The sequence below is a fragment of the Helicoverpa zea genome, chromosome 27 (assembly GCF_022581195.2).
Source record: "Helicoverpa zea isolate HzStark_Cry1AcR chromosome 27, ilHelZeax1.1, whole genome shotgun sequence".
NCBI classification, from domain to species: Eukaryota; Metazoa; Arthropoda; class Insecta; order Lepidoptera; family Noctuidae; genus Helicoverpa; species Helicoverpa zea.
The window spans coordinates 3,213,262-3,266,407 of NC_061478.1; the positions used below are offsets into that span (position 1 = coordinate 3,213,262).

At 36.7% G+C, this 53,146-nt stretch overlaps 1 non-coding gene across 1 annotated transcript; it reads right to left on the minus strand.

Moving 5' to 3' along the window:
- Nucleotides 1-21,975: 21,975 nt before the first annotated feature.
- Trnan-guu lies at nt 21,976-22,048 on the minus strand. Its single transcript has one exon. It is a non-coding gene; the product is annotated as a tRNA-Asn (tRNA).
- Nucleotides 22,049-53,146: the final 31,098 nt, after the last annotated feature.

Genomic DNA, 53,146 nt, shown 5'->3' on the forward strand with positions numbered 1-53,146 from the left:
GGTAACTGGGATTGTGGTGATTGGTTTCTATAAAACTTACTAATAAATATTGTAAATGCGAAATTAACTGAGTCTTTCTGTTGGTCTGTTGCGTTTTCACGCCAAAAGTAATCAACCGATTTAAATGAAATTTATTAGACCGATGCTTTAAAGCCTGAAAAAGGACTTAGGCTATTTTTTAAAGGGCCGAAGAAAGAAAGAAAGAGAGAAATATTTGTTGCGAGAAGTAGTTTGGTCGGGACGCATGTGGGACCTCGGGAACAGTAAACCTATAAATGCAGGGATTTAAGAAGTCTATCATTTATCAAAAATACAAATAGGGGTCAAAATACCCAAAATACAAGTTGTCATGAAAAGCTTGCCTCTCTTTAGTAAAATCACCAAACGTCGCCTCTTTATGAGCTTAAGAAGTGGTAACTTACTATTATTTGAATTCACTTTGTGTGGTGCAAGTTAAAAGATGATGAAGACTGACCAAAACATTAATTCTGACTAGCTTCTGCTCATGTCCCGGGGTAACTACTTCCCGTATATGGGTAAAAGGTAGCCTATAATGTTATTCTGATATAATAAGCTAAGTGTATAACTGTGAAATTTCATCAAAATTTAGCCAGTAGTTTTGACGTGAAAGAGAAACAAACATATACCTAAACGTTCGCATAAATTTATTGTGCATACTTATCAGTAGTTTATAGAAGTGACTCTGCCTGTCTGTCTTGCGTTCACGTCAAAGCTACAGAACCAATTTAAATCAAATTTGGTATAGTAGCTAAAATTAGGTACACCGATACCTACTCTAAAGACTGAGAAAGGACATAGGCTATTTGTAATCCGGGTGCTTTACACACTTTAGGGTACCTAATATAGATGATATTGCTTAGATATTTGACGGGAGCTACCATTTGACCTAAGAACGCTGTTGCTTACAATTTAGGCCAGGCCCCAAAACCCATAGAGTTGCCCACACGTGGGAGTTACTCATCACAATGCACAACTATTGTGCAGTTTATGATTTTGTAAACAACTGCTAGCTTAAATGGATAATCTAGTTTTTGAAAAATCCATAGAAGAATCACTCGCACATAAATTTTTTATTATAACGCATTTGGTATGTGAGGTTTTCTTTAACGCAAAAACTAATAATTAGATTTTTATTTATTTTAAACCATTCATTAACATTTATTTAGCCACGCATGGTTACATTCATTGAAAAAGAACACAGAGTATACAAAAAAAAAGAACTAGTGTGTGTGACAAGACGTAAGTATATCTCAGTATAAGCTGTGCTGAGCACAGTCCTGATTTTCAGATATTTTACAGAAAAAAGTGATCATCATCCTCAGAGCCTTTTTTTCAACTATATTGGGGTCGGCTTCCAGTCTAACCGGATTCAGCTGAGCACCAGTGCTTTACAAGAAGCGACTGCCTATCTGACCTCCTCAACCCAGTTACCCGGGCAACCCGATACCCCTTGGTTAGACCGTAACGACTGCCAAGGATGTTCAATGACAGCCGGGACCTACAGTTTAACGTGCCATCCGAAACACAGTCAATGGTGTCTAAGATTTACTTAGAAAGTACATACAAACTTAGAAAAGTTGCATGACCTGGGATCGGTCAGGAAATAGTGATATCTGTGCCTAATCAAACTGACTAAACTAAACTGATTAAAGTTGAATGTATCTTCCACGACAGTAAAAAAAACAAAGATCGACCCAAAGTAAATATACCTATGCTGTAGTCTAGAATACCTATTTTGTCCCTTATTTTACTATAAAAATAAAATAAATTTATGTCAGGCATTGTGCACATAATGGATTGAGTAAAAGTAACGAATTTACAATCAAAATTTAAATCAAATTACAATCAAAATTTAAATAAGTAGGTGTGAACTTACAATCAAATAAAAAAACCTATGCACCAGAGTAAACAAAAAATAATATAATTCAGTACTAGTCCTATCCATACTTTCCCAACTAAAATATGCGCATACACACGACAATAGTTACCATAGCTTCCGATACGTTCCGACCCACTCAGGCGCACCAATTGTATTGATCACTAATCAGTTGGAATTTTAAAGATTTTTTAACATATTTGGGGTTTATTTCGTAACTATATACTGCCCACAGGTTGAAAGTGGCTCATTTTGTATGTACTTGAAATATTTGTAAATGAGACATATTAATTTATACCTGGGTATCTGAGACCCCGGGTAAGTGGAATACCTCTATAAGTCAAATAAAATTGCAGGCCCCTTGAAGTCTCACTTTGCGGTCGGTTTCACCGTATTACTATCTTTTAAGCCAGCGGTTTCGCCCTCGTCCTGTGAAACTTACTTCGTGTACTGGGATAAAAAGTTGCCTGCATATAGCTTTTCTCGATAAACAGGCTATCTTACAGTGAAAGAATTTTTCAAATCGGCTCAGTAGTTCTGGAGATTAGCCTGTTCGAACAAACAAACTTTTCAAACTTGATAAAGTACCTATAGATTATGTTATTTCATAAAATATGTAGATAATGTTATCTTTATTATAATGGAACGTAAAAAATCATAGTAGCTAAACAGATGTTTTCAGAAAAACTGACGTTTATATTTTCGTTGGACATAAGAATAATCAAATTCGATAAGAAGAAACATCTAATTGGCAAAAATGTACCCCATAATTAAAGCACAGATTGATATAATAACATTTATTATTATTTATATTATTTGGTTGTTAAATATTAAATGTTTGTTTGCGCATCACAATTAGGCCGGCTTCCTGGGGTTGCAATAAAAAATCAACACATTTTGATTACTATACGAAAAATATCTTGTGAGAAAATAAAAGGATTATAAGCTTGCTTTAAGTGAAGGGTTCTGTATGCAATTAGAAGTAAAAAAGTTCTTGAAACCAACACGATTTGAGAGATAATATTATATTTAAGTATGTCTGCAGTAATAACAGTATCCATATAGGTGGCTGATTATGTACGAGGGCTTCTCGCCATCAAATGTAAAAGATTGACAAGTTTAGAATTGAATTTTACCTCTGGAATAATTAGAATCAAGAACAGTAAATAAATATTATGTAAGTATCATTTTTTTTGTATTGATCTTAGAAAAAAAACTTTATTATCTTAAAGAAAGCGTAATATTTTTAAAATGACCTATGTAAACCGATTGATAAGAAATTACATGGATCTTAATATAAAAGCCTATTTCATTTGAAGGACCTAATTTCTTCGAAGGGAGGGTGATACCCGAAAACAACGGGTTTTAAATAAATTAAAATGCCTGTAGATAACAAGCAAGTTTTTAATATTTTATCAGTTAAATCATTTAATCAACCTCAAATCACAATGGTACACAAACAAAAATTTACGGAACCCAAAACAAAAAAGCTACAAACATAAATACGAAGCGAAAAGCAATTAAGTTGGCAGTCGCCACCGTACGGAACCATCAGTACGAATCAGCCTGTTTGCTAATTAACTGGTTAAATAGGCAGGGAGTCGGAATCAGGAGCTCTGTCATTGTTATCTGTTTAGACTTTTGAAAAACTGTGATGGGGTCGGCTTTTAGTCTTCATCGCACGCTGCTATACCTACTTTATTTGAGTAAGTACTTAAGTAAAGGTAAAAGGTAAATCAATAATTAAATAAATAAACTACTTATTGCTTAAAATAATGATTCAATTTATTAAGTAATTATATTATTTTATTCCATTTTAATCCATATTATATAATTATTTAGGTATATTATTTTTAAACTGTGTCAAAACAACATTGGAGGATAAGAAGGTACCAGTGTTTTACTTGGAGCGAGACGTGATCTGCTCAATCCACCTGAGTAACCCAATCTCCCTTGGTAAGACTGATAGTCAGAACTTTCCGGCTTCCTGTGGCAACTGCTCTTCACACTCCGCTAAAAAGTAGCCTTTAGCCTTCCTCGATAAATGGGCTATCTAACACTGAAATATGCGATCAAACATATAAACATACTCTTCAGCTTTATTATAAATATCAGTACAAGTTTGTAAATGTTTTCTTATTTTTAATGTCACGAGCTCTTGCACTACATTCGTGATCATCGCTTATATTTCAGCGACTGGCCCGCCCAAAATTTAGATTGGATCCATCACCAATCAACACCCTTATCTCTTCACTATAAGGTCCAAATTCGTTCATCAAAAGATTAAGAACAAAATATCAAAACAAACGAAGGATACCTTTAGCAATCTTTTATCTTTGCAACGTCAAAATGAATTTTCTTAATCAGTTTTTGGTAACGAGTGTAAATATATCAAAATGCTTTTCAACGGGTTGATTAAGTTTATACTTTTTAAGTTCAGGAATTGAGTGAAATATTATTATGATCTAAGTCTCAAGTATCCAAATAATGTAGGTTCCTGTTTTCATCAATATAATGGACCGTTTTATCAGTATGTTCAGGATTCCCCTAATTTTTTGTGGTCAAAAACGCGAGAGAAAATACTTATTTAAAGGAATGATTAAGATGTTTATTATATGGGTTTCTTCCTATTTTTTTTTCGGAGAAATCATCAAATTCATCGTTTCGGAGAAATTATCATATAGATTATCAAATTCGTCCAACTGCTTGTCTTCAAACAAAAAAAATGAAAACTTAGGTATTAACATACATAGATACATTTTCTATGTCTAAATGATAATTCCTTCACCTGCAGAACTTAAGTACTCCGCCATTACCGACTACAAAAAACAAAATGGCCGACCATCCTCAAACAATTAACTCAAAATAAAATAGTCCAACAGCCAATAATATTTTATTAAACGTAAAACAGCATTTATATATATAATAACAAATAAACACGCGTCCGTCTGTCCAATCAACCATGTATTGTGACAGCAAATACCGAGAGCAAATAAAAAATATGATTGAAAAACAGACATTTTGCGAAAATATTAAAACTGGAATGAAACTGCAACCTATGAATTGAGTTTCAATTTGTTTGTCGCCGTTCATGTGAATAATTTAGGCGTTTTTGGGAAATGTCTGACACTCTTTTTGGCGTGGTGAACTAGGTACCGCTGTGTTTTAATTGAATTTTAATTTTGATATTTAGAAACTGCACTTTAGAGAATAAACACCGTTTTCTAAATTCTATCTGTCAATTGATTTGTACAGATAGAATTTTGACATAAGCCAATTTCTATCTTTACTAAGCATAATATCTGACCTCCTCAACCCAGGTACTAGGCCAACCAATACCCCTAGGTATGACTGGTTTCAGACTTACTGGCTTCTGATTACCCGTAACGACTGCCAAAGATGTTCATTGACAACCGGGACCTACAGTTTGACGTGCCCTCCGAAACACGGTCATTGGTGTCCAAGATATGCTTAGAAGAAAGTACATACAAACTAAGAAAAATTGCATCAGTACTTGCTTGACCTGTAATCGAATTCACACTCATACTTGAGAGGATAATGAACCAATTCATAACACCACGACGATCTCAAATAATAGGTACCTATTGCCAAGAAAAATTCAACTTAGCAGGACAAAAGAACACTGCTTTTCGCAAAACTTTGTATTCAAGTACAAGATCAATTCTCCCATTACTAGTCTTAGTGAACAATAAAAGAAATTTCGATGGCTACATAATACATAATACCATGGCGTCCTCATTATATATTCAATACATGGAGAACAAAATGACTAGCGGAGGAGCCATAACAGGCAATCTCCTAAGAAAGTAGCGCGCCAAAATGCGGGTGTTCGGGGGACGAGGAACGTTACTGTCTTCGCCCTTACACACCTTCTTTGGACCCGACCATTTTTTGTAATACCAAAAATCGTTGACAGATTTCTCAAAGAACCCGAACGCTTCGTTAGTTCACTCGTAACTGATCGTTTAGGTCATGATCTCTGTACGTATTTGACCTAGAAGAAGGCCCCTGACCTACCTGCATTATAGCATCTCTGCTCATGTTTCCTTACTCCGTGATTCAAGGTCAAATTTTATAGTTTCTCCATAGATTCGGAGAAGGATATTTGCATAGAGTGGCGCCGTGGATCCTAACCTTTTTTATTATGTGCTAATCACTCGGGATCACGGGGTTTATGTATAGGGTGTTGCTTTTTTAAACAGGCTTTTATTAACTACTAATTACCGCCCACGGTTTCGCCCGCATGGTGTGTTGATAAAGAGTATCCTATGTTCATTTTAGTACCACCAAGAATATGTGTACAAAGTTTCATGATGATTGGTTAAGTAGTTTTTGCGTGAAAGCTTAGCATACTAACGGACTTTGGCATTTATAATATTAGTAGGAAGTATTATGTAATGAAACCTAAGATACTTAACTTTTACTAGCTTCCAAGGATCGTAGCGTCATGAAAATTGGCAGCTGTATAGTTCTGATGACAATACAATAATATGGTACTGTCGAACTGATCTGATGATGGAGCCGGAAGATATGAACTGGAACTTCATGATGGAACATCGTATTAGCTATGTTTGGATTCCTTAGAAAAGTTTTTTTTTATAAAAGCGTGTTTTCCTGTTGTTTTTATAAACTACACTTTATTTTAAACAAGCTTTTCATGGCTATTATTTTCGTATTGAGCCGAAAACGGCAAATAAATCAAAATTATAGCAATACGAATTTAAAAAAGTTATTCAATGCGAAATCTTCATTTCAACGTCAAAAAATGTAACCGCACTGTCAAGTACCCTACAAAAGTGTGACAACATAATATTAGGGATCCGCAATCATTGCGGTGGCAGTGAAGCCAACCGCAAACGATTGCGGTTCCGTACTCGTAATAACTCATGACATTGTTAAGAAAATGAACAGGGATAAATTGCAAATATATTTTCTGTGTGAAAATATTATTTTGGAGGTAATTTGAGTTGTCAGTAGCCAGAAAGTCTGCTTACCAAGAGGTCATTAGATTGCCCGGGTTGAGGAGGTTAGATAGGGCAGTCGCTTCTTGTAAAACACTGGTACACAGCTGCATCCGGTTTGACTGGAAGCCAACCCCAACATAGTTGGGAAAAGGCTAGGCAGATGATTTGGAAATAATAATAATTAAACATTTATTTCAGACCAAAATACAAGATACATAAGATGTTAGTAAAAGAATACTTAACCTAGTGAGTTAAAATAACTTAAATTATTATTATGTAAACGTATCCAATGGGCTAGCATAGGGCTGTCCCATTTATTGCACAATGCATTCAGGATGCTGTGCGAGCTATCGCGTATTCTACCCAGGATTGAAAGCCATCGATACTAGCCTCGACAAACCTTCTTAAAGCACTACAAAAACGTGTTAGGCCCATAAGCATCCTAAATGATATGAATGAATAATAACTATATTTTTCTAAAAACATCATCCCGTAGATTCAAATATTGCGTGACGCAATAACATAAACATTGCATACTAATTCGAAGTCCCGGGTTCGCTTCCTGAGTCGGGACGGACGTAAACATAATAAAAACGAAACAAAAGAAATTATTTCTTGCACAATGACCTATGTTTATACATAAGGTCATTTTTTTCAATGATAGAAATAAGCAGAATTCAGACTTTGGCTATTTTTATTTTTCTAGACTTTCCCTAAATACTCTGATAGGCTGTAAAGAAGCTCGTGGCTAAGTTACAACTAAATAGATCGATCCAAACGAAATAGGTCGATAGGTTAAGCAACGCTTGGCTCAGTCGGCCTGTGGATGGGTGACCATCTATGTCATAATGAGTTCCTCCGTGATTAGGAAGGCACGTTAAATTACTCTGCAAGTATATAAGACGAATCTAACGACACATGTCGGTAAATAATACTAGCGTGTAATTAAGTAGATATGTATACCTAAAGTTGAAGTGTTTGTTTCTTTGCCTGAACACGCTTTTCTTAGGAACTTCAGGACATATATAAAAAAGAACACTTTTACATAGAACTTTTCTAAGTTTGTATGTACTTTCTAAGTATATCTTGGACACCAATGGCTGATAAAAAGGTGAAGGAAAACATCTTGAGGAATCCTGGTCTATATAGTCTGAAAACACCAACCCGCATTGAGCACGCGTGGTGATTAATGCTCAATCCTTCTCCGTGTGAGAGGAGGCCGCAGCCCAGCAGTGGGACGATAAAAAGGCTGTAACAGTTACAGTAATATTTACATAGGATAGCCCATGTATGGCTTTAGGCTCCTTTTTTTAACCAGGTGCGTTGAGTAGTAGGTACCCACTGCACACAGGTGAAAGCACTGACAAAACCTGACAACGTTAGGCTGTAGAACCCGCCAACACACTTTGCCGCAATCGACTAAAAAATAATTAAAATCCGCTTTACCAAACTAAAATTAACTACAGGAAAGACAACTGATTGTCATTCACGAACCGTTCAATGGTTATTGATAATCCGAAATGGCTCGAAGTTTTGGGTGGCCTAACTTATCTATAACAAGAGAAACAAGCATTGAATACTAATTATTTTGTTGGTACAAAGGTTGTGAATCATATGAATGAATGACGTCATTGATTTGGTGATTTTGAGTCATCAATAGGCATCATAGCACGTATTATGTGGTATATGCATGATTGCATGTAGGTGCGAAAAAAACGTTAAGTCAGCAGTTTTAACCGACTTCCCAACTAGGAGGAGGTTTTCGATTCGGTTGTTAAATTTTTCTGTTTTTTTGATGGAAGAAATACGATTTATCCATTTGTTTTTTCACACATATTTATCTGCCTAATCAAGGTTAGGCAAATGATTGTACGCAGTGTAGTTTCATGAGCGAAACCACGTTTTGTAATAACTACGGTAACTCTTTCACTCTCTGTCGGTAACAATTACGGTAACTCTGTCACACCAAATTACTGAACCGATTTTAATCAAATTCGGTAAACAGATAGCCTAGAGCCTGAAAAAGGATATCAACCTAGTTTTATCCGAGGGCGGGAAGTAGTTTTTTTGTGGTTTCGAGTGATACCATGAGTAACACGTAGTTTTATATATTTAGGCCTAAGTAAACGATTTTTTATCTAAATCTAAGCACTTAATAGTGGGCAAGTCTATAGCGATCAAGTGTTCCTAGGAATTTCTGATACAATTAACTTTATCGCATATTACCTGACCCGGGTATTGAAGCCGTGACCCCGTTTCCAATCACTATTGATTATTAGTTCAAAATGGTGAAATAAAGTTTAAGAATTTGTTTGGCCATCATCTGTTATAGAAAATACTAATATTTATTTTGTTATCAATGTTTTTCTAGGCTTTACAAAAATAGTTATATGCAAAACTTAAACTGGTTCAATAACGTATAAAAACACGCTATTATAAAAGCACATAAAATAAAAAAAAGTTCCAGTACATATCTTCCGGCTCCGTCATCAGATCACTTCGACAGTACCATATTATTGTATTGTCACTTATAATACCACAAGAGCTTCAAAATTATCGGGTATTTTCCGATAGGTTCGTTGCAAACAAATGAAGGAGTCAAGTTTTTCAGGTAAAAAAATAACGAGCGCGAAGCGCGAGTGATTTTTCCTGAAAAACTTGACGACTTTATTTGTTTGCAGGGAACCTTGAGGGAAATGCCAGATAATTATGAAGCTCGTGTGGTATTCGGGAGATTATTTTTCCGTCCCAAATGTCGGCCACAACCTGTCAGTTTGACGTAGCAACGACCAGAGAAAATATTCAAAAAATTTTCAGTATAATACCATGTAGGTTGTACCACGTGACGTCGAATGGTGCAATTCTATTGGTCGATATTTGGGTCGGAAAAATAATCATCAGAACTACATACAGCTGTCAATTTTCATGATGCTACGATCCTTGGAAGATGGTTTAATAAGTTACCTTAGAATTCTTTAGATAGAGTTACATACAGGTCGACCCAATAAAAGCGTGTTGAAAAATCTTCAAAAATACTTGTAAAACAATATCCTAAACTTCCAACCACATTTTATGCAAACGAAGTTTTTCTACCACGTCATATTATTATTTGTCAAATAGAAGTCGGGCGCCTCACTTCAACAGTTTTGGAGAAAAAATACTCAAACATACACCGCTGTTTAGTTAGGATCTATAGTTTTTTAGAAAAAACTTAACATGGAATTTTGGTGTAAGAAAAGGCCGCGAAAGGCCGACTATTTTTTTACTTTAAGTCCTTTAAAAAAATCTTACTATGCTATTGTATATCTTATAAATATTTTGGCAATTTTTTTGTGTATCTGGCTTATCCTAAGAGTTAAAAACAATGCTTGGCGCAGCGAATCCCTGGATCATCGTGGTCATACCGAATTTCTCCGTGTTTCGGTAGGCACTATTAATAAATAATGGTAGGTAAGCAGTGACTTCTACAGTAACTTCTATGATAGAAAGCGCTATCTCAATAATTCTGCCTTTTTGTTGATAATTTGGAAATCATCAAATGACCCTCCCGCTGTGCGTGCATCGTGAGGGAGTGTCAGACTCTTACTGACTAAAACCCATCATGTTCCTTCTGAAGCCCACAGTGTACCAGGGCCGCGATAACTTTTTCGAAGGTTCCAGTCTCTTGTTCTCTTCAGATATACATAGGTATTTACCTCACATGTGTGAACATATAAGAGGTATGATGACCATGCAAGCACCTATTGATCCAAGCCAATATATTATAGGTATAAATTATATAAAATGTTGCAAAGGCCTTGTGAAGGCGTTTTTTAATCTTGATGCGATTTCGTGTTTGGTTTAAGTTATGAACTTAAAATTATATCTTATGTAGAAATCTAAGTGAAGGGTTTAATCACCTAAGAAGCTCTAGTGTCAGAGTGTTCTCAAATGCGCCTGACGGCCTCTGACGTGGAATTGTAACAACGACTGCTACTGAGTAGCATTCGGGGACGCCGGCGACACGTGCCCTCCCAGGCACGGGGGTGTAATACCACTGTATCACACATATGTTTAGAAATGAAACCAACCACCAACTTACAGACTCCGAGTACTTTGTGAAAATTTCCAAACTTCACAAAGCGATTTCGGCCCGAATCATGAAATTGAACCTGAGACCCCGTGCAGTCGCGTTTGTGACCACTGCCACTTACGGGGCAATAACTTTATGCTAAAATTAACTCGGGGTCGAAAAGTGCTGGAGTGGAGACCATGGACTAGCAAGCGCAGCGTAGGACGTCCACCAACAAGGTGGACAGACGACCTTATAAAGGTCGCCGGAAGACGCTGGATGCAGGTCGCCTCCAACAGGTATCTGTGGAGATCTAAGGGGGAGGCCTATGTTCAGCAGTGTGCAGTGCACTTAGTAAATGAGCTATTAAAGACATTTTTTCTCTTACAACTTGGCCTACTGTCCAAGTATACATTTTTAAAAGATATACGTAGGTACGTTGTGTGATATTAAAGTGAACTGCTCATATTTGCGTCTTGTCCGACTCGCGTTAATAATCATTTCATACGGCGCGCACTGGCCTGTGTGGTGAGGGAGACTGTTGTCGGCTGAAGATGTTTCTTCAGAATAAAATATTTTTTAAATGGTGTTAGATACAAATAGCTGAGAGGAAACATAGCATGTCAATTATGAATCAATGACAATTTGCTGACAATGCTTTTCTTTCATTATAAAAAAAAAAAAAAAAAACTATTTTTTGTTACAATATGTCAGCCGTTTTTAATGCTTTATTTGTATGTATACGGCATAATTATATTGAAGTGAAAATCATGACTTATGTTGATCATTATGACTATGCAAAAATTTAATGAAGTATTTTACAACTTTATGCACTAATTTCAATATTATGCTAATTACTGTACAGACATCTTTATATCATTCCAAGTCAAAAGACGTCAGTTTTATTTGAGAAAACTTTGACATTAAGTCTAGCTGTGTTACTTTTACAACCCACGTAATAATTAAACATAAACTGAAGCTTGTTATAACCGTCAGAATTTGAATAATCAGTCAACGTAGAAACTTACTTACCTCAGCTTTAGCTTTAGCACCTCAGCTTTAAAGTTTAAAACATAGGTAATATACCTACCGACAATAGCCTCTCTTACCTAACTTAATAACTGTGCAAAATTCTTAATGTCAGCGCATTGTATGGTGTTAATTTATAACCAGCACAGAGGTCGAGACGACCGGCTGTGCAGTTCTGTGCAATACGGTGGTTAAGCACAGTTTTTGTGCAAAATCATGATTAAGCACAAAATTCGTGCGATTGAAGGCGTGAGATCGAATAATGTTCTTTGTTATGGATATTGTGAGTAAGAATGATGAAAAATAGGTTGTTGTATAGTTTTGTGATAAGCCACGATTGTTAAGGTCAGTTTAAGGATAGATGATCATCCTACATGTTTCACAAGGTTTCGTCCGCGTAATCTTTGTAGCGTGGTTTCGCCCGCGTACTCTAAGAAATACAACATACCCGGATAAAAATCATCGGCCTAGCCTTTTTTTAATAAAAAAAAAACCTAAAAAAATTCACCTAGAGCATTTATGTCAATTTGACGCTGTGCAAAGAAAGCTACAAAGAAAGCTCCTTTTAAAAAAAATAAATAATAAAAAATAAAAAAAAAATATAAAAAATCCTACTAAAGTCTTTTGGTCTTACTACAAAAACTTAAACGTGTGTCAAACACTTGTCTAAAAAAAGTTTGGCTGCAAAATGGACCTTATTTCAACGCCATAATCTGTCATTTTTTACACAAGTGTTAAACGTTGACGTTTAAACGTGTTTGTGGTAAGACGGTTTGAGTCAACTTACCTAAAGTTCGGCCATTCAGAGAATGCGTTCCTGACACGTCGCGATTGAACTGACGACGTAACTTTGCAATGGCGTTGCAGTTACGATAAAAATATTTTTGCTGGTTGTTTACCGTTTTAACAATTGAGGAGCATTAAAACAACATTATTATATCAATAATCAATGAATGTAGTTACGTCGTCAGTTCAATCGCGACGTGTCAGGAACGCATTCTCTGAATGGCCGAACTATAATAAGTAGATGAGTAAGGTGAATGACGCACATACCTACCCCCGAGATACATTTAACAAAGTTACTGAGAATAAGAATCATAAAATATACATAAAAAATATATTTGACAACATAATCTCGTCGACGTTCCGTGTTAGCGCCGTCGCTGCAACTAAAAATGGGGAAGATCTCGACACAATAAACAAGTAACATTTGGTTTCTAATTTACGTCGCCGTGTCGTAACATTGTTACCATATTTTAACCAGAGTTAGCACTAATCATTCAATCATTCATTCGTTCGATCAATTTCGTTGGCTCGTGCGTGAGTGACACGACGAATACAAAATACAAGAAATCCCATAATGATGGTTTACTTAACAAAGTTTTAGTTTTCATTAATTAATATGGTTTATAATGCTCAAATCTTATTGGGAAAAAAAGTTTACTGTGTAATTTCTTTGAATATGTTGATATTTCCAACGCGCCACCGTAATATCATGTTTTCATAATTCTGGCGAAAGAAAAACTTATGTTAAATAAAATAAAAATATAAAATTATGCACATCGAGTGCTTAAAAGCTTCCATTTAAATACAATATCAAATATTTTAATCCTAATACAAATTATTTTAGCAAGATTTACTCATAAAATTGATAAATAATGAACTATGAAAAAACATTTTTGATGTTTGTTATGAAAAATATGCTCGTCGCAACTAGTCACAAAGTTACGATAATGTGTCGACACGTGTCGACATGTTACGGTAAATTGTTACAAAATTACTAGATTTTTAAGATGGTTTCTCTTAATATTTGGTTACAGTGTTTCCCAAAGTTTTTATCAAGTCAAGATGCCTTTTTTCATTGTTCTAACCAAAGGAGGCTCATCAGAATTAATATCGCTTGTGCCGAGTACTTGAGTTAAAGACGAAGACGTCTTGTTTTGGCCGAGAAAACGAAAAAACAGCGATTTGGAGCTCGAAAGTTGAAACTTTGGCACTAGGGACTATACCACTAAGCTCCTCCACTAAATTCCGTACTGTTTTCCTGTAAATGGCCTAGAAAATAATAAGTTTTAAGTTCAATAAAATGGGTATCCGTCAATGTGCCCTACCAACAATGCACATCATGAAAAAAATATTAGGTATTAAAAAAAAAACTTGTGTACGAGTACAATTAGGTACTTGAGATATTTTGGGACGTACTTATTTCTTTTACTCTTCTGTAAAAAGTTGAAGTCCATCGGAATTTACGTAAGGTTTTTGGTTGTTTACTTATTATACTTCGGCCGTTCAGAGAATGCGTTCCTGACACCTATCAGTTAGTCAAGACTAGTGATGGGCACAACATAACACTGAGTTCGTTACCGTTCCTTCAAAATGAACCGCCGCATTATTTTAAGATTATTTTCGTTTTAAATTGGCGGAATCATTTGTTTTATATTTTAGTTATTTAAGTGGAAACCAAAAAAAGGTAATATTCATATAATAAAATTGTTTTATTTATTCTTTGTTACAAGTTCATTGAATTGAATGTGCGAACAGAATATTAATCAGACTCCGATTTGCTTGAGGAGGTGGTGTCTTCATCATCATCTTCGCCTACATGTATAATTATATTATTATCAATAACAGAATCAATCCTGATATCTCGGTCTAACAAAAGCCGGGTAATCAAATAAAAACAGATCGAAAACACTTGAAAAACGTGGTCTATGCGCACGAAACGACAACGGACGACTGTTTTAGCGTCACAAAATGGCGGCCCATAACGCCATTTGGGGTTACCATTTTTAATCTAAGTATAAAAATGCGGTTTGGTCATAGTTTTATTTTTATTTTTCATAAAAGTTATAATTAAGTCTTATAGTCCATTATTTTCCAATTCTTAAAAAGAAAATCAAAACGTATTATTTTATATTATAACTGTATAAGAACAGATTACGATACTTGCCAGTTATTTTTAGCACAGCACTACAAAATATAAACCGCTGACATAACCTTGTAATAGCGCAGTATAGATTTAGAAAAATATTGTTTACCAAGTTATTTGACACTCAGTTTGGCACAAAATTATAACATTCATTGATTATTGATATAATAATGTTGTTTTAATGCTCCTCAATTGTTAAAACGGTAAACAACCAGCAAAAATATTTTTATCGTAACTGCAACGCCATTGCAAAGTTACGTCGTCAGTTCAATCGCGACGTGTCAGGAACGCATTCTCTGAATGGCCGAACTATAAATGGTTTCATTAAATGGTTGATAACGGCAGAAAACATAGACAGTTTGAGAATAACTGGCTCTCGTCATGTTTTTATATATGCAAGTTATTGTTAAAGTGTTCTGGAACATCGACTACACATGTTACTACCCAGTTACAACACAATTGTGTCAACATTGCACACTGGTTACAAACCAAACGCAAAGTTTCTAAAATGTGTGGTTACAAATTAAGCTGTAAAGTATCGACACAGCGACCACACAAAGTTACTGAATCTAGTTTCCGTCACATTTTTACTGAACCGTTACAACTCATAAAAGCTAATCCCTACACAGTCACGTTGTGTCGTATCAGTTACGAAACTGTTGCGACTTGTTACATCTTTATCATATCTGCGACCAAAAATGGCTGTATGCACTTCATACGTCTTGTCGTCTTAACTTTACTAAACTGACAGTTGACTTATGAGGAATTTTTAACACAATAACATGAAATAAACTTGATATGTGAGTAAAAGAATTTAATAAAATATCGCAGAATAATAATTCAAGTATATAATTTTAATATAAGTAGTTCCCTACCCTTCGGACGCGGGTGAAACCGTAGGGAACAACTAGTGTATACCTATAGGTATTCACAATAGGTCTCGGCTGTCATTTGAACATCTTTGGCAGTTGTTACAGATAGTCAGAAGCCAGAAAGACTGGCAATCAGTCTTACCAAGAGGTATTGGGTTGCCCTCATAACTGGGTTGAGGTCAGACAGGCAGTCGCTCCTTGTTAAGCGCTGGTACTCAGCTGCATCCGGTTAGACTGGATGCCAGCCTCAACCAAGACTTCAATAATATACCTTGAACCTTCTCCTAACTCACCTAACGGAAAACATACATACATACATAATACAGGTCAAACTGAGAACCTCCTTTTTTAAAATCGGTTAAACGACGAACCACATAATGATGAGGTGTTAAACCTCGCAGTTAAAACCTTGAGATGTAATATTAAAGAGCATAAGTTACGGTATTCATCCCATTGAATGGTTAACAGTAAAACCGTAAAAACCGGGTCTTTTAAATTACACTTTAACACCTGTCAAAACGTATTATTTAAATTGTCTGAGTGAAAAAAGTTGAATGTTACTTTTGCGGTGGGGTATTAAACATAATTATATATTTACGTATATATGAGTTAATATAAGTTACCCGTGACTAAGTTTTATTTAACAGAATTTTATCTTTGTTTGGGAACTGGATAAAAGTGTTATTCCATGTCTTTGACAAGAAATACAATTCTTTTATCATCATCATCATCATCAGCCTTTTTAATGTCCCACTGCTGGGCTGCGGCCTCCTCTCACACGGAGAAGGACTGAGCATTAATCACCACGCTTGCTCAATGCGGGTTGCTGATTTAAGACTTTAAAGTCCAGGTGTCTCTACTAATATCATAAATGCGAAAGTAACTCTGTCTGTCTGTCTGTCTTTTACGCTTTCAGGTCTAAACCACTGAACTGATTTTAATAAAATTTGGTACATAGATAGAGTTGATCTTGAGAAAGAACATAGGATAGTTTTTATCCGGGGACTTTTGAAGAGTTCTCTTGGAAACGCGATATAACCGAACTCTATGCGGGCGAAGCCGCGAGCGGAAGGTAGTCTTAATCATATTTTCCTTCGCCGTTAATCAGTCTCAAGTTGTGATATTTCATAAATAATTATTTCAGTGTTATATGTATAGCCTAAACGTCGTAGTGGCCTAGTGGGCAAAGAACCAACCTCTCGAGTGTGAGAGCGCGGGTTCGATTCCAGGTCAGGCAAGTACCAATGCGACTTTTCTAAGTTTGTATGTACTTTCTAAGTATATCTTAGACACCACTGACTGTGTTTCGGATGGCACGTTAAACTGTAGGTCCTGGCTGTCATTGAACATCCTTGGCAGTCGTTACGGGTAGTCAGAAGCCAGTAAGTCTGACACCAGTCTAACCAGGGGGTATAAAAGGTAGAGTTGTTTGACGAATCCCAGGTCAGGCAAGTACCAATGCAACTTTTATGTACTTTCTAAGTATATCTTAGACACCATTGGCTGAGTTTCGGATGGCACGTTAAACTGGCCCTCCGGCTGTCATTGAACATCCTTGGCAGTCATTACGTGTAGTCAGAAGCCAGTAAGCCTGACACCAGTCTAACCAAGGGGTATCAGCCCGGGTAACTGGGTTGAGGAGGTCAGATAGGCAGTCGCTTCTTGTAAAGCACTGGTACTCAGCTGAATCCGGTTAGACTGGAAGCCGACCCCAACATAGTTGGGAAAAAGGCTCGGAGGATGATGATGTATAGCCTTATCGAGAAAGCTTATGGGCTACGTTTTAACCGGGTGCACAGAGTAGTTCGCACTAAACGCGGGTGAAACCGCTAGCTAAGCTGGTTTATCACATCAGTAGCTTATACCGAAGGTTTTAGTGCGTATATGCCATAAAAAATTCTAATCCTACACAAATACTTTGTATGTATGTATGTCATTAAACCACCTACGGTTTCAAAATCAAATTGATGGGCACCATTGAACCCAATTATTGAACTATGCAAGACATCGTCTGCCTAGCCTCTTCTCAACTATGTTGGGGTCGGCTTCCAGTCTAACCAGATGCAGCTGAGTACCAGTGCTTTACAAGGAGCGACTGCCTATCTGTCCTCCTCAACCCAGTCACCCGGACAACCCGATGCCCTTTGGTAAGACTGGTTCTGAGACTTTCTGGCTTCTGACTACCCGTAACGACTGCCAAACATGTTCAATGACAGCCGGGACCTACAGTTTATCGTGCGGAAACAGTCATTGGTCAAAATATACTTAGAAAGTACATACAAAGTTAGAAAAGTTGCCTGTTTCGAATCGAACCCACACTCATACTTGATACGTTGATTCGTTACCCACTAGGCCACTACTAAACTATGCAGTAGTGACAAAAAAAATACCTTTTCAAAAAAAAGTACGGCGATAAACTTATGCCGATAGTCGAAGGAACAAGGACTGTGTGAGCGAGACTTACAAGTAAGAGAAAGACAGAAGAGTGCATCATGGAAGGTGTAAAAGATGAAACACGAAAGTGACGCGTGTTTTAGTGGTGGGCTTTTAGTTTCGCGAAATTGTGTTTATCGATGTCGATAATTTGTGGAGTGTTTCGGGGATTTTTTGATTTTGGATTGTGTCTGTGGTTAAAGTTCGGCCATTCAGAGAATGCGTTCCTGACACGTCGCGATTGAACTGACGACGTAACTACATTCATTGATTATTGATATAATAATGTTGTTTTAATGCTCCTCAATTGTTAAAACGGTAAACAACCAGCAAAAATATTTTTATCGTAACTGCAACGCCATTGCAAAGTTACGTCGTCAGTTCAATCGCGACGTGTCAGGAACGCATTCTCTGAATGGCCGAACTATAGTAAGTTTTAGTGGAAATTTAAATTTTTAGAGAAGGTATTTAAGGGTGATTTTCAAGCAGGGATTTGGTTTTAATAGTATTCTATTATTTAAACAGTGTATTTCATTTTGTGCTTACATCTTTTTTATTGGAATATATGTATACCTGGGTGTGTGAGGCTTTGATATTTGCAATTCACTTAACTCTGATTTTATTCAACGGGCGACAAAGATTTTAAATTAATATTAGAAAAGTATTTTAACTTAATAATTCATTATTGTCGCTTTGTATTTATTTTTGCATTGATTTTATATCACTGCCATAGATAATTTCTTGTTCATTACTCATTCTACAAAATATACAATATAATCCACTAAATACTTCAAATGCCAGTCACACAACTATTTATTCAAATTCACCTACTATCAAATTATTTCAACAATTTAAAACTATCGATATCGACACCCAAACTATGTCCCCATCCCATCCCCAGAGGTCACGGCCTAAAGTCGTTTTGAAACGAGTTCCCGCCGCCAGAGCCGACGACTAAATAATAATAATATATACACATATACTTGTACCTTACGATCAAGCGAATCTGGGGGCAAATTCCACTGTTTTTGACCCCAACTAAAGGTATAAAGAAAGCTTTGTTTTGTCGCTTTTTGCGACATTTTTTTGTAAATGCGGTTTCGGTGTAGTGATGTCTTTTCAGAGGTGATTATTAATAGTCTCTGTGTTCTTTTATGAACGACTTTTATTATCAAGCAAAATTATTTAAATAGGTTCAGAGATAAAGGAAGAGCGAAAATCAGACAGTCGGATAAGGTAGGACATTGGCTACTTTTTACCCGGCTGCGGGAAGTGGTTCTATGAATAAAAAACACTCATTTGCAAATTGCTGAGTTCTTTGACGAGAGCTACAAAGGTTTTCCATGGTTTTTCCATATATTGCGACTGTCACTAATTCAATAATAGCTACTACTTAATTATTAAGTATCTGGGGGCAAATTCCACTGTTTTTGACCCCAACTAAAGGTATAAAGAAAGCTTTGTTTTGTCGCTTTTTGCGACATTTTTTTGTAAATGCAGTTTGGGTGTTGAGATGTCTTTTCGTCACTTGTGAAGTGTGAGTGCTCATTTTTGTTAATATTGTATTGTACAATATCAATTTATTGACTTTTTTTTACGCGTGTTCCGAGGGAACGACTTCCTGAAACGGGATAAAAAGTAGGTTATGTTTTCAGGCTCTAGGCATGCCGTCTGTTTATCAAATTCTATTTAGATTGGTTGAGTAGTTTTAGCGTGACAGAGCGACAAACGGTTAAACTGATTTTTTTAACGGAGCCTAAGCCTGAGAAAAGACAGGCTACTTTTTACCTTCTTGCGAGAAGTGGTTCTCTCGAGACACGGGTAAGCTGGGAACAGTCAATGTACCTATGTATAAAAATATTGTTTTGCAAAAGGTAGAGTTGTTTGACGAATCCCAGGTCAGGCAAGTACCAATGCAACTTTTATGTACTTTCTAAGTATATCTTAGACACCATTGGCTGAGTTTCGGATGGCACGTTAAACTGGCCCTCCGGCTGTCATTGAACATCCTTGGCAGTCATTACATGTAGTCAGAAGCCAGTAAGCCTGACACCAGTCTAACCAAGGGGTATCAGCCCGGGTAACTGGGTTGAGGAGGTCAGATAGGCAGTCGCTTCTTGTAAAGCACTGGTACTCAGGCCTCAGCTGAATCCGGTTAGACTGGAAGCCGACCCCTACATAGTTGGGAAAAAGGCTCGGAGGATGATGAGAGTCGTTTGACGAAGCAGTGTTGCTTCTTTCGAACTTTTTGGACCATCATCAATTCACTAGCTACCTAGCTTCAGAATAGCAAAGTTATTTGGCTAGACAAAGCTTCTATATTTGTCCAATCACGTCGCCTAATAGTGTCATCAGAGATTGGCACAGCAACATAACAATAGCGGCCGGGATTAGGAATAAATTAGACGTTTCCTACTGGGATATTCATTCGGTATTTTGGTCATAGATTGGTATATTATACACCAGAGGAGTCAATTTGGTGAGTTATGTCCAGGAATATTAAATGAAAAGGCGTGATATCCAAGAACCAAGATTTGTACGCTTCAACGCAAGACATAGATGGACTAACTACATTATGTATTTTGAATCACCTCCTTAAACCTATGTTTACGAATAAAGATTTAATTTCCAGCCTCCCAACCATGAGCGTGTGGGCTCGATTCCATCAATGTAACTTTTGTTTGTGCAGGGCCGCGGCCTCTTCTCATACACAGAAGGAATGAGCGTTAATCACCACACTTGCTCAAGACGCAGGCGATTTCAGACATCCTCAGAGGCCCAGGTTTCCTCAAAATGTTTTCCTTTACCTTTAGTCAGTCTCCAAGACACTCTTAGAAAGTACATGTTACTTTAAAAAAAAAGTTACATAGTCACTTCCCTGACTTGGAACCGAATCCATACACGCGTGCTTGAGAAAATTGAACCACCAAGCCACCACGATTCATACAATGCACCGAACTTTAATATTACAAATATATGTGCTCAGGTATTATTATACTATTTTCGTCGTAGTGTCGTGTCTACACGTTTAGTCTTAGTCACATCACAGTTTAAGTTTATCTTCGACGGTTGACCTATGCAAATGAGTCCGTATTTCGCGTACTTATAACAGTATTAAAAGGAATATTACTTTTAGTGTGTGCTAAATAAAATAATTTTGTTAAGACTACTAGTTGGAAGTCTCTGGTTTCACAGTTGTGAGGAAATTATTTCTACTTGAGAATAAACAATGTAACTATACCTACTGACTTTTCCTGCGAAAATATATCAGACAGACTATTAAAAGGTGTACCTTTGTTATTTGGTTAGGTACCTACAAAATGTTTTTCATGATATTGTAATAATGGCGTCCACGGCCGATTTCGGCCACGGCGGCTGTTCTCATCTAAGGAGATCAGCCAGCTGCGCAGGACATACATATTATAGTGCACGAGCATTTGCGCAGACACAAGTGCACTCCCTATTCCTTCACTCTCATAACCCGATGGGACGGCAATCCGACACGACCGGAGAGAGATCAGGCGCAGGACCGACATTTACGTGCTCTCCGATGCATGGGTGAATCAATCACCAACTTCCAGACTACGGGCTGCTTTGTGAAAGTTTAAGAAAACCCACAAAGCGATTTCGGCCCGACCCGGGAATCGAACCCGAGACCTCTGGCACAGCAGCCGCGCTTGCGACCAACGAGGCAGTCAAAATATTATCGTCATGATATTGTAAAGGTAGTTCAAAAATAGGTAGTCGAACAAAATATCTGGTTAGGATTAAAATACAGTCGCCCCCGGGTGGGCTCGAACCACCAACCTTTCGGTTAACAGCCGAACGCGCTAGCCATTGCGCCACGGAGGCTGTGTTTTGTTTTAAAGATCGAAGGACCAGATTGAGGATCTAAGCCCCTAGGACTTAGTAAAACTACAATAATGATTATTAGGTACGATAGACTGCATATCAGAGTTAACTGTCATGCATCTTAACTCAATAGTAATAAGTACGATTTTTCTATAAAACTGTTACCACTGACCTGAAGTTGATTGTACCTACATGCTTTATCAAATAGTGGCTCCAAATAGCCAAAAATAAAGCCAAAATGTAGTTTGTTACGTCTGTTTATACAGTTGATGCTAATTACCTTTGTATCTGAAGTTAGCCGGCTGCAGGAAGTAGTTCCTTCAGGATGCCGGTAAAACTGCGGTAAATAGTTAGTTTTACAAACATATAACATTAATATTATAATATATCACACATTAATATATTGGTTATATTTTACTGGCTATCCTGTGTGAGAACTACGGAAAGTTAAGCATTCTTATGTCGCATATTTTCTAGAACTGTGCTCTTGGATAAAAATGTAAGTGCATTTTTTTAATGAAATATTTTGCTCTGATGAATTTTAGCTTTGTAGATTTAGCTCTCCATTGGTCTAGCTAGAAATCCTAAATAAAAAAATATTCCAATCTTTTTTTTACATTGACTTACATTTTAAGCTTTCTTAGTTCAATAATGGTTCTTGACTATGTTGATTTTCTGTTCATTTTAAGTACTACCAGAACATAGTTATAGTACCTTTAAGTCGTGGTAGCCCAGTGGGTAAAGAACCAACCTCTAGAGTATGAGGGTGTGGGTTCGATTTCAGGTCAGGCAAGTACCAATGCAACTTTTCTAATTTTGTATATACTTTCTAAGTATATCTTGGACGCCAATGGCTGATGAGCAAGCGTGGTGATTAACGCTCAATCCTTCTCCGTGTAAGAGGAAGTCGCAGCCCAGCGACGATAAAAAGGCTGCAACAGTAACAGAACATAGTTTAGAAAAAGGCTTGGCGTATGAATTAAACAATTGAATCCCTAAGCACGGACTAGTACTCATCGTACATAGTAGGTCCTACAAAAGTCTAGTCTTAGAAAGTCATAATAGTACAGCTACCCCACTATATCTCAATGTCAAGATAACTTACATTTACAACTTATAGTCACAACAATTCGTTTTTATCAGTAAAATATACTTAATTAAAATGCATGCATGCAAATTATCCGCGCGTCTGGGAACGCATTTAAATACTCCGTTTGTAGTCTTACCTAAATAGGTGAGATATTCTTAGTAAAATTCATCATGGAGAACAAAATTACTAGCGGAGATATCATAACGCACCGGGGCTACGGGATTGTTCGAAAGAGTTACCGCGGCCCTGGTACATAAAAGGTCTACGACGGAACACGACGGTTTTTAGTCAGTAAGAGTCTGACACTCCCTCACCGCTGCTAACCCACAGCGGGAGGGGTCATTTGATGATTTTTGACGTCGTTAAAAAAAAGATATCATAACGCAAAATCTCCTAAGAAAGTAGCGCGCCAACATGCGGGTGTTCGGGGGACGAGGAACGTTACTAGCTTCTTACACGCCTTACAAAGAACCCGGCCATAATTTCCAAAATAAAATCACCAATCAATCAAGACCAATCTTTAACAGATTGGTTTTGATTTGACAAGGAACCCGAACATCTCGTTAGTTCTAGTAACTGATCACGCCTAGCGTATGTACGTTGCTTGACCTACTTACAAGAAGGCGCCTGACCTACCTTCCTTATGTCATCTCCGCTATCTTTCCTTCCTCTGTTGTAAAATTACATTTAGTATTTCAAGTTAGTGTATTATAAGATCTTCGGAAATTCGCTTGATGAGCTATTTCTTCGAAGTTTATAAACAATTTCGAAATGTTCCGAGTAATTTCAAATTGATTTTGTATTGAAACAGTGTGGAGTCTATAATTTCAAGATGGTGTCTCAAAATACTCTTGACTTGACAAAAGGTGAAGAGTAAATTCCTCGAGGGAACCAAGACAATAAAGTCTTCAATTTCAGGCTTCCATTTTTTTCAGCTGGCCAGTAATATTTAAGCGATTTAAAAAGTACTAACCTTCTTTGGTATTGATTTACTATAGTTTTTCAACTCTTATAACCTAAAGTACATGTTGAAGTAGTTTTATATACATACAGCCTTACTTATAAACGTGAATTAAATATAAGTAATACTTAAGGGCTGTTTAAGAAAATTCTTACTTATAAACGTAGCTTAATCATGTCTTAACTAACATTTAATCACTACTTAAGATTTTAAGTAGTGATTAGTTAAAATGTTGCTTAGTAGGTGATTAGAGATTTTATAAGTAAGGGGGTTAATCTGTATACTTAATTTTGCGCCTTCCAACTATTATAGATTTGTATAATCTGTGCTCACTCTCTCTACTCCGTGGAACGTACAGCGACAATTTCGCGCATTAAGATTTAACTAGAATAGTTTCAGTTGTCTTATGGCCAGTTTCTTCATCAAAAGTAAAAGTTAAAGTAATGTCTAAAGTAAAAGTAATGGTCAATTCGTTTTTTTCAAGGCTAAAGTGACAGCAAAACTAATAGAAAAATTGAATTTGACCGTTACTTTTACTTTAGACATTACTTTGACTTTTACTTTGGCTTTAACTTTTGATGAAGAAACTGGCTGTTAGTAACCAAAATCTTTTATTGCATCAGTACAAACCAAAATACATTCGTGGTATATTCCAAAATATCTGCCAACAAAATAAAAAGTACTTATTTATTACCAAAAAAACCCATACCCATCTCATAGCACTTATTTCTTTATAAAACGAAGAAACAGTATTATTTTGCATGCAGCCTGGCATTCAAATACTCAAAAGACCCCTTAGGTGCCCAAAATCTCGCGAAACTTGAAAAATAACCCTCGATTTGCATATAATAGTCTATAAAGTGATAAAAAGTTGTAATAATATAATTTACAAGCATTCCCGCCAAGTTGGCGGCCATTTTGAAAGATGGCGTAATGAAATGGTGGAAATAACAATGATTTTACCTTCGCGTTTATTGAGTAAGGTGCTTTTTTGAGTGTTTGTTTGTTAGTATTTTAGTTCATTAAAGAAAATCTTAACATCAAAATTGCGATGTTCAAAAGAGTATTTATTTTTAACACGCTTATGTTAGCTTGACTTTTAACAATATATGTAAGAAAATCTTGGAATCTTAATTTGATTCACTTCCCGATCTTCCATTTGGATGAAATTTTGCACACACTCTGAGTTCTGATGACAATACATAACTAGCGTGTTCTTTAGTTTTTTGAAACTATATTTTTATTTTAAACGTCCCATCTGATGATCCATAATTATTATTATTGCAATAATCTTTACTTTTGCCATACTGGGAATTGAAACTAGGACTTATAATTATGTATTTTAACTACCGTTCCGGTTGCGAAAAGTAGCTCCCTCGAGATGCAAGTAGAACCGAGGAAAACAGCTAGTTTTATTATAACCTTAACACGATAATTAAAAACCATTATAAAAAAATCTAAGCACAACCGCAGCTCAAACCAATACACGCAAAGAAAAAATACCTCTTTATATAATGCGTCATAAAAAACTCGCTGAAACAGATAAGTATGGAAAAGAGAGTTAAAAAATAATATATTTATACATATATTCTTTTAAAAAAATATAAAAAAATGGAACACGCTACAAGCCTTACACGGATAGCCACCGCAAAATACTTAGGGCTGGCCAAAATAAAAATATAAAATATATCCTACTAATATTACAAACGCGAAAGTTTGTATGTATGGATGTATGGATGTTTGTTACTCTTTCAAAAAACTACTGAATGGATTTTAATGAAACTTTACAATAATATAGCTTATACATCAGAATAACACATAGGCTACAATTTGTAAACATATTGTTCGAAATACTAAACCTGCGCAGACGAAGTCGCGGGCACCAGCTAGTAAATAATATAATAAAAAGCTAATGAAACTAGGTATTGAGGAAGGTAATGAAACTAAGTATACTATAAATGTAAAATATCTGTCTATTTCGCTTTCACGCAAAAACTACTCAACTGATTTGGATGAAACTTCGAAGTAACATAGCTTTACTACATCAGAATAAGTACTTAAAGTTAAGTACATTAAAATACAGCAGAGGCTACCTTTTATCTGGGTGCAAAAAGTAGGTCCCTATTAAAAGTCTAAGTTTAGACCTAATTTCATACTACTGGTATTTGAGGTTTTCTTTAATTAAAAACCGAAGTCAGCAGGCTGACTTAATGCTAGCTGAATTAATTCAGGCTATAAACATATGTAAATTGGATCCTAAGATACTAATAAAACTTTATTCAGGCTTTGTTTTGTCCCAATAAAATTATTTTTCTTTCTTTGGTATTTAAATATAGTGGTCAAGTCTCCTGTATAAAAAATATTCATTCATTTATTTTATATTCAAAAATATATGCATTTATTACTCTCCATGCACGTTGGCATAGGATTCTTATGCACTACCATGATCGAATTAAAGCGCGCGTGAGAATCACACTTATTTACATTTATGCTGAAAAAAGGTTAAAGTATTTTTTGTTTTGTTGTATTTTTAAGACTGTTGAATAAATAAATAAACACTGTCGGACTTATAGACTTAATTTTATAAGCTATTAGACTAATCCTGGGAAAAAATTCTAAATCCTTGTGGTTAATTTCTGGATAAAAAGCAATCATCGTGGAAGAGGAAGACCAAAGAAACGATGGATGGATTGTGTGAAAGAAGATATGGTAAGAAAAACCTTACTTGTGAGATGACGGCAGATAGAAGAGTGTGGAAGGAGAAAACATGCTGCGCCGACCTAAAATAAAATGGGGATAAGAGCAGGAGGATGATGATGATGAAAAAGCAATCACCGTGTTCATACTGCCTTTATCCCAATTTTTTTTTCGTGTCGGTGCAGCATATTTCCTTCTTCCATACTCTTCCGTCGTAAGTTCACAAATATATTCTTAGCAATCAGTACTACAACAACAAAAGTAGTGTAAGTACCTAAATATCATATAAAATATTGAGTCCAAATAAAAATACTGTCGCGCGCCAACCCTGACGATCGGATATCGCACAGCATGTCTCCTGCCCAGTTTTCAACACAATACAACGAAGTTATTATGTCCGTGTGTACGTCTTGGGATCGGCAGAGAGACAGGTATCGACCCTGTGTATAAATAAACTGTTCAACTTTGCATTAATATGAGTAATACATTCTTTTACTGTGGGTACCAAGTCTGGCCACCAGTCTTACCAAGGGGTATTGGTTTGCAAGGGCAACTGGGTTGAGGAAGTCAGATAGGCAGTCGCTCCTTGTAAAATATGTACTGATACTCAGCTGCGTCCGGTTAGATTGGAAGCCGACCCCAATACACCGTGACTTTTTAGTCGTCTTACAACGGCAGCCCACTTCATGTATCCAATGACTAGTAAACGTTCATATATAAAAAAAAAAACAATATTTATGAGATTTGAATAATTTGAAAATAAAAATTAATTCATTATTATGATGCATGACGTAGATTATAAGAACACCCTGTTGTGAGCGCTGAGTGAGCGCCCGAATCTTGTATCAATGGAGCGCGGCGCGTTGGGAAGGTACCTACTTTCTACCGTTTGATACGTAAACACTTTTTTTTTCAGTATTTTTCTTTGCACCTATTATCTTAATTAAGTAAGGCTATAAAATTAGTAATCGTGTCTAGTGGTATTTTATGTCGGATAGATTGAGTGGACCACCTTTGTAAAACGTCTAAAAAGTCACGGTGTATAGTTGGGAAAAGGCTCAGGAGATGATGAAGTAAATTAAACGAGGGAGCTACTTCTTGAATCACGATAATAAGTAGCTTATGTACCTATCAGTTCAATGTATAAGCTATATCACTAGAAAGTGAACGAAAATCGAAAATCTCGAGGAAACCTGGACTGTAAAGTCTGAAATCACCAACCCGCATTGAGCAAGCGTGGTGATTAACGCTCAATCCTTCTCCGTGTGAGAATTAAAGAAACTTAAAAACGATGAATGAAACTTCAGTATCATGATACAAAATGATTTTTTAAGAGACACTGACAAATTGCTGGGAAATATTCGAAATATTTAAGGCCTGACTTGTAAAGGTTATTGTTCCAATATAATAGAGGTTACCGGGGTATTATAAAGCGGTGGCGATATGAATTTACCCCTTATTAATGTGTGGTTCCACTGTCTTGACGTCACGACGGTGAAATAGCGTCATGCGTTTTTATCAGATACTTAGTCCGATATCAAATATGTTAAATTATATGAGACTTGCAGTTTGCACTTGCAACAAACTCGTGAATACATGAGTACTACACTATGTACCTACGTCAGCCTGGGCCTGTGGCATCTTAGCTCTTAAACGAATGAACAGATCTGAGGAGATTTTGAGTATAAAAGTTTGTTTTCCAGCGATGGTTCAAAGACATGTTTTATCAAAATCGGCCTTGCCGTTTTTAAGTTTTCACTACGAAGAAGTGAAGAAACAAGTCAATGAAAGCGTAATTTTATTTCTTACTTACTTCTGCCAGCGGTTTCACCCGCTTCCCGAGGCGACGAATTTCGCCAGCCGGTTAAAAGAACGTGTAAGGTCATGGCACATTATTAACAGCACGGCTGCAGCATCGCGTCGCCTCGAATTTAGACTACGGCTAGCTGCCAGCGCGCTAACTACGCGTTGTACGCAAGCGTAAGCTTGCTGTCACCGCAAACTCAATATTATTTTAAGACAGTTATGATTGAACACTACGTAATGACGTTGTTTCGCTGCCGACTCGGAGTCGGTGCGAAATGAGCATGCTGTTGGCGCGCTGTACGCATGAGGTCCGCTCGCTTGCAGCACGCGGGCTGCGAGCCGAGTTGTGTGGTAGCGGCAAGCGCGCTGACTGCTCGCCGTTGGCTTTTTCATATTGACATTACGAAATATATTATAATATACACGATTTAATACTCCAAATTGAATGACAACTTAAATGCTGGTGCTGTTGCGGTGCCGCTATACTGTGCCATGACCCTTAGTCTGACACAATATAAAAGTAAATCTATCATTAAAGAGTGACAAACATAACAATATACCCCCAAACATACTTACATCCTGACTAACTTTCGCATTTATAATTATTACTAAAAGTCCATTCTTGTTCATTTATGAAAAATATTCCCGTGACGACATTCTAACAATGAAAACACACAACCCCCGTGATTTATAGGCACAAGCCAGTGTTGTCGTGTTATGAAAATATTTAATTATTACACAGCCGCAGTGTTGCCAGACTAAAGGTGACGATTACCCACACGGTAACTTGAATAAAAGGAGGGTACGACAAAATATCTTTTGGCCTTTTTTGTTTGAAAATTATTAGGTTTTTGTGGCCCTTTTTGGGGTGAAATTGTCAACTAATTGTGGGGTTATTTTTTATAGAGATAGGCAGTGTAATATAGGAATCCTTACATGTTATATTATATGTACTTACTGATAACATTATAGGTAAAGCAGAAGAGTTGTTTTGTTTGTTTGAACATACTACACTTAGAAACTACTTGGACAGATAGTAAGTCTTTCAATGTTAGATAGCCTAATGTATCAAGGAAGGCTATAGGCTTCTTTTTAATCGGCTGGTGTAATTACCCCGGGATGCAGCTTAAACTGGCGACAGGTATATTATAATTACATCAAAATCGATTATTACTGTGGACAGAAAAAGCAAAAGTATCATGTTGCCCGGGTAACTGGGTTGTGGACGTCAGATAGGGCAGTCGCTCCTTGTAAAACACTGGTACGCAGCTGCATCCAGTTAGACTGGAATCCGAACCCAACATTGTAAGGAAAAGGCTCGAGAGATGATGACTGTGGACACCAAATTAAATAACTAACCTATATAATCAACCCAATAATTAAAACATCATCCATAAAGATGATCAATTAATATAAAAAACATATTTTCTCGCTTTTCTGAATCTATAAAACTTTAAATTGTTTTCGGAGTCCCAATTTTTTACCACAAACAATCAATTGAATGCATTGTGTTGGACGCTATTCAACTGAAAAATTACCGCAGAACTGCGAAATAATTAATTGAGTGGAAATTTAAGTAGGGACAGAAAAGAAATGGAGACGATTTAAATGGTGTAAAAACAAAAAAAAATATTACTTAACGACCTATTTTTCCGCGGTTTCACTGGTCGAAACTTCTTCTAAGGATAAAATATAGCCTATGTTACTTGGAAATAGTGTAGCTTTAAAGCAGTGAAAAAAAAATGCATATTGGTTCAGTAGTTTCGGAGCCTTGAGGGTACAAAAAAACTGCTGTCATTGAACATCCTTGGCAGTCGTTACGGGTAGTCAGAAGCCAGTAAGTCTGACACCAGTCTAACCAAGGGGTTAGGCTGGTATTGGGTTGCCCGGGTAACTGGTTGAGGAGGTCGAATAGGGCAGTCGCTCCTTGTGGCACAATAGTACTCAGCTGTCTCCTGTTAGACTGGAAGCCGACTACAACATAGTTGGGAAAAAGGCTCCGAGGATGGAGGGTACAAAACAAACAAAATGTTTTCTCTTTCTATTAGTATGATGTACCTGGGGATTGTGTAGCTTCGAAACAGAGAAAGAATCTTCTAAATCAGTAAATTCTTTCTCCGAATCTTTAGGGTGCAAAAAAAAAATCCTCTATTTTATTTTATTTTCTCTCTATATGGTATTAGTATAACAGTTAAGATAGATAAATAAAACAAGCACTAAAAATATAAATAATAAACATTTATTTCGATAGCCATTCCATTTCAAAGATTTTCATCATTCTTCAGTTATCATCCATCATCCAAAGAACGGAGGTGGAGGCGGCGGTGGTCCGAATCCCGGACCGAAACCGGGACCGAATCCCGGACCAAAGCCGGGTCCGAATCCCGGGCCGTAATACGGTCCAAAACCTGGTGGTCTAGGATAGAACCAAGGTCCATAATGTCCGAAGAAGTGGCTTTCAATGTTCTGAAATGACATAAAAGTGTATGGTTATAAACTCGTAGGTACAATGTATGAATTTACAGAGACATGTTACTGAAAATGATTTTTTTAGGGGTTCCTTACATCAAAATGAAAATTAAGGTTCCACAACCTTTATTTCGGTATTCACTTCTAGTCTACGATCCTATGAATTTTTTAAGCCTCTTAATCTATACTAATACTAGCTGGTGCCCGCGACTTTGTCTGCGCAGGTTTAGTATTTCGAACAATGTTTACAAATTGTAGCCTATGTGTTATTCTGATGTATAAGCTATATTATTGTAAATTTTCATTAAAATCCATTCAGTAGTTTTTGCGTGAAAGAGTAACAAACATCCATACATCCATACATACAAACTTTCGCGTTTATAATATTAGTAGGATTATAAAGCTGAAGAGTTTGTTTGTTTGTTTGTTTGAACGCGCTAATCTCAGGAACTACTGGTCCGATTTGAAAATTTCTTTCAGTGTTAGATAGCCCATTTATCGAGGAAGGCTACTTTTTATCCCGGTACGGGAAGTAGTTCCCACCGAAACCGCTTGAAACCGCTGGCAGAAGCTAGTATATAATATTCAGATTTGAATTTTTTTTTTTTGTTTAAAAAACAAGTTTTCCTCAATAAATGAGCTACTTTTCTAACACTGAAAGTTTTTTCTTAATCGGTGCAGTAGTTCCTGAAATTAATTATAGGTACATACATATTTATATTAGGTATATAGACTGTCTTTCCATATCCTTAATGACCTTCCAATGTTACCTATTGATGTTTGTACAAGAAATTAGACCCACTTTGTCAGTCCTTCCTATTAACAACATTGTATCAGCAAAATATTTGCTTTGTGAGAAAATCATTTATTTAGCGTCTTTATCATTCTTGCGGTCAATGACTCTAGATAGGTAAATCAAAACATTTATTAGTATTATTACGAAAAAAGGTTGGTTAGTGATTAACGCTCAATCCTTCTCCGTGTGAGAGGAGGCCGCAGCCCAGCAGTGAGACGATGAAGGCTGATGATGTGTGTCAAACCAGTTTACGTTTTTTGTTATCTAATTCTAAAAAAATGCACCAAATAGTTCCTGACATTACTAGCACATTCAAATTAACTCTTCAGCCTTATCCCTAAGTACCTATGTAGCTAGTACTAGTCGATTTCCCGCGGGTTCGCCCGCGTCCCACAGGAACTACTGCCCGTACCTACCGGTTAAAATATAGGTACTCTATTCTACTCGGGAATAGAGTAGCTTTCCAACAGTTTATTTTTTTTTAATCCGTTAAGTAGTTTCGGAGCCTTAAGGGGCAAACAAACAAACAATAAACCCCCATACTTATAAAATCTCTAATCACCTTCTAAGGGTCAATCCCCACTGAAAGAGCAGCGGCCTGCAGCGGCCGTAAATGCAAGTGATTGAGCGCGAGCGCGGCGGGCCGCGCTCTTACATTGTCCGTGCTCTTACGACCGCTGCCGGCCGCTGCTCTTTCAGTGGGAATTGACCCTAAGCAACATTTTAATGTTAAGAACATTTTAAATGTTAGTTAAGACATGCTTAAGCAACGTTTATAAGTAAGAATTTTCTTAAACAGCTCTTAAGTATTACTTATATTTAATTCACGTTTATAAGTAAGGCTGTATATGTTTCCTCTCCATTATATTAGTATGGAAGTATAGATTAATATAAAGTATAAATATCTACGTACCTGCGCTAATCCTAAAATCACAATGCAAACTAACAAAAAACTAGCAAAAGACGCCATTTTGAAATGAAAAATAAAATTGAAAAATCCAACACAACAATTTATCTGCACTTCTTTTTACCAATTGTAAGATATAGCGTAAGTACTCCTGATATATATGAGAAAAGCCACAAAAATATACTATACTGTATTTCTAACTCCCATAGCTCTTATTCCCATGCAATAAGGTTGAAAATTGCGTGACTTATACATTTCATATTGCGTTATTTCTGTGCTTTGCTCGACTATTTGTTTTCGCGTCTTAGTGAGAAATGATGTATCTATATACGGAGATAGTTTTTTCCGTGACAATAGGGTTATTCCCAAATCAATTTTCTTGATAGGTACTTGTCAATTAACCAAAATATTTGCAAATATTTGTCTCTGCAGGGAAATTATAGTTTCAAAATTTGTGAAATACCTATGCAATAGAGAACAAACTAACTAACATGTTGACATTTAATTATAATTTATTGTATATTTTAGTTTTTATATACACATATATTTTTTACGAACTCCTTCTAAAATATTTATTAGTAACTTTATTAATTTTGTATTAAACTTCGATAGGTACCTGCCATAAAAAAGTTGCCTACATTCTAACCTATATTATATCTATCATTCATATATGTTTATTAGATAGTGCATGTAGCAGAAATGAGAATGCTGAGATGGATGTGTGGTGTTACAAGAATGGATAAAGTGAGGAATGATTACATTGGAGGAAGTCTGAAAGTAGCGCCAGTTACAGAAAAGATGAGAAGTAGAAGATTGTCGTGGTATGGGCATGTAATGAGGAGGGATGATACATTGATTGATTGCAACAAAGTGAGTGACACTCACTTTGTTGCATGCGTGTATGTATGACGTAGTATGACGAGTGACAGGGGAAAATGGAAGAAAATGACATATTGCGCCGACCCCAAGTAAAATTTGGGAACAGGGCAGGAGAAAGAAGATTCATATATGTTTATATGCTTAGTTTGTGGCTCAACGACAACGTAAGCCATGTAAAGTTACCTTTTGTGAATAAACATTTTATTTTATGTAATTACAGTGAATTTCATCCAAATCCATACAGCCGTTTTCCTCTTACCGGTACACAAAACATCATAACAAACCAACTTTCACTTCCTCACAAAAATAAATAGCATAACCCAAGAAAACATGGCGAATGGTTCTGTAAATATTATTATTTTCGATATAGATAAGTCACGAATTATCTCAGAAGGGATTCCCGTAATCCAATGTAGGTTAGCTGGTCATCATGACCTTATTGGTTTGGAGATCATCTGCCTTTTCCCAACTATGTTGGGGTCGGCTTCTAGTCTAAACGGATGCAGCTGAGTACCAGTGTTTTACAAGGAGCGACTGCCTATCTGACCTCTTCAACCGAGTTACTTGAGCAACCTGATACGCCTTGGTAAGACTGGCTGTCAGACTTATTGGCTTCTGACTACCCGTAACGACTGGCGAAGATTTTCAATGACAGCTGGGACCCAGCAATTTATCGTGCCTTCTATACAGTAATTGGTGTCCAAGATATATTTAGAAAGTACGTACAAACTTACATAAATTGCATTGGTACTTGCCTGACTTGGAATCGAACCAACGCCCTCATACTTGAGAGGTCGGTTCTTAATCAATAAGCCATCGCGACTTACTGTCTCAATTTTATCCTTTAACTAGTCCTTTAATTTAATCATTTAACCTTATGAAGAAATCACGAGCTTCTAACACAAAATAAAATTAATTCAAATATTATATATTTACTTTAATAAAATATTTGACTGTCCCCACCCACAGTACAGACATATTGGTTGTAACTCATCCATCACTGTCTATGGTATGGTATGGGGTAGTTTGAGATAAGGGTCAAATAATTTTAAAGGGTTGTTTCATATTGACTTTAGATGGGCATTTTTGAAAAGCTGATGAAGGTATATTTTTGAGTGTCATTGCAAAGAAACTTCTTGGAATGGTAATAGTAAGATAAACTCTTTTCAAGGCAACATTTATATTATAGCTAGTAAGTACTAGGGAGCAATTTCTAGTGATTTCAACACGTCCCAGGGGTACTTCTTCCCGTACCAGAATAAAATATTGCCTATATTACCTGAGGATAAGTAGCTTCATATCAATTTAACAATAAAAAAAAAGTATTTTATGTATACTGTTGATGTATCTTATTAAATAAATCAGTTCGGTTGTTTCGGAGGCTTTACGGTGCAAACAAACAAACTCCCTCTTTATTTTATAAAATAGGTTCATTAAATAGATAAGAAAACCCAAACAAAAAAACCCTTGTTTAGCTTCCTAACTCGTAACAGCCATAAAACAACATTAACACAACAGAAATAGTTAAAAAAAAAAAAAACATTTCAAGTACAGTCACCCCCAAAATGCGTGGCTTAAGCATATTAACACTGCCTGCCTAACCAGACGCAATTAACCTAAATATTACATATCTAAGTAACACGCGAATAAATACCAGTATAACTTGAACCGCCTTTTCCTGGTGACTTACTTTCCATTCAAGATATTCTATCTGATGATGATGTCCTCCTAGCTGATTATCGGCTACGGCGGCTGTTCTCATGTAAGGAGATTAGCCAACTGCGCAGGACATATTATAGTGCACAAGCATTTGCGCAGACACAGGTGCACTCCCTATTCCTTCACTCTCATAGCCCAATGGGACGGCAATCCGACACCACCGGAGAGATCAGGCGCAGGACCGACATTTACGTGTTCTCCGATGCACGGATATATCAATCACCAACTTCCAGGCTCCGGGCTGCTTTGTGAAAGGCTATTCTATCTATCTACAGTTTCTTTCTCCATCATCTCCCGAACCTTTTCCCAATTATGTTGGGGTCGGCTTCCAGTCTAACCGGATGCGGCTGAGTACCAGTATTTTATCTGACCTCCTCAACCCAGTTACCCGGGCAACCAAATACCTACTGGCTTCTGACTACCCGTAACGACTGCCAAGGATGTTCAATGACAGCCGGGACCTACAGTTTAACGTGCCATCCGAAACACAGTCATTGGAGTCTAAGATTTATACTTGATAATGTTAACATGACCATGCCTTCAAAAACTGCTCACAAAAATTCATAGAGGTCATTTTAACTGGTGACTAACTTAAAAATTCCAGTATAACTTGACCTGTGTTGAAGAACAGTTTTCAAAAACTGGGAGTTTCAGTTATACTGGGAAAACAAACACGACAAGACCAGTATGAGTTGATCTGTGTTGGAGAATAGTTTTCAAAGGTTGGGAGGTCAGGTAATACTGGAGGTTAGATCAGGCAAGCATGGTGTTTTGATTTGAATGAAGGATAATTATGGTTTCTTTCTTGTGTTATGTTTTATTAATTTAATCATGTTTTTGGTGTTGTAATGTTAAGTTTTAGTTAGGAGCAATTAGTTAGCTGTGATTGGGTTGTGTGAAAGCGCTGGTACTCAGCTGCATCCGGTTAGACTGGAAGCCGACCCCAAAATAGTTGAAAAAAAGGCTCGGGAGATGAGTTAAGTTAAAATGAAAAAAGTCACAAATCGAATGTTTTTGCTAAATCTTTTAAAATTGATGTTTAATTATAATTACTTACTTTTTGTTGATATCTACTATTAATATCCTCTTCGTCGACATTATTTATTATGTCGTTAATGTTTTCTATGTTGAGGACAAAATGACTACACATTTCATAAGGACTTGTCATGTGTTAATAAGAAATCCCAAACAGCATTTTTTCGAACAAATATTTTTTCTTACAAAACTTGCTATATATGATTGACCGCAACGCGGTTTCGTAGGAAAAATCGATATTCCATACATAAATAATAATGTAGGTAGGTACGTAAGTATTACTTATCTATACTAATATGGGGTCATTTATTTATTTAGAACATATAATTTACATTTTTAAATATTAAATATAAAAATAAAAAACATTTAAAAATATAAAAAATAGGTTGCCACCGATATCGGGCACAGGGTCCAAGGTACCGGTGGTTAGGGTCCCAGAGACAGAAACCTCCTCACAATACGTGCCGTATCAAGGAGTACTGCCTTCTGAATCAGTCCCTTGATCCAGCCGCCCAACGAGAGCCTCCTGAGGTGTTCGTCGAGGCTCTTGGCTATTAAACCATTGGCCGTAACGACAATCGGCACAACAACAGCCGTGTCGACACTCCACATGGCGACAACCTCGTGCGCTAAGTCGAGATACTTTATTTGTTTCTCTTTCTCAGCTTTCACAAGGTTCTCGTCATGCGGAACGGCGACATCGACTATCATCGCGCGGCGCGCTAATCGATCTATCACCACAATATCAGGCTTATTGGCTACAATAGTCCTGTCAGTGATGATAGATCGATCCCAGTACAACGTGATATGGTCCTTTTCGAGAACTGGGTCGGGCGCATACCTGTAGTACGGTACCTCAAGGTCTACAAGGTTGTATTGCAGAGCAAGCTGCTGGTGGATGATCTTGGCCACTTGGTTATGTCTGTGCAAATATTCACCATTAGCCAAACGAGAACAACCAGATATAATATGTCTGATAGACTCACCTGGATGGTGACATGCCCGACATATGTCAACCGTCCCGTCTTTCACGATATATCTCCGGTAGTTATTCGTAAGGATAACTTCGTCCATAATTGCACATACAAACCCTTCGGTTTCTCCAAACAAGTCACCGAAGCGTAGCCAAGATACGGACGCTTTGAAGTCTACATCGGGGCCATGAAGAGCCCCGAAGAAGCGTCCGTGTAGCTGTTTGCTCTGCCATACCTCCCTGCGATCGTGGGTAGTTAGTACGACAGGTTTGCGCCAGTTCTCATTTGCCAACGACAGCGGGGTGAGTCCTCTGTCCACTGCCACCATATCACGGTGCATACCCACGTCGCTTTTGAGAAAATATTCTCTGAGACTGCACACCTCGCGGTTGTGGAGCGTCTTTGCATTTAAAAAGCCTCGGCCTCCACATTTCCGTGGGATGTACAGTCTCATCACTGACGATCGTGGGTGATGCATTCGTTCTGCGGTCAGCAGTGTGCGGACTTTCCTATCCAGGGCGTCCAATTCAGTTTGAGTCCATTTGAGTATGCCGAAAGAGTACATCAGGACTGGCATGACCCAACCATTAAAGGCGCGAACCTTGTTGCCTCCCGATAAGGAACTTTTCAGGACCTTATTCAGGCGGCCAAAGAAACGCTCCCGTAATGACTGTTTCATGACAGCCACATTGATGCCTAACCCCTCCGCCATACCCAAGTATTTATATGTATCGTTTGCGGAGAGTGATCTCAGGTTTATAGAATCTGAGAGTTGTACTCCCTCAGATTCCACAATTCCCCCTCGCTTTACATGCATGACTGCACATTTGTCCACACCAAATTCCATCCTGATGCAACTACTGAAAGTTTCAGTGACCTTCAGTAGCTTCATCAGCTGCAATTCTGTGGTGGCAAACAGTTTCAGATCGTCCATGTAAAGCAAATGGGATATAACCTGACCCCCTCTCCGCAAAGGATAGCCCAACCCCGAGCCCTCTAGCAATGTGCTCAGAGGGTTCAAGGCCAGGCAAAACCAAAGTGGACTCAAACTGTCACCCTGGAAAATTCCCCGCTCGATCTTAATAGGATCGCCGGTCCCTTCAATTTCTCGACATCCTGGATAGTGAAGAACCGTTCTCCATTGCTCCATACATGACACAAGAAAGGCGCGTAGAGTTGAGTTTATTTTATACAACTCCAATACAGAGGGTATTGGTTGATTTATTTTTAATCTCAAAATAGATGTAAGAAGTTTATAGACCGTCGGTAAACAAGTGATCGGTCTATAATTTTTGGGTTCCGCGGTACTACCTGATTTATGGAGCAGGTGGGTAATCCCTGTTGTTAGAAACTGTGGGAGCGACCCGGCTTCTAAGGATGACTGAAACTGTGATGCTAAACAGGGGTGCGAACTTTGCAGCCACTTTAACCAGAAATTGTGCAGTCCGTCCGGCCCTGGTGATTTCCAATTCTGCATCGGACGGACTGCATAGGCTACGTCGGAGGAGGTAATATTAACCTCTTCCATTTCTGGTATTTTTTCACACTCTCGCTCAACATCACGTGTCCAGTCACCCTCCTCGTGACAGACGGGCGTCGACCAGAGGTTGCGCCAAAACATGTTTGTGGCATCATCATCCGGTCGGCTCCCGTCCATCACGCATTGCTCAGGTTGCTCCCAAGTTCTATATACCCACCTTTGGTCACTCTGGAACATACGATTCTGGGTGTAACGTTCTACCCGTCGTTTATACCTTCGAATACGGCTCGCCCATGCACAGACTTTTTGCCTCAGGAAGTCGATGCGCTCTGTGACACGTGACATATATTCATGAGGACTGAGTCCAGTCCCCACAAATGCACGCCTCACAAAGCGCATCACCCGTGGTCGGGTATTACCCTCCCTGAAGCAATATAGTTTGCCAATGAGTACTCTGGCCCCCTCGATACGACGCTCAATCCTGCATTGCCAGGCTGGTACCGCTAACTTTGGTCGTGTGGCTCTGTCCTTGTCAGGGAATTTGACATTAGCCACACGACATGCAGCAACAGCCGCGCAATACATAATTGAGTGTGTATCAAGGAGGTCTTCGCTGTTTTCAAAATATTTTTCCAACAGCGAATCCAGAGCACACACCAGCGCCCTATTTTGTCTGTGCATAGGCAAGCGTGGTAGTCGTGGTCGGCTTTCGACGGGTGAGTATCTAAACTCCAGAATCGCATCCTCCAGAGCACTCCTCACCTGTTCATTGCACTGGGTACTTACCGTTTCAACCCTATCATCCTCATCCCGTTCAACAAGATCGGACCGCGGCGTGATTTCGCCTGGAGGTGGCGGTGGTACCGCGGCCTGTGACGAGGTGGTGACCATAGGGCTGCCCAGCATCTCTAAGCGCAGCCGATCAAGTGCGGCGTCGTCCAGTCTGTGATTGCGCTGGATAACCCGCACCTGATCCGACAGTCGTTGGGCAGAGACGTTGACGGCTGGCTCTAGTACCTGAAACAGAGACAGCATCCTATCACGGTACGCAGTGAGGTTAGTTCCTCCCTCTGTGGACCCGTAGTATGCGCGCATGACGTTCTCGTTCATTTTCTGAGTCCATCTCATGCGCTGCACACAATACATTTAACTAATATTACTATTATAAAGCTGAAGTTTTTTTTTTGTTTTTTGCTTGTAAGCGCTAATCGCAGGAACCACTGAACTGATTTGAAAAAATCTTACTGTTGCTGTTACAGCCTTTTTATCGTCCCACTGCTGGACTGCGGCCTCCTCTCACACGGAGAAGGACTGAGCGTTAATCACTACGCTTGCTCAATGCGGGTTGGTGATTTCAGACTTTATAGTCCAGGTTTCCTCAAGATGTTTTAATTCACCTTTTTATCAGCCATTGGTGACTAAGATATACTTACGGCCGATCTCAATACTCTACCAAGAGTTAAACTCGGTTAGCTACCAGAGTTTTACTGTTACTTTTGATCTATCATTAACTGCCGTCTCAATAACAAAACTTCCGTAACGTTATCTACAGTTAAAGACAGATAGGTCCTTTCCTCACAAAAAATGCGTTACGTTTTGTTTCTCGTGAAAAATATTACTTTTGCTTATACGATATTAGCTTCAGTAAAATTGTACTTTAAAAAAAAACCTGCTTTTATAATTTATATGAAAACGGTGAAATTTTAGAATAAAATAATGATGAAATGCTTTCTAACATGATGCAATAAAACGCATTTTTGACATTTGCCAGCAAACGACGCGACGCTAACGATATCGCGCTGTCAAATTCCCGCGCTCGCTCGCAGTCGCATCTGTTTTGAATTGTTTCGAGTTTTCGACTTGTGATTTGGTTGGAAATCTCATTTGTATTTATAAAGTACCTATAATAGTGTGCAACAATTTTATAAAATTTTATTAAATTTGGTAAAATTTTTACTAATAACTCATTTACACTACTTTTATTTAATCTAAATCTAAATGTAAATTCCGAGTCAGAAAATTCGCTTTCATAGTTAATGCGACTGTATACTCTGCATTCACCAGATACTGTAGGTGTCGCAGAATCAAATACACCAGCTTTATACATCTCATTATCACTTTCATCATTGAACAAATCCAATTTTATTATGAAATAAGTTATAATTACAACGTAAACCAGCAGTAAATCGCCCGATTTCGGGAGATAGCAAATTTTTAACTGACAGTAACAAAAACAAACTAAAGTTAACGGTCAAAATGTTATTGAGACGCTCTTTATTTTTTTTCTATGGATCCACTTAACTATGGTAAGCGGTAAGCCCTCCCGTAGGCAGATCAAAGTAAAGGTTGATATTCCTATCTATCTTTAGTTTATTGAAACGCACAAATACGGTTGTAGCTACTAAAGATCGATAATGTAACAGATGGTTAAAGGTAAGTACGTTATTGAGATCGGCCGTTAGAAAGTACATACAAACTTAGAAAAATTCTTACAGTATAGATAGCCCATGTATCAAGGAAGGCTATAGGCTATTTTTTATCCGGGTGCGCAAAATAGCTCTTACAGGACGCGGGTGAAACCGCTGGCTCTATGTATATAAGTAGGTATATAATATTTCTCACACATTCATACAACATTATCCAGTCTCAAACTGAGCAGAACTTATACTGTAGGTATTAGACAAGTGATTAGGTAAAATACTTTTTTGGAAATTCATACATTTTACCCAGATTAAGTCAATCGAAGGCCATCCAGCCGTTTCGGAGATTATCATCGGGAAAGGCAAACAAAAAAAAATGGATATTCGTTTAGTTAAAATTGTGTATTTTGACATAAGTAACGTCCCACAACATTCATATTTATTAATTTATATTAATATTAACATAATATTCTGTTAACGTTTATTTCTTATTTTGCAATATTAAGAAATATTGCCTTGAAGATATTTTTTTTTCACACGAATCCGAAGTAGCAATACTTATGGTAAATCGACAGTTTATGATGGGGCCACGAAACGAGCGTCGCCGCGTGGTTGACATTTTCAAGCGTTTAAAAAAAAATCTATGCAGATATGGGTGTGTTTGTTACCCTCTCACGCTAAACTATTGCATGGATTTAAATGAATCTTTCTAGTAATCTACACCAATACAATAAAGATGAATTTTTGTTTGTTTGCTTATACCATAAAGGCTCCGAAACTACTACCGATTTTTGTTTTTACTTCTTCCTGAGTAACATAGACAATATTTTATGGACGTGGGAAATCTGCTAGTATAGAATAAAATGTTGACAACTCTTTACCCACATGCGGGAACTATACAGTTCTTCCAGTACGTGGGTAAAACCGGGGAGAAGCCTAGTATGGAAATAAAATACAATCGCAAAAAAAAAATTCAACCTTTGAATAACCTATAAAAAGGGGCTTTCAAAAATTATTACTTTTCCTTCAAAAGGTAACTAAATATTTAACGTGTTCTCCGGAGCATTACGAAATCTCTATTTAAAATCTGCGCACCCATCCGTGTCTTGACCGCAACAAGTGCTACTTAACCTCTGGAATCGTATTGATCAGTGTGGTTACTCACAGAGTACCTACTGAAATAAATTATAGTTACAATATTGTAAGGTACAAACTGCGGTTTCGCTTTTATTTTATATTGTTGTTTTTTTTATATCATATATAAGTATAGATAAGTACCTATTATATGTTTTGGTCAGCTCCCAGTGTACCTAACTGTTACTGGGCTACCCAGTGAATGTTTCTAACTAATTTATAATCAAAGCAATTTTACACCCCACCTAGGAATTAAACCCACCATGAATTCTCAAATTGTACGATTTCTCATCTGCGTATACAAATGGAAACTTCAGCTTTAAAGTTATTGATTGTTTGCTTGTTTGAGCGCACTAATCTCGCGAACCACTGGTAAAAAAATCTTTCAGAGCTAGAAACGTAGTCCGGTAATCAATTAATCGGAGCATGCTAAAGGCAATTTTTTACCCGATTGCAGAAAGTGGTTGTCCCGGGACGTACATGAATCTCAAAGAACATAGCTGTATAAAAATAAATCACTTTTATTTTTGTCACAGTCACTTGAATCGCTGTTTTCTTGGCCCTACCATACGTTATTATTAATTCTTATTTACTGTCCAGCCGTGTCAAATAATTTTAAGCAGAAACATGTCCTCAGATAAAATATAAAATGAAAAAATAAAAACCTACACTCGAGCCTTCTACAGGTTTAAAAATAACTTTGATGTGTAAAGGTTTTCATAATAAACTAATTTATTTAGCCTTCCAAAAGATGTGTTTAATAATCCTATTATAAATGTGTAAGTCTGTCTGTCGGTCTGTCACGGTAAAACGGCTGAATCGATTTGGATGAAATTTGGTATGGAATTATAAACTCGAGCCTTTAGTGTAGTTGAAGTTTCAGAAGACACACTTCTTCTTTTATTTTATTTTTGTCGAACAAGACATCAATTTGAAAAACATCTTGAGGAAAAATTCTGAAATCGCCAATCCGCCTTGAGTAGACGTGGTAGTTAAGGCTCATTTCTTCTCAATGTGAGAAGAGGCCGCAGCCCAGCAGTGGAACGATAAAAAAGACTGAAGGTGATAAATTAAAATCATATTTTTAGTGGACTATGGGCATGCATCATAAATACAGATTAAATCATTAAAATAACTGCAACCCTATATTTAAATGTGGTAAGCAGTACTAAATAAGGTTTTGCACCAATTCCTTGTCAAAGAATTTCAAGTAGCATACTAAGGCTCAAATTCACCGACAACATAAACGTCTGTTTTTGTTGTCACAACACAACAGTGTACCTTGAAATTTGTACGCAAACATTCATTGTAAACAGCAGTTTTAAGAAAACTGACGCTTATGCTGCCGACGAACTTGTGTGATTGTGAACGACACACCCGATATATTACAAGACAAGATGTAACTTTAGATTTCGATGACAAGATCTGCCTCGTTAATACCAGTATCACTTCATTAACAAACAGACAAACTATTATCATGAAAATGTATGTTAATATAGAAGAAATCAACATAATTAGCTATATTAGGCACTTCTCCACGGGTGGTCCCTAGTCATGCGACTTTATCATATAGGTTCGATTTTACCAATCAAAATGAATATTGTTAAGAATTGGTTAAGACAATTTTTTGTTGTGGTTCCGTATAGTTAGAATAATTTTCATTGGAAAAATGATTCGATTCCAGATCAGGCAAGTGCCAAAGCAACTTTTCTAAGTTTGTATGTACTTTCTAAGTATATCTTGGACATCAATGACTGTGTTTCGGAAGGCACGTTAAACTGTGGGTCCCGGCTGTCATTGAACATCCTTGGCAGTCGTTAAGGATAATCAAAAGCCAGAAAATCTGACAACACACAACAACAACACAGCTGCGATCATTAACACGTGGGAAAAGGCTGGGCAGATGATGACTTTACGGGGAAATCGTATTACAAAATATAACTTTTTACTAGAGAAACATTTCTGAAATCAACCATTACTTTCATAGACAGCGATACATACAAAAAAAAAAACTTTATGTACTAAATGGTATAGATAAAAAAACGGAACCCTAAATATTGAAAAACTCTACATCACCACATAATTAACATAAGTATAGGCAATAATACTAAATTTATTAAATTATTCAAATCATGATCAACAGACAAACATACGCGCAGTTATAGACGAATTATTCAATAGATTTATTTATCTATACTAGTATGATAAAGAAGAAACATTTGTTTGCTTGTAAAAAGCTCCGAAACTACTGAACTGATTTAAAAAACTCTTTCACTGTCGGAAAGCTACACTCTAACATAGGCTATATTTTATCCTGGTACGGGCAGTAGTCTTCTACGCGGGTGAAACCGCGGGAATACGGCTAGTATATATAAATAGTTTTATTTATACGGATGTCATTTGGTCAGTAAGCGGATTTTCATCAATCTTGAAGTCGCGTAGTTGTGATTTATAGTGGGCTTAAAGTTAGTTCTCCACTACCATGCTTCTTCTTCTTATTGAGTGAGTGAATAATCGTTCATATTTTCTTGTTGCCCACTGCTAGGACTTCGGTGACCATTCTGTAAAAATCGCTATATACATGTATTTAAATCTCCCAACCAGTTGCCCTATTTGAGTAGGTTTGAAGCTACTTTTGTATCGGTTGAGGGAAGAAGTTTCAATTTAAGAATCTAAGTTAACATCATAATAAATAAATAAATAAAAATAAGGCTGAAGAGTTTGTTTTGTTAGCTTGAACGTGATAATCTCAGGAACTATTGAATGGATTTGATAAACCGTTTATCTAGAAAGCCTATATATTACTTTTTATCCGGATTCAGGCAGCTGTTTCCTAGTGATGTGTGTGAGTGAAAGTGCAAGAAACAACTAGAGCTAATCTCGCGGTTTCACCCGAATTTACAAAATCCTGTAGATCCATAGATCCACAATGTCTCAAACACACAAAATCATTTCATAAGTCCTATAATTACATAAGCACAGATTACCTTAAAGAAAATAGTTGGTATGACTTTTTATTCGTGGGAAATAAATAATAAAATGTAAAACCAAGTTTTTATGATATCGTTCTGACGTCAGACCACATTGACTGATCGGCCGATAGCCTTTTAGTTATAAAACGGGCACGTTACCCGCCTTTATTCAGTGGGTGACTAAAATGGCGCTGTCTCTTTACGAAAAGTTTTTTTTTTGCTTCTGGACTTAAGATATTGTTTTTTTTTTTTAATTATTGTCTTTGGATTAATTATTTTTATCCGGGTAACTGGGTTGAGGAGGTCAGATAGGCAGTCGCTTCTTGTAAAGCACTGGTACTCAGCTGAATCCGGATAGACTGGAAGCCGACCCCAACATGATTGGGAAAAAGGCTCGGAGGAGGAGGGATTAATTATTTTTATGGTAAGGTTACATAGTCGTAGAAAAAATAATAGTTAAGTATTTAGTTATTATCTCCATCGCAGTATGGACTTAAACTCATGTGTTTTATTTCACACATATTTCATTTTGTAGGCACAGAAGCGCCATAGACATTATTTGCAAAAGAACAAGTGCTTACAATAGTTTTCTTACAATACAAGTTATCTCTATCTGAGAAAATTAAGTGTAAAAGAGTTAAGAAACAGTTTACAAATGAAACATAGCACTTTTATTAAAATGTGTTATTCCTGTTTCATAGAAAAACACGTATGTCTCAATATACCTTCCTGTACCTAAAACAAGAGAATACTTATTTACTAACATTATCATATCTTAACACACACACCATTTCAACACAGCCCGTCCTTTATTACTAGTAGGTGCTAGAAGCGTCATTTTAGCGGCGCGGCACCGTGACTCATACGTAAATATTTACCCAAAGCGATGCTCCGCGCCAAATGTTACCTACCACAGACTATAGTAAGGATAGAAGTGGATAGCACTATACTTTAGAATTATTTATTTAGTGAATAAAAAGGAAATATGAAGAAAATACTTTTCTTATTTGATTTGCAGCTTTCAACTGTGACTGAACTTTTCAAATCGGTTTTTAGTTTCGGAGCCTTTACAATAAACTTTATGATATTGACAACTTTAGATGTAGTGTATGGATAGGTATGTGTTGGTCTATTTTATCTATGTATTTTTTTTTTATGATACTAAACTCTTTTGCAAAAAAAGCGGGCACCTATGCGAAATCTTGGTTTTAAGGACTTCACGTGTATTTCAAAGGGTTTTAATGACTGTAGTATGTTACTAGCGTAAAAAGGGTTGGCCAGGGATGCATGAGAGTATATTCTAAATTTGAATTTTGTAGAATGTCTAAGAAACTGTATAAACCTTGTTTTGGACTTATTCCTGGTAGAAAGTTCGTGGGCTTTTTGAAAAGTTTTTGACGTGATTTTGAGAAAACTGATAATGCAGTTTTAATCAATGATTAATCTACCTTTCTAATACATCAAAACATTTTTGAAAAACTATGCGTATTTGATAAAATTTTCACCTGCTCTAAATGGTCTACGCTGATCATTGATGACAATGTTTAGAGTTTCGGTATTTTTGTGTAAAGCGTTCTATTGTTTAGGTATTGTACCCACCCACGCGGTTTAAAATATCCCTTTCTTATAAATAAACACAATTTAGAGGAGTATCAGTACTTTGGGCTGCGACAAAACAAATTTAAAGTCAGCAGAGCCAGATCACACCACGTTTCTATCACACTTTGACATTTAAAAATTAATAATTGACCTGACCTGAGTGTAGACTACATACCTCCCCACTCTTAATGATTACTTAAGTCACTCCTTAGTGACGGAATGTCATACAAATCCTTCACTAAGGAATGGCTTAAGTAACCATTTAATGTCTCTGAGTGGGGAGGATAGTCTTTCTCTGTTATCATTCTTTTCCTATGGTAGGCTAGATGAAAAAGATTTCTTCAGAAGTAGATTTTTTGTAAGACTAAGATTTTCTGACCAACTTTATGTAGGACATGTGCGTTCCACTATTGCGATCAATGTGTGCTATTTTTCTCCTAAAATGTTCTTCTGTTTTAGTCATATTTGATTGTAAAGACACAAAATGCCCCCTCTGTCACTTTGGTAACTCTGTAGCTACATCATAAAATGCATTACGGTGTTGGAATTAGCGCCTCTAAATGTTCCAGGTTCGATGCCGGGATGCAAACAACTGATATCATTACTGAGCCATCGGGGTATAGCGTGGGGTCAGCAGGGTTGTTTGATTGTTTAGAATAAAAATGTATTGATCTGTTTCGAATTACCAGTATTGCCTGTGGTTAGGTAAATTGGAGAACGGTTCACTAGACTTAAAAGTTTATTTTGATCTGTAAGTAATCAATCACATTCGTAGGTTGCAAGTGATAAGTAAATTATGCTTACTAGTATTAAAAATGCGAAAGAACTCAGTCTGTCTATTTATCTGTATTTTTCGTCAATACTAGGTACTTACTGAACCACCGGTTTAATGAAAGTAAACAGATAGTCTAGAGCCTGAGCATAGCCTGAGCAGTGGTCAGTGACATTATATAGGCTACTTTTTATCCGACTGAGGTAACTGTCGTGGACATTATGTACCTTATATAACATAAAATGTACCTTTTAATAAATAAATAACTGGTAAGTAGTTTAATAAAGCATTTTCCTAACCGTTATCGATGAATGAGGTATCTAACATTGAAATATTTATTCATATTGGGCCAATTAGTAGTCTCTGAGTTTTATTATCTTTAATTAGGTTGAGTGTTTATTTCTCCTTTATAGATATTTTTATATTTAGATCTACAGTGCGACAACCATAGAATTATATGACAACAAAGTACCACATTTTACTATTTACTACCTACCTATAAAAACAGCCCAAAACCAGATGCTTCAATCATTCTAAAATATAAATTAAAAAAGAAATAACGGCCCTAGTTATAACATGACAACTTCACCCCCAGCGCTTCTAATAGACAACTATAAATTAAACATTTTGCAGAAAAGCAATTTAGTTTAATAGGTCTATAACTTTGCTGGTCAATAATTAAAGTCGTTGTTTAGTATTACACTGTTAGTTTAAATCGGACGCTTCGACAACCGTTTTTTTAACTGACTTCAAAAAAAGGAGGTGTTAGTTTGACCTGCATGTGTATTTACGCGCTATTATCTCACGTTTGGCGGAACTGATTTTGTTGCGGTTTTCAGCTCAGTATTTGTCAGAGTTAGGACAAGGTTTTAGATATAATATTGAAGTCCTTACCTTAAAGATAAAACGGGACCCTATTGTTTTCGCTCCACTATCCGTCCGTCCGTCTGTCTGTCACCAGGCTGTATCTCATAAACCGTGATAGTTAGAGAGTTGAAATTTTCACAGATGATGTATTTCTGTTGCCGCTATAACAACAAATACTGAAAACTAGAATAAAATAAATATTTTGGGGGGTTGATGCAGTTTTATAAATAATGGTACGGAACCCTTCGTGCGCGAGTAGACTCGCACTTGGCAAGTTTTTTAACGCAGCGAGGGCAAGCTCCTCACTAGATGGACGGGTTTCTGAAGATCTAGCAAAGTGGCGAACCTTTAGGGAGGCCCTTGTCCAGCGGTGGACGTCTCGGCTGAAACGACAAGCAAGGACATTTCAATAATTATAAAATGAACAGCAGTTTTCTAATACTTAAATATAATTATGTTTTTCCTCATTTCTATCGGCTGGAAAAATACTCAAGAAATTAGACTTTGTTTTCGTATTACACTTGAAGCAATGTTTACTGTTTTTGTGAAAAGAAGAAAAAAATATTTGATGTTTTTTTTTCAACTTTCTATTAATATTTAATAATATTTCTTGGAAGGTGTAACATGTATGTCGCATTATAAGATGAAAGTATTTTCCTTGTGTTTCTGAAGTATGTATTACATATATTTTTTTTACAAAATAAATACATAGGTAACTAGCTGTCACCCGCGGTTCCACCCGCTTCCCAACCATCAGCAGCCGTATAAAAAGAAACCTTACTCCTTTCTAAGGCTCTAACTCTAGACTATCTGTATACAACATTTCACATAAATCGGATAAGTAGTTTTGGCGTGAAAGCGCGACTGATAGACAAACAGACGGGGACATTTTGGCGTTTGTAATATTAATAGATAAGGATTATTGAAAATACCTATTGGTTTAGACTCCACAGTATTTTGTTTTGTCATAAAAGCGCGACTGACAGATACAGCCATTGTTACTTTCGCATTTCTAATATTAATCAGGATTATTGAAAATGTCGATTAGTTTAGATTTCAGGTCAATTTTCATAGTATTCTGTAATAAATGTTAATGGATAGTGATGACTATAAATTGCAATTAGTTTAGGTATTATTTTGTAAACGTTGTCTTACAATATTATATTTCTAAGATTTAATATTGCTACCTTTCCTTATGTAGTAACAATTTAGTAATCTTTGCCTTAATGAACTGTAGCTGAAATATAGGTCAGTTTACTTTAGCTGATTATTTTGTATAAGTTTGAGCGGGTTTAAAAGGTCTTTTATAACAAAATAGGTTGTTAGTCTACAAAATTATAGAGCATTTTTTTTTAATTCGTAAAGAGATGCCTGTTGAAGATAAATAAATTTTTTCACTTTTATAATATAGGAATCACTATCTATAGTTTTAGTCAGAAACCTAAATTTGAAAAAAAAAAAATGATTTGGACGGCGAGTTATTCCTTAAATAGTCACATTTATCTAGATGATTATCTCAATTTTTTGTCTCAGAAAGTACATAACTGACGAACTAAGAAATTTTCGGCATCTAAAAAAGTTACGGTCAGATATTAAACCAAGTATGTATTTAAGAGTAGAATCGGAGAGTATTAACATAGAGTATAATCAGGGTTTCAACAAATAAAATAAACCACCGAGACCACATTTGAAAATCTACAAAATTGATGTCAATACAACAATAAATTAAGGTATTGATGACAGTGATATTAAGATGGCCGACTAAAGGTCATACATGCGTGACCTATACAATCAATAAACTGAGTATTAAGTTAACAAAAAAATATTGGTAAAGTTGAATTTTATTTTTTTGAGGGTTCCGTCGAGTTAGTTCAATAATTAAATTTATTATTGAAGGTTTAACCTTCAATAATACACCTAAAACCTTCTTCTAAGTCTGACAAATAGGTACTATGCTGAAAACCGCATTAAAATCGGTCCAGCCAAACGTAAGATCGCGTAGGTGTATATAACACCCACTGACATACATCAAACTCAGAACCTCCTTTTTTTGAAGTCGGTTCATCATGTTTGTTATTTTGTGATTTACCTACACTTATAAAATTGCTTAAATAAATAACATGACTTAGTTAAAAGATGACAAAAAATTTTGAACCCTAATAAACTTAGTCATATCGATGGCTATCGCTAAAATATTAGATAGATTTACACAAATTATAGTAATTCTCGTAACCTTTTAGTTCTTTTGTTATATACTATTTCAGCGTTAAAAGGTTTAACGGTTTTTGGACATTTAATTGAATTTATACACAATTGTATTGAATACAATTTCATTTGTTATTATTCAGATAGTTATCAATCTATACTAGTATGCTAAAGAGAAAACATTTTTTTGTTTGTTTTGTAAAGGCTGCTAAACATCTGAACTGATTAAGAAAAATAATTCACTCAAAATCAAAATCAAAAGTCTTTATTCAAAGTAAGCTGAAAAACAGCACTTTTTGAACGTCAAATTTACAAAAGAATAGCCCCAAAACGCCCCAAAACGCCCGCCCTTTACCACTTCCTATGTGTTTTTGCTAGGAAGAAGCAGTGGTGGAACAAACTCCCCAGCAACACATGTCTGTCTATATGGTTTGAAGAACCGTATACGGTTATATTTTATCCCTATACGGGCAGTAGAACAAACGGGACCTCAGGAAAACCGCCATTATTATATTGTGGTCGTTTTTTTATTTTTATTAACTCGTATTTGTTATGTTTTTAAATTCTCTTTGATGTCCACATCTGTTAATACTTAATGCTGAGTAAGTATTTACTTTTTTATTAGTGTCACATTTTTTATTATTTAATTTTGTTAAAAGCAGTGTTTTATCGGTAGAAATATTATTTGCTTCTGCCTTTTTTAAGTATAAGTAAATTGTTAATGACTGAGTAGCGTTATGTATAGTACTTACCGTATATACGTGCTCTCCGAATTCTCCGATGCACGGGTGTATCAATCACCAACTTCCAAACTGCGGGCTGCTTTGTGAAAGTTTCTTATCACTTATTTACCCACAAAGGTGTTTCGGTCCGACCCGGGAATCGAACCCGAGACTCTGTACAAGGCTGTCGCGCTTATGATCACTAGACCAACGGGACAATAGTATTATAAATGTATACTTAAGTAATTTCAAGGTTTTTCTTATGAATGAGTAGGATCGGGTATATGTATTAAACAGTGGAACCTACTCAGCTGTATCCAGTGAGACTGGAAGCCGACTCCAACATAGTTGGGAAAAGGCTAGGCAGATGATGACTTAAATCAGTTTGTACCAAAATTTACATCTCAACATATTTTTAAAATTTTTAAATTCATTCAAAAATAAAAAAAAATCATCATCCTCCGAGCCTTTTCCCAACTATGTTGGGGTCGGCTGCCAAAAATAAAAAAAAATGTAGTGTGAAAAATATAAAAGAGTGTAGTCGTAGGTACCAAATTTTTTTTTTACTACGGACCTCTGGTTATTTGAATAAAAAAGGTATCATTATTGAAGTTAAGAAAAGTTTCACCTATTACAAAATACTTACTAAATACCTACCTACTATTAAACACAAAGGTACATACTCTTTTCAGCAGTCGGCTAAAAAGTCACCTGTAGTTCTAACGCTATGTAGAATTACGAGATCTGTCGGTATGTGTGTACTTGTGTCATCCTCCTCCGAGCCTTTCTCCCAATCATGTTGGGGTCGGCTTCCAGTCTAACCGGATTCAGCTGAGTACCAGTGCTTTACAAGAAGCGATTGCCTATCTGACCTCCTCAACCCAGTTACCCGGGCAACCTGATACCCCTTGGTTAGACTGGTGTCAGACTTACTGGCTTCTGACTACCCATAACGACTGCCAAGGATGTTCAATGACAGCCGGGACCTACAGTTTAACGTGCCATCCGAAACACAGTTTATGGTGTGTTTATGGTGTGTGTACTTGTGTAGTTAACATAAATAATATTAAGATCGCACATCGCAAGATGGGCAGGTTAGACCGACAGGTAAAGTGCGCTGTTCATGATGCGATTTTGTTAGAAAAGATGACGGGTAAAAATCGCTAGAATAGGTGTAAGTTAGAGAATGAAGTAAGAGAAATAAAAAGTTAATCGTATTATTATAGGAAGGTAAGTTAGTAATGAGTGTTTTATTGTGAATGCATGAAATATAAAATTTCAGTTTCAAGATTGTGGTGACCGTTTAGGACGCAAAGGGTAATTTCTTTATTGCAAAGAGTATTATAATAATATAATATTTTCGGGACACCTTTTTACACACGGTCGGTTAGCCCCATGGTAAGTTATTAATTAACTTGTGTTATGGGTGCTAACACAACTGATACACTACATATAGCTACATATATACATATTTATAAATACATCATAACACCCAGACCACGGCCAACAAGCATGCTCATCACACAAATGTCGACCGAACCGGGAATCGAACCCAAAAGGTAAATTATAACATTGTATAAATATGATGAACTAG